We start from the raw sequence: 60,948 nt of genomic DNA, 5'->3' as shown, positions 1-60,948 counted from the left end.
TGGTGGGCTGGGATCGCACAGAGTCGGACACGACTGACGCAACTTAGCAGTTAGCAGGAATGAATTAGATGCAGACTGAGCTCTGAAAGAAGTTACAACCTAATAAGGTGAACAGGGCGCTTCCCCAGTGGCTCAGTGGTAAAGAATCTGCCTGCAGTGCAGGAGATGATGTGGCTTTGGTCCCTGGGTTGGGAAGATCCCCTGGAGGAGGAAATGGCAACCTACTCCAGTATTCTTGTCTGGAAAAACCCATGGACAGAGGAGACTGGTGGGCTGCAGTCCATGGGGTCACAAAGAGTAGGACACGACTGAAGCCACTGAGCACACAGGCACCCGTGGTGAGCAGGCTGGGAAATAAAAAATGCAAGAGAGTGAAGGCTGCTGGAAAGGGAGGGGTTCGGGTCAGGGGCTCGGGGCTAAGTGACCTCTGCTACTTGAGAGCCGGGACTCTGCCTCTCGTGGCACACCTTGTCCCGGCGCAGCACAAGCACAGGGTGGCTGGCACTTAATACACATTTGTCTGAATGAATGGCAGGCAACAGCCTCGACGGTCCAGAGACATGCCTGGGTGTGTGGTGCTGCTTTATAGCTGAACCTAAGTCCAAAAAAGCCAGTGCCTGAAATTAGCTGAGGTCAATAACAAAGGCTCCCTAATGATCCCGACCAACAGATCCCACACTTGGTTGATTATCAAAACCACTGTAGGCGTTTGAAAAATACTGACTCCTAGGCCCCACCTCCTACAGGTACCAAATCAGGATCTTTGTGTCAGGGCTCAGGAATCTGCATCTGAAACTCCCTGAGTGCGGCTCCTGAGCACCCAGGCCATTCTTACCCAGCAACATCGTTTGAATCAGGAGACAAGATGCCAGCTTCTTGGGGGCACTTGGTGGGCCCGGACTCCAAGAGTTGCCATGGCCCTCACATATACCCCCATCTTTGTATTGTGGTAAAATACACATAACAAAGTTTATCATCTTAGTCATTTTTAAATGTACAGTTCAGTGGTATTCCCTAGTGGCTCATACAGTAAAGAATCTGCCTGCAATGCAGGAGACCCAGGTTATATTCCCTGGGTTGGGGAGATCCCCTGGAGAAGGGAACGGCAACCCACTTCAGTATTCTTGCCTGCAGAATCCCATGGACAGAGGAGCCTGGCAGGCTCCAGTCCATGGGGTGGCCAAGAGTTGGACACTACTAAGTGACTAACACTTCACTTCAGTGGTGTTAAGTTCATTCATAACACTGTGCAACCTTCATCACCATCCAACCCCAGAACTCTTTTCAACTTGCAAAATTGAAAGCTTTGCACTCATTAAACAAGGACTCCTCGCTTTCTCTTTCTCCCAGCCCCTGGCAACCACCGGGCTACTTTCTGTCTCTACGATTTTGATTTCTGTAGGTACCTGATATCTTAGCTGGTTCAGGCTGCTTGAACAAAAATATCATAGGTTTGAGTGGCTTAAACAACAAAAGATTTATTTCCTCACAATTCTGGAGGCAGGGAAGTCCCAAATCAAGATATCTGTAGATTAGGTATGGACCATTTCCTGGCTCACAGAGGGCTGTCTTCTGCTGGGTCCTCCCGTGGTGGAAGGGGTAAGGGAGCTCTCTGGGGTCTCTCTTATAAGGGCACTAATCCCATTCATCACCTCCTACTACTATCGCATTGGAGGTTAGGTTCTCAACATATAGATTTTGAGAGGACATGAACATTCAGCCTGTGGCATTTAAACAAGTGGAATCATACAGTATTTGTCTTTTTGTGACTGCCTTATTGCATTTAGCATAATGCCTTCAAGTTTCATCCATGTTGTAACAGATATCCGCATTCTTTCCTTTTAAAAACTGAATAAAACTGCATTGTGTGTATATACCACATTTTGCTTATCTATTTGACATGGGTTGCTTCTATATTTTAGCTACGATGATAATGCGGCAGTGAACATGGATATACAAACATGTCTTGGAGACCCTGTTTTCAACTCTTTAGGGTACTTACGCAAAGTGAAATTGCTGGATCATACGGTAAATCCTTTTTTAATTTTATGAGAAACTGTTATGCTATTTTCCACAGCAGTTGTACCATCTTACATTCCCACCGGTGGTATACAAGTGTTCTATTTTCTTCACAACCTGAAAACATTTGGGGTTTTGTTTGTTTGTTTCTGTTTGTGTTAATTATAGCCATCCTAATGGCTAGTATCTCATTGTGGTTTTAATTTGCATTTCCCTAATGATTGGTGATATTGACCTTTTTTTTTTCATGTGCTTATTGACTGTTTGTGTATCTTTCTTGGAGAAATGTCTGTTCAAGGCCTTTACTCTTTTTTTTAAATCAGGTGTTTTTTGTGGTTGTTGAGTTTCAGGAATTCTCTATATATTCTAGACATTTATCCCTTATCAGATAAGTGATTTGCAAATATTTTCCCCGTTCTTTGGGTGGCCTTTTCATTCTAATGATAATGTCCTTTGATGCACAAACTTTTTCCCTCTCTGTGGTTTTCCAGGCAAGAATACTGAGTTCAAAGAGAGAATGCAGGTAGCTTGAATAAAATGAAGGGAGGTGAACTTCACAAAGAATTAGCCCGGGGTCCAGGGCAATAGCCAGAGAAGGCAATGGCAACCCACTCCAGTACTCTTGCTTGGAAAATCCCATGGATGGAGGAGCCTGGTAGGCTGCAGTCCATGGGGTCACTAAGAGTCGGACACAACTGAGTGTCTTCACTTTCACTTTTCACTTTCATGCATTGGAGAAGGCAACCCACTCCAGTGTTCTTGCCTGGAGAATCCCAGGGACGGGGGAGCCTCGTGGGCTGCCGTCTATGGGGTCTCACAGAATCGGCATGACTGAAGCGACTTAGCAGCAGCAGCAGGGCAATAGCATTTGGTTGTTATCATACATACCTTTCTAACAACATACCCAGCTTCTCAGCTTCCTTTTCTGGCCTCTACCAAAGCTTCACTGATGCCCAGAAGATTTTGAGGGGCGTGGTGAACCTTGGCTTCCATCTGGGATGCAACAGTGAGGTCTAGAAGCCTGGTGTTCAGGTGATGCCAGTTTTATTCTTAAACACAGCAGTAACCCCTGCCCACTTCTCTCTTCTCTGGTTCCTTGCTGAGCCCTCTTCCAGCACTCCTCTTCTTCCTGCCTTGCTTCCACAGCAGGAGTAGTCTAGATGTGTGCCACAAGGGCGTGGGACATGTGACTTGAGGAAGGTCTGAAGCTGTGGGCCCACAGGAGCCATCTCAGCAGGCTTGGCTCCCTTCACTTAGAGAAAAGGAGCATGCTTTGTACTGCTCTTTGCTCTTTCAGGACATTTCTTCCCCCAGGTAATGATGAGGAAATAGCTGGGCAAAGGGAAAAGCTGGAACTCCCAAACTCAGACCCATCCTTCAACTTAAAACACAAGGTACTTGATGGGAATTCCCTGGCAGTCCAATGGTTAGGACTCTGCACTTTTACTGCCAAGGGCATGGGTTCAATCCCTGATCGGGGAACTCAGATCCTGCAAGCCACATGGCTGAGGGGGGAAAAATGTTGTAAGGTTGTTAATCTACTTCCGGGGCCTCACCCAGGCATCCTTCCTACCACTGCATCCAGCTTGAGCTCCTCCAGGGACCATGCTTCTGAATCAGTTCATTGTAACAACTGACTCTTTTTAAAGCAGAGCTTCTCTATGAGATGGCCTTTGCATTTCAGTAGCCACCTTTTGGCCAACTGCTCCCTTTTAGGAGGATAAGAAGCTTGATACAAAGAAGCAGCCTCATTTCATCTCCTTGGACAAAGACGGGGGAGGCAGGTGGACAGTGATGGAAGGGAGGAGGTAATATTTCAGGTACTTTTTTTTTTTTCTGGCATAGCCAAACAAACAAAAAACAACCGTGTGAGTTTTTTTTCTCCTCCCTCAGCCACATGGCTTGCAGGATTAGTTCCCTGACCAGGGACTGAACCCATACCCCCAGCAGGGAAAGCACAGAGCCCTAAGCTTTGGCCCCCCAGGGAACTCCCTGTTGGGACCTTTCTCTACCACATTCTGGTCAGCAGGTTCAGGCCTCCTCCAGACAGTTGCCTGGGAGTAAAAAACACCCTTTGTTAAGGAGGGTTGTGCAAACACTGTTACAAGTGATTTATTGGCGTGTGTTTAACCTTTATTGAATTGATCCAATTTACTCTACTAATTGATGCTCAATTCCAGCAAAAGCTCTGTTTCAAGGTTTATAGCCTGAAAATGTGGTTAAGATGTGTAAAAACACAGCAGGAAGATTCTCAACACAGTTCAGGTGATAAGGCGCTTCAACTGTATGAATGGCATCCACAGAGAAAAAGAGTTAGATTTCTTTGGGGTGGGAACCCCATAGTGGCAGAACTGAGATTAGTCGGATAGAAGCTACGGGAAGAACTTGATGCAAGGAAGAAACTTTTGACAAATTATAATTGTTTTTAAAATAAAAGTAAAAATGAAATTCCCTAGGAGATAGGGAGCATGTGAGCGCTGGAAGTTCTAAATGAAGGGGCAGAGGGGTCACCTGTCAGGATACTGGAAGGGGTGTGAGTTGATGTCAAAGAAGATCCAACTTAGGACTAGGATTCTGTGAGGAATGTTGGGGCTAGAAGGTTTATACACAGAGTTACCCTCTGTCGAGGGCCAGAGAAATGCTTTTCAGATAGGACTGAGGAGAAAGAAAACATTATTTCAAAAATTAGTTAACAAAATAGAGCATGGGTGTGAACTTATTTACCAAATGGAGATGGTGTTAGGCATGTCGGCCACAGAGCTGCTGTAAATACCAAGATAATATAGGAGTGTGCTTGGAACAGAACCTTAGCTCAATAAGTATTCACGATTATTAATAGATTATTTACAATGTGAAAAAGCTAGCTGGTCAATTTCTTCCTGAGAACACAGTCGTTAGATGGCTACTGAAATGAGTAGGGATCTATAGAAACTGACTGCAGTAGACAGCCCACGGTAGAGTGGGAAGAGGTAGGTGTTGGCTTTAGAAACCAAAACCTGGTTAATATGCCCACTTCTCTAAGCACAGGAGACAGCAACATTATCTGTAATGCCATATTCAAATACAGAATCCAGTAGCTTTTTGCTCCCCAGCATACACTTTACAGTGTACATTTACCTCTTTTGTGTATAGATGGGGACATACAGCATAAGTATTTATACATATGGCTTCCCTGTGGCTCAGTGGTAAAGAATATGCCTGCTAATGCAGGAGACGCAGGTTCGATCCCTGAGTAAAGAAGATCCCCTGGAAAGGAAAAAGCAATCCACTCTAGTATTCTTGCCTGGGAAACCCCATGGACAGAGGAGCCTGGAGGGCTACAGTCTATGGGGTAACAAAGAGTTGGATACGACTTAGCGACTAAACCACAATTACTCTAAATCCTTGAAGACAGGAAGTAGTGAACATATTATCTAATAAATCAGTCACTTATAAAATTGGTCCTTATTAAAAACATCACGTCTCAGTTAATACTACAATCCCTACCTCTTCTGTGATAGGGCCTTAAAAGTCCAAGTAAAGATGTTAAGATTTATAATTTTGTCAGAAAATGTATGCTGAGAAAAATAACATTTGAATCCTTTTCTAAGGATTAGTGCACATTTGCAGTGATAACCTAGGCTTGTTACACCTAAGAAAGCATATTTTAATGTCACTTAATTTCATTTTTCAACATGAAGCTCCAATCAAACTTTTCTCCCCACTGATTACAAAACCCTGATTCTTTGTTTAAGTGAATTTATATTAAATGTTCCTGCCTGGTAGTAATTATCCTCAGATGTGGAAAGAGAAAGAGAGGGAATGTGAGCAAGCACTGGTGACCTTTCTCGATTGTTGCCTAATTTTTTAGCTAAGTAGCAATGCAAGACAAACAGACCCACAGTGCTTTCTTTAAAACCTTGTGAAATGGAAGGAGAATAATATTTCCTCTTACTAGAGAAGGACCTAGAAAGTTACCTGGGTTCTTTCACCAGACTTTTTGCTGTTATCGAGTTTGTACGTTAAATAGAGGCTACACTCAGATCAGATACTTCAAGACACTTCAGAGTTCAAACCTTTTGATTGCCATTTGAATGGCTTCTTAGAATTTCAGAGCTAGAAAACCATGTTAGAAAATGGTCCCGGGGCAGGGGGTCAAACTTGCGTGGCTTTTGGTTAAATACATTTGGAGGCAATCCCCTCATTTAATAGGTAAAAAAACTGAAGAGAAAGTAGTTTTTCCCTAGACAACCCTGGAGATTAGTGGCTTGATTGGAGCCAGGACCCAAGCCTCCTGACTCAAAAGTTGTGTTTTTCAACCTTGGCCACACACTGGAATCACCTGAGGAAATTCAAAAACTGATGCTCCCTGATCCTACTGAGGTCTGGGTCCCACCCTCCAGAAACGCTGACTTAACTGGTCCTGGGTGCAGCTGAACTGGGCATTATGAAAAGCTCCCCAGGTGATTCTAAGATGCAAATAAGATTGAGATTCACCCATCTTTCCTAATTTTTGCTCTTACAAAAGGACTTGTATCACTTCCCACTACAGTCCTTCTTCCTATCTTTCTACTTTTTCCTTGTAATTAACCCTATTCTTTCTCTGGTGTTGCCATAACCCGACGGTTATTAAAGCCCAGTGCCTGACAAGGTTGGGGGGCAGTGACCTCCAGTGGGCAGAAGGGGGTGGGGGACTGGGGACAGGGTGGGGATAATTCAGAAGGTTTACAAAACTACAGAGCAGTGGGCACCTAGTCTGCCCGGCCTTCTTATACTGAACAGATGGTGAATTTCAAAGCCGAATGTACCAGGGAACCAATGCCATACACTCAAATTTAAGTTTAAATATTCTCCATATGCTTGGGTTTTGAATTCTTTCCTGGAGCAGCAGGCAGCTGAAGCTAACCACCCTGAGTCCTAGCAGACAGCAAATGTCGCTTGGAGCTGAAAACTGCCGACTGCTGTGGTGACGGGATTGGAAGCCAAGCCCTGGACCAATCCATTTCACCACCTGCTTGCTCTTCCCTCAGTTGTCAGAGGGTCTTTTCATTGCATGTAGTTGGGTATGTAAAAATGAGTCTTGGACCCTGTCCTAGAAGGACAGTGGTGGAAAAAGTAAATTAGAAATTAATCTTTCCTTTTTTTTTGGCCATGCCCTGCCACTGGTGAGCTCTTAGTTCCCAGACCAGGGGTTGAACCTGGGCCCTTGGCAGTGAAATCGTGGAATCCTAACTACTGGACCATTGGGGAAGTCCCTAATCTTTCCTTTTGAGAAAAGCCTATCCCAGAAGGCCTCATGCCCTTGTGCTGGGCTTGTGTTCACAACCATTATGATGATGAACGAACGCTCCAGCCCACCTCAGATCGCGGAGTTGCAGCTAGGCTGGAGGAGTCCCATGATGCTCTGTGACCTGGTGGATTTTGTCAGAGGCTAGAGAACTGCTCTGTGTTCTTGCCATTTGGAAATTCCCATAAACAACCAACCTGGCAAATACCGGATCCTGCTGGTCATGTGCACACCAGATCTGGCTGCACAGAAGGTAGCTTCCATTTTTCTGAAAGACGTGGGGTTCTAGTGATGAATACTCCACTCCTTTCTTGCAGAGGCTTTCACTCTAGTGTTTCACCCGCTTCTACTTTCCTTCCCAAACCGTGGGAACCCAAGAGTTCACTTTAATGATGTCCAATTTGTTTTCTTTTCAGATTTATCCAATCATTTCTGGGGCTTCCCAGGTGACTCAGTGGGTAGAGAATCTGCCTGCAATGCAGGAGACCCAGGAGACCTGGGTTCAATCCCTGGGTGGCGGAAGATCCCCTGGAAGAGGCCATGGCGACCCACTCCAGTATTCTTTGCCTGAAAAATCTCATGAATAGAGGAGCCTGGTGGGCTACGGTCCATAGAATCACAGAGTCAGACAAGACTGAAGGGACTCAGCACACATGTACACGATTGTTTTTGGAACACACATTCCACCGTTTCTTGAAGGGAAGGAAAACAGTAGATGGTACTTTATACCTTTGGACATAAGGATAGGAGCAACTCTCTCCTTGTTATCATGTATTAATTTGGGGACATATTCTAGCACCATAAAACAAAGCACTTTGAAACTACTACCAATTAAACTTTTAAATTAGGTATAAACTAGTTTGAGGTCAGGTTGCTCCACCCTGTCTTAGGGGACTGGGGGATCCATTTCTAAAACATTATTGATGGGCTTCTTATGTGATTAATTTTGGGCAGTGGACACAGGAAATTAGGTTCCCATCCTCCATGAGTTCACGGTCTAATGAAGATCAGAAATACTTAAATTATAGACGACTGCCCTGTGTGGTATGTCCTACAGGAGACAGATGCACAATAAGGGAATTCCTTAGATTCTCTGTCAAATCAGTGGTGTCACCAGAACTAAGAAAGCAACCCCCTGATCGAATATATCCTGACACACCTGTGGACAGTGATGTCCACGTTACTTTGGAGCCCAGGTTCTGTCTGCTAGGGATCTGCTGCAGGTGAGTGTAGCAAGAAATCAAGATGAGAGGACACTGGCTGCAGCAGGAAAGATGTCAAAGGGAGGAAGTCTGTAATCTGTAGCGAGGCAACAGTGAGGAAGATGGCCCCTGAAATGGGGAGTTACACGTGGAATACGTCATGTAGGGCTGGACTGTGAAGGTCCTTATGCATTTGATACAGGAAAGCTTTAGATAAAAGTTTTATCTTTTTTTCACCCCAGGTGAGGAAATTTGAATTAAAAACTCAGTTTCTAAACACTTCATCATTAATCCATATAAGGTTCTTTTACTTTTTACTTTTTAACCTCCAAACCCTAATTATATTCCTTTTGGCCCGATAGTACCTACTCTCATGTTTAACTTATCTTTAGATGTGCATGCATACCTTTTTCAAAAGGCTTATTACTATCATGTGAATATATCTTTATAGAAGTGATAATGTGCTATAAATCCTGTTCTGTTTCCTGTCTTCCTCCCAACACTAGGTTTCTAAGTCCCATCAGTGTTGCTATGTACATCTGGTTGACATTTCTTAACTGCTGTCGACTTTTTAACAGTGCACATCTTCCATATTTTACTAATAATACCTTTCTCTAATGATAAGCACCTGGGCTGCCTCCACTATTCACTTACCCCAAGAAATCCCATGATGAACATCCTTATGGACCTGTGAGGGAATTTCTTGGGAGTATATAGTCAAAATTTTTTTCACAAGTCATAGGGCATGTGCATGCTTAATCTCAACAGCTGTAATCTCAACAGCTGTCAGACTGCTTTTCTGAGGGATGGTAGCAATTGACACTCCCTCCAGCAGTGTGCTAGTGTTCCATCTTCGACGTTCTCAGCTGCACCATCATCACCCTTCTGATATTGGTCTTCTTTGGCTTTCTAAGACAGAAGTTTAGAACAGATACAGTAAGGTCACAGGGCATTCTCTAAAGCTCTTCACCTATACTCATAGGTTAATGGGGATGCTTCACCTATACTCATAGGAGAATGGGGATGCTTTAGGAGAACTGTGCGGGGATGAACGATCTGATTTGCAAAACCAAAAGATGCAATATAAATTCTCTGGAAAGTTTAGGAGATATTTAGCATCACAAATGCAAAATATTTTCTCTATACATTTCTATGTATAAATATCCCATTTAACATTTGTTTCCGCTCCCATGATTGGTTAGTTTCTGCTGATCTGGACTAAAACATGATTTCACTTGGTCATCATGGCCAGTCTTCACCATGGCTGGTAGTGGAAGACAAGAGACAGGGAAGGTGGGGCTGCAAGACCAGAGTATCTTGCTGAGCAGAAGCCTCGCCTCGCTTGATGAGCTGGGTCTGCCTCATTATCTTCAGCTGTCATCCTCCTCGTGCGAGAGAGTTAGATGGAATATTAAAGTGACACTCAGTGATAACAAGGAACATCTGTAGAGTACTTACTACTCAAAGTGTGGTCCTCGGACCAACAGCTTAGGTATCACCTGGGATGTTGCTTGTTAGAAATTCAGAATCTTCATGCCCGCCCAAGACCTACTGCATCAGAATCTGACTTTAGCAAGATTGCCAAGGGATTCTATGCACATTAGAGTTTGAGAAGCACTGCTTCAGTCTTTGCCAAACATTTTCACATAGTCTGTCCTATTTAAACTTTTCCCAAACCCTGATTTTCTTGGGTATCAGTTATTATGTAATTCCCATGGCACAGGTGAGGAAACTGAGGCTGGGCTGTCTAAAGGGACTAGCCCAGGAATACTCAGAAGAGCCAGTGCAGCCAGATTTTCAGACTCGGCAACTGCCTCTCAAGGTCATACTTTATTTACACCCCCCTCTCCCCATGCCCCATGTTTCCTCATTCCAACAGGAAAACACCCAGGAAGAGCTAATTTCAGAGCCAAACACAAGTGAACTGCTGTTGAAGCTGCCCAGTCCGGTGTCTCCTGGGATGCAGGTTGTACTCACTGCTATTCAGCCTCAGCTCTCCTGAGGCAGCCAGATTGCTACTGAGTATGAGATGGGTGGAGCTATTAGTGGGTCCCTCCCTTGATTGTGTACCAGGGTCCATTTTTCTTTCTTAAAAGCAGGTAGGGACTTCTCTGGTATTCCAGTGGATAGGAATCTGCCTGCCAAAGCAGGAGACACAAGTTCGATCCCCAGTCTGGGAAGATCCCACACGCCACGGAGCAACAAAGCCCATGTGCCACAACTATTGAGCCTGTGCTCTAGAGCCCGGCAGCACAACTACTGAGCCCTTGTGCTGCAACCACCGAAGCCCGCAGTCCTAGAGCCCTGCTCAGCAACGAGAAGCCACCTCAGTGAGAAGCCTACACTAGAGAGCAGCCCCTGCTCACCGCAACTAGAGAAAAGCCCGCACAGCAATGAAGACCCAGCACAGCCAAAACTAAACTAATAATAATAATAAAAGCAGGTTAAGCAAGAGTGTTTAATATGGGGGCTCCCAGGCCCCCAAGATATTTATGAATAGAGTTCAGGAGTCTTCAAACTTAGCATTTTCTTTATCATAAGCACATATAGAAAACACACCACAGCAACAGCAGTGACTTTGTCACTGACAGAAATCACAGATATTTCTATATGGAATTGCAACTACTGCACATTTCAGAATCATGTTTATGCTCATCACAACTTCAATATTACTTCAGTTATTAGATCCACACTAGATATTTTTGTTTTTGATTTTGATTGGTGCATAGTTGATTTATAATGTTCTGTTAGTTTCAGGTGTACAGCAAAGTGAATCAGTTATACATGTTATACAGTATGAAGTCAAGCGGGCCTGAGGAAGCATCACTACGAACAAAGCTAGTGGAGGTGATGGAATTCCAGTTGAGCTATTCCAAATCCTAAAAGATGATGCTGTGAAAGTGCTGCACTCAATATGCCAGCAAATCTGAAAAACTCAGCAGTGGCCACAGGACTAGAAAACGTCAGTTTTCATTCCAATCCCAAAGAAAGGTAATGCCAAAGAATGCTCAAACTACCACACAATTGCCCTCATCTCACACACTAGCAAAGTAATGCTCAAAATCCTCCAAGTCAGGCTTCAACAGTAAGTGAACCAGTAAGTAAATCCAGATGTTCAAGCTGGATTTAGAAAAGGCAGAGGAACCAGAGATCAAATTGCCAACATCCATTGGATCAGCAAAAAAGCAAGAGAGTTCCAGAAAAACATCTACTTTTGCTTTATTGACTATGCCAAAGCCTTTGACTGTTAAGATCACAAAAGACTGTGTGGATCATAACAAACTGTGGAAAATTCTTCAAGAGATGGGAATATCAGACCACCTGACCTGCCTCCTGAGAAATCTGTATGCAGGTCAAGAAGCAACAGTTAGAACTGGACATGGAACAACAGACTGGTTCCAAAGAGGGAAAGGAGTACATCAAGGCTGTATATTGTCACCCTGCTTATTTAACTTATATGCAGAGTACATCATGCAAAATACCGGGCTGGAGGAAGCACAAGCTGGAATCAAGATTTCCAGAAGAAATATCAATAACCTCAGATACACAGATGACACCACCCTTATGGCAGAAAGTGAAGAACTAAAGAGCCTCATGATGAAAGTGAAAGAGGAGAGTGAAAAATTTGGCTTAAAACTCAACATTCAGAAAACGAAGATCATGGCATCCAGTCCCATCACTTCATGGCAAACAGATGGGGAAACAATGGAAACTGTGACAAACTTTCTTTTTTGGGCTCCAAAATCACTGCAGATGGTGACTGCAGCTATGAAATTAAAAGATGCTTGCTTCTTGGAAGAAAAGTTATGACCAACCTAGACAGCATATTAAAAAGCAGAGACATTACTTTACCAACAAAGGTCTGTCTAGTCAAAGCTATGGTTTTTCCAGTAGTCATGTATGGATGTGAAAGTTGGACTATAAAGAAAGCTGAGCACGGAATAATTGATGCTTTTGAACTGTGGTGTTGGAGAAGACTCTTGAGAGTCCCTTGAACTGCAAGAAGATCCAACAAGTCAATCCTAAAGGAAATCAGTCCTGAATATTCATTGGAAGGACTGATGTTGAAGCTGATACTCTAATAGTTTGGCCACCTGATGTGAAGAATTGACTCACTGGAAAAGACCCTGATGCTGGGAAAGGTTGAAGGTGGGAAGAGAAGGAGATGACAGAGGATGAGATGGTTGGATGGTATCACTGCCTTGATGGACATGGGTTTGAGCAAGCTCTGGGAGCTGGTGATGGAAAAGGAAGCCTGCATGCTGCAGTCCATGGGGTTGCAAAGAGTCAGACATGACTGAGCGACTGAATGGAACTGAGTATCCACTTTTTTAAAGATTCTTTTCCCACATAGGCCATTACAGAATATTGAGTAGAGTTCCCTGTGCTATACAGCAGGTCCTTATTAGTTACATATACTTTATACATAGTGGTGTGTATAGAGGGCTTCCCAGGTGGCACTAGTGGTAAAGAACCTGCATTCCAACCCAGGAGACCTAAGAGACATGGGTTCAATTCCTGGGTCTGGAAGATTCCCTAGAGAAGGACATGGCAATACCCACTCTAGTATTCTTGCAGGGAAAATCCCATGGACAGAGGAGCCTGGCAGGCTACAGTCTATAGGGTCTCAAGAGTTGGACAAGACAGAGGCAACTTAACACACACGTGTGCAACACATGCACGCATGTGTGTATATGTTAATCTCAATCTCCCAATTTATCGCTTTCCCCTTAGATCTTATTTTTTCATGTGTTCATAAAAGGGCACTATATTGCTAAATTATAATTTTTAAATATTTTCATAACTCTGCATACTATGTGCATGTTAAGTCGATTCAGTCATATCCGACTCTTTGCGGACTCTATGGGCTGTAACCTGCTAGGCTCCTCTGACCATGGGATTCTCCAGGCAGTAACACTGGAACGGATTGCCATTGCCTTCTCTGGGGGATCTTCCCGACCCAGGGATCAAACCTGTGTCTCCTGCACTGCAAGTGGATTCTTTACCACTGAGCCACGGGGGGAGCCCCTTGGTAACTCTATATCAGTATAATGGTTTCCTTTGTATTTTGACGAACTGCATTTTATGAACTTAGTGTTATTCAGAGAAGGAGCTCAAAGGCTTCATTAAACTGTAAAAGGACTGTGTCAGATTCTGGAAGCTTTATCACATCTTCCAGTCTTTTTGGTCGTTGGGTCACCTCCTACATTTGTTTTGTATCTGTTATCAGTAGCAACATAGCACTTAAAACCAAAAGGGCCTGTGTGCTTGGCTTCAGGGGTGAAATGAAGGCTTTCCCAAGAGGACTGCACATCATTGCAGTCAGACTTGGTGGGAGAGGGGGGTTGAAGAACCCCAAGGGAGCACATTTATGACACTTGCCCTTCTTCTAGATCTTCTCAACATTCAGAAAATTTCAATTAAAAATGCCAGTGCCAGACTTCCCTGGTGGCACAGTGGATAAAAATCTGCCTGCCAATGCAGGGGACTTGGGTTCGATCCCTGGACCCGGAAGATTCTACATGCTGCGGAGCAACTAAGCCCATGCAGCACAACTACTGAGGCCGCCGCTCTCAAGCCCATGAACTGCAAGTCCTGAGCCACAACTACTGAAGCCTGAGCACCTGGAGCCTGTACTGTGCCATAAGAGAAGCCGCCACGGTGAGAAGCCCATGCACCGCAATGAAGAGTAGCCCCCACTCTCCGCAACTAGAGAAAGCCTGTGCCAAGCAGAGATTCACAAAGAAGCTGGAAGACATTTGGCTTTTGAAAAGGAACACCCCTCCTTTCATACCCATGACAAGATCCCCGGGATTCTGAAGTCTGTATGTAGGTAAAAGTTAGTAACTGAGGCTCTACAGAGAAAATGGCAGCTCATACTTTTAAGCAGGCTGTAAGAACTCTGTAATCTTCATGTGCAGCGTGATAGATTATGTTAATAAACAACAATGCAGGGTACAAAGTAGCACACTTTATTATTTAGAGAAGGCGGAGTGAGAAGGCAGGGCAGAGAAAAAGTCTGAAAAATGTGTATCCAAATGTTAATAGTGGTTAATTCTGAGTATCTTTATGGGAGATTTTCCTCATTTTATTCCTTTTTGTATCTTTTTCAATGATCAGCACATATAACCTTTGTTAAAAACAAACAAACAAAGGCAACAAGGCTGTTTTCATTTCATAAGAATCAAAATGTTAAACAACTCTTGTTTTACTGCTAGTTGGAACCCTGAAGTACTACTTAACTAGCTTCACACCTCTTGGGGACATAAAAAGAGGGGAATGCAGAGTGGAAATATGTAATTCTTTACCAAAAAAAAAATCTAAAATGTTATAATAGAACCATGGACTTTATATAAGGATCAAATTAGGTCTCCTGTATTCCTGGTGAACCCGGCTGTGCTTGTGCACAGCAGGCGCTGGATCAAGTTCACATGAACCTCCTTCCTTCCTGTTACCAGTTTATTTCCGTCTCAGAGCCCCAGTGGAGTGCTGGGGGGTGGGAGTGGGAACAGGGCTGCTGGGGGTTGGGTTCTTCCAGATCTATATACTTCCCCCTTCTCCAAGTTAAAACCATGTATTTCTTCCTCCAATTCTTCTTCCTTTTCTATTTATTTATTCATTTATCTTTGGCTGCCCTGGTCTTCGCTGCTCTGAGTGGGCTTTCTTGTGGAGAGCAGGGGCTACTCTTCCTCGCAGTGTGCGGACTTATTGTGGTGGCTTCTCTTGTGGAGCAGAGGCTCTGGGACGCACAGACTTCAGTAGTTGTGGCTCTCTGCTCCGGAGTTGAGGTTCCTGGACTTTAGAGCACATATGCTCAGTGGTTGTGGGGCACAGGCTTAGTTGCTCTGCGGCATGTGGGATCTTCCCAGACCAGGGATCAAACCTGTGTCCCTCTGCATTGGCAGGAGGACTTTTATCCATCGTGCCACCAGGGAAGCCCCTTCTCCCTTTACTAATACATCAATTATTCTAGACCTCCTTCCCGGGGCACTCTCTCAGCTGTTTTAAATTCTTTAAAAAAAAAGTATTGGGTTTTCCAGGTAGCACTAGTGGTAAAGAACCTGCTGGCCAATGCAGGAGACATAAGAGATGAGGGCTTGATCTCGGGGTCGGGAAGATCCCTTGGAGCGGGGCATGGCAACCCATTTCAATATTCATGCCTGGACAATCCCATGGACAGAGGAGCCTAGTGGGCTATTGTCCACTAGGTCACAAAGAGTCAGACAAAACTGAAGCAACTGAGCACGTACACATTCATATAAAATGAGTATTTTGAAAACTGCATCTGTCCCTCCACAGCTGAAACACACTTTTTCAGTTATCCCTTGTGGCATACTGAAGCCACCCCCAAACCTAGGGACATCCCTGCAGACAAAAGTGGGGGTAAAGGGATATTGGGTGGAGGGGAGGCAGGAAATGCTGCGTGGGTTGCTCTTCCATGTATTGTTCATGATTCTGTGGGTCAGAAATTCAAGGAGAGCCTATCTCTTCTACGGGTTGTGTCAGCTAGGCCTGCTTGACCAGGACTAGGAACTCCCCAGGTGGAGTCCTGGTCCTGGCTGGTGATTGGGATACCTTCTCCACATGGCCATTCTCCCTTCAAACGTTTTCTCTTTATTCAGTAAGTTAGCCTAGCCTAAGCAACTTCTGCCTGGTGGCTGATTTCCAAGAGAGTAAAACTGGGAAATTCAAAGGCTTCTTAAAACCCAGGCATGAAATCCCATAGCACCACCCAGATTTCTACAGGTCAGAGAGAGTCATGAGTCATAGGGCCAGCCCAGAATCAAGGGTTGGGGGAATTAAACTTCACACCTCTTGGTGCAGGAATGGCAGTCACTGGAAAAGGTTATGCAGAATGGGAGGGGTTTTGTGACCATCTTTAGAAACAAGCTACTCAACATATCAATATTTTAGAAGATTTTTTTTAAAGAGCTTAAAAACTATGGTAACTAGTGTAATGAAAATAATGAATGATGTATTCACCAGTCAGAGGGGATAATTATTTTTTCTAATCTGTCTGATACTTTCAGTTTCTGAATCAGCCCCTGTCTGCCTCTCATCTCCACTTTACATCACATTAGGCCAAGAAATAAGTGCATATTTATGCACTTCCCTCATGCAGCATACGTGAGGGAAGTCCTCACTGTGTCACATTTTGCCAGTATTTCAGCGTGTGGCTGTTCCCTCTTAATCTCCATCCTGAGCCTGTAGTTCACCAGAGGACCACCTGCAGTTTTTACACCTCTTGTTCCTTACTCTTCCTAGAGGATTTCATCCATTCTCTGGTTCTGACTGCCATCTACACCCTGATGACAACCAAATTTTAATTTCCAGCCCAGATCCTTCTCTTCTGGGCTCCAGACGTGAAATTCCAACTGCCTCCTGGATATCTCTGTTTGGATGTCCCAAGGGTAACTTCAGTTTTACACGTCCTAAATCAAATTTGGCATTTTCTTCCTCCCCACTCAAACTTACTACCTCTCTGGTGCCCCTTTCCTGGGCAATAGTGTCTCGTTTTTGTCCTGTTTCCTCCAGTGAATCAAGCCGAAAACTCAGCAGTCCTGCTCCACATCTCCCTCTTCTTCATGCCTACATCCAATCAATTACCAAATCCTCCTGGTTCTTGGTGTCTCTATTCCAACCTTTCCATGCCTGCCACTGTCAAATTTGCTGCCTTTATTGCTACAAAAGACTTCTCACTGGTGTTAGACCCCAGGCTCTCTGATCCAGCATCCAAACTGGGCCAGAATGAATTTTCTATACTATCATTGCTAAAACCTGTCAGTAGGTCCCCATTGTCCTCAATATAAAAGTTCCACATCTACATTCCTTAGCAGGGCACACAAAGGCCCTTGATGTTTGGGGCTGCTTCCCTTAATATCCTAAACGCCTCATCCTAACTCTCAAATTTGTGAGCGGACAATTCAGAGCATCCTGAATCCCCACCACTCTCTACTCTCCACCTCCACTTCTCCTCTCCTCCAGCTTAGATGCCAACCAAAAGAGCTTTCCCTCACCCCTTCCTTCCTCACCTACCTAGGACACGGTGCACACCCTCTACTTAGCATTCATCACACTACAGTCATGGCTGGCCAGCTCACTTATTTCCTTCTTTCACTGTACTGGAAGCTCCTGTGAGCTGTGTCTTTTTTTATGGTTGTTTCTCAGTGTTCAGCTAGTGCCTGGCATATGGTAGGGCAATGAATGAATGGTGACAATATCCACTGACTGTAAGGAGCAAAGAGAAGACGGCTGGTGGGGACAATGTGTTTTAGTATCCATAAAACTGAACTGAGGGATCTTTATGTGTCAGCCACCTGCCCCACACCTTCCTTCGCAGTTCCAATTGAAGGAGAAACCAGCACCATTACCAGGAGGGTGACCAGCATTTAACTGAAGTACTGCTTACTCCTGCTCAGGGCTTTCTTTCATTCATGCCTAAGATGACAGTTTTCCATGCCTGCTGCTGTAATGATGCAAGTTAAGGGAAAGGATTAGAAGGGTCCATACTTTTGCCTAGGCAGTTGTCCACATTCTGCCTATAACCTCAGTGAATCTTCACAGACAACCTACAATTTTATTTCCTCCATTAAAGAACTGTGACCGCCTAAAGTGTCTGCACTGGACCACAAAGATGATTATGACATGGCCACCATCTTGAAGGAGCTTTTATTTACATACAGTCTACTTGGGGCTTCCCTGGTGGTTCAGACAGTAAAGAATCTGCCTGCAATGAGGGAGACCTGGGTTCAGTCCCTGAGTCAGGAAGATCCCCTGGAGAAGGGAATGGCTACCCACTCCAGCATTCCTGCCTGGATAATTCCAAGGACAGAGGAGCCTGGTGGGCTACAGTCCATGGGGTCGCAAAGAGTTGGACACAACTGAGCGACTAACCCACACACTCATAGTCTATTTGTCTTTATCCTCCCATCCAAGCCTTTTGAGAACAGGGACATCGCCTATCTTATTCATTGCTGTTGTCCCAGTGAATACAACACATAGTAGGTGCTCAACAAATATTTGTTGAATGCAGTAGATAAATGAGCAATACAATGCTTATTGAATGAGGATGTGACCATAGGCAAGGGTATATCTGGGTGAGAGAGAAGACTGGGAGGCTGGGGAAAGTTGGGGGCAGGATGGAATGACCTTTAACCTCCTAGGCAATAGGAGCAAAGGATCATTTTTTAAGGACAGATAATCATGATTGGTCCTGACTTTTGAAAAGCCCACTCTAGTTCCAGTGTGGAGTTTGCCATTGGCGTGCCAGCGGGGCTGGGGTGGGGGCTGTGTGGGGGGAGTGCAGGTGGCACTGATGGCAGCCTGACACAGAGGGACATTTGAGGGGCACAAGTGCGAAGTGAGGGGAGACAGACATTCTGCTCACAACTGGGGACCAACTGAGGAAGACCGTGAAGGCTGGATGGGAGACGAGAAGCCCATATGGGAAGAAGTAAAAACAAGGGCTTTAGTTTAGGTTCCTTTCTGCCTGAGGTGCCCGGGGAACATCTTTCTCCGAATCTCTAGGAATGCTGCCACCACCACAGTGTTCCTCCTACCCCTTTTCTTTCCTGTTTTGAATCACTCCCACAAGCCAGAAATGCTCCCTGCTCCTCAGCGTGCACGAGAACCATGCCAGCAGGCCCCACATTCCTGAGGAAGGGACCCATGGACCTGGAGGGCGGGCTGCGGCCTCCCCGGGGGCAGCTCCCTGACAGGAAAGCAGGCTGGGCACAGACAGGAGCTTCCTCTGCTGCAGCAGGTGCCCAGGGCCAGCTGCTCCAATCCCCTCCAGGCTCACATCAACAGGATGGGACAGCCCAGGCGGAAGGAAGCCCGCAGGGAGGGACGCCCGCCGCTGCAGACAGAAGCCGGGGCAGGGGATGAAGGGGAGACAGGAAGAGCTGCCTGAGCTGCTAAGCTGGCGCCCCTCCAGCAGATGCAGGAGAGGCAGTGACAGGCGGCCATTCAGTCCTCCTTCCCTCTCTCAGTGGGCGTGTCTAGCCCTGGTTGATCCTATTATTATTACTACTACTGTTGTTGGCTAGCCTGGGCCTGTTTCTAAAATATTTAATTCATTGATTTTCTTTTTTTTTTCTTTCTGGCCATGCCCCGAGGCTTGCGGGATCTCAGTTCCGCAACCAGGGGTTGAACCCAGGCTATGGCAGTGAAAGCACCCAGTCCAAACCACTGAAACGCCAAGGGATTCCCTAGTTTATTCCTTTTCTATACTCATTTTTGTGATTATGGGGAAAGAAAAGACACTTACATCATCAGCCTTTCAGTTACACGGAGAAGTGAGGCAACTGGAGGGGAAGGGCAGTGACTTCTGCCCCCTGTTAGCCAGTCCCAAGGAGTGGCTTTAAGTTTGTTTTAAGCCGCGCTATCACCCAAAGGGAGCCGACAAGGAGCCAAAGCAGAACCATAGGCTCGCAGTTCGGAGGCCCCAGACCGCCTCTGACCTGGTTCGGGATGGGGGTTGTGGAGGTGTGGCTGGGGCTTTCGCGGGACCGAGAGCAGGGGGTTTCGTGAATTCGATTTGGCGAGCATTCCCAACGCAACCCACTCCCTGGCTTGCCCTGGCTGGCGCCTCGAGACCCTAGAAGACCCCGCCCCCCCATCACCACCAGCAGTTTCCCGGCAGAGCGTTTCCGGAGGCCGTGGCCCAGGGTAGGTGTGGGGGTAGGGTCTACCTTTGAAACAGCTTGCAGACTGCAATTTAAACTTTACACCGAGCTCAAAACTCGGTTCTGCAACTGAGAGTCGGCTCCAGAGAAAGATTAAAAAACTCTGGCCTATGGCTCCAGCACCCCCACTGGTCTAGTTTTCGGGGCTTCCTGCAGTCCCCACACCATTCTCTCCACAGCCCTGGAGGAAGGATGGGCGGGGCGGACGGGGGCGGGCAACGCCGCCGGCAGTGCAGATGGAGAGGGCGAGCCAGCGCCTGCGGCCCGGGCGTGGGCGGGGGGGCGCAGGAGCAGGTGTCCGCTCGGTGACAGGATTCCCTTTCCCTCGCCTCCTCTTCCCTGGTGCTACCCACAGTTCAACTAGGCAAAAACCCAGCAAATGCTCCAGAAATCCAGCTCGGTCGGTCACCAGGCTCTCCTTTCTCGCCAGGAGCGCAAGAGGACGGGGCGATTCCAAATGCAAATCTCTTGGCTCTGGACCCTTGGCTTGCAGCCGCCGCCTCCCCAGCCTGGCCACCCGGCGTCCCGCCCACCCCGTGGCGGCGGCGGCCCGAGATGGGACCTCGCCCGCGGAGGGGAATGGGCGGAGCGGGCATCCCTCCCCACCTCCCACGTGGGCCCGGCTCTCCTCGGAGAGCCTGGGCGCGCCGCGGCGGCCGCGCCTCCGGGCTGGGCCCGGGTTCCTGGCGCCGCCCCACCCCCGGGCTAGGGAAGGGGACTGCAGGCCGGGGAGGGAAAGTGGGGGTGGGTGAGGGGTGGGGGCCGCGTCCACAGAGTCAGGTGGTGGCGGGAGTTCCCTCGGGCTGGGCCCGGGGAAACGCGCTGCCAGGGGATTGTGTACACGCTCCACTGACACAAGCTTCACGCTGCCGGGCAGCCGCTGATCACGCGTGGCCCCGCGAGCCCATTGGCCGGCGCCTCACACACCTTTGTCGCTGATTGGCCGGCCCTAGGCTCCGCCCCCACCCCCGCCCGCGGCTCGGGGCAGGCTGAGCGGCTACCTGAATGGGGAGGGGGGCAGACGGCGCGGAGCGCGGCGGCGGCGGGAGCGGCGTCGAGTGTCTCCGGGCGCCCGTCTGTGGCCAGGCAGCCAAGGACAGCCTTGCAGCCAGTCAGCTCGTCGCCGGCGGCCGGGCAGCCAACCATGCTCAACTTCGGCGGCGCTTCTCTCCAGCAGGCTACGGTAAGTCACCTGGGGATGCCCCAAGCCCTTCTCTTGCCTCGCTGCGTCCGGGGAGACCCCCGAGCCCCTGACATCAGCCTCGCCTGAGGACAGAGGTTGCAGGGGAGTCATGGAAGAGGAAGAGGGGCTTCCCGCCTGCAGACTGGGCATTGGTGAGGGTGAGTGTGTAGCGGAGCGGGGGGCGGGGGGGAGGTTTCTGGAGAAGCAGGCTGGGAGCTAGAAACGAAGTGAGAGAGGGTCTGGCTCGAGGTGTAAGGAGGGGAAGGGAGCAGCTCTGCTGGGAGACTGGAAGCAGGTGAGGGGTGGGGGAAATGACTGGAGGGGTGGGAAGAGTGAGGAGATTGGGCGGGGGGCGGGGGGCGCTGGCTGCCCTGTCAGCGAGACTAGGAGGCGTGGAAGTACAGGAGAGGGGGACGAGGGGGCCACCCTGCACCTGGCGCCGGGGGGGAAGAGATGCCTCCGTCTGGATAAGGAATGCGCCCCAGGCTGGCAGGGGGCTGCTCTCGAGCATGTGAGGGGTGGGGAGTCAACCGGAGAGGAGAGGGGGGACTCCCCATCTCGGGCGGGGTCTTGAACGGAGGCTTGCAGGACTGGGGCTACCAAGCAGATAGTGGGGGGGCTCTGGGGAGGGGCGCCCGGCGTGGGTGCAAGGGGATGGCACGCGGGCCCGGGGAGTTTACCCCACCCCAGACGTCTGGAGGGGACTCCCTTATCTCCGGAACAGGCAGGCAGGTGGCCTCCTCCGGAGGACGCCTTGGCGGGGGAGGGGGCCTCGGAGCCGCCTTGGCGACAGTAGATGGAAGGGGTGGGAAGTGGGACCCCAGCATCGGGGTGGGAAAGGTGGGCGGGGGAGCCGGGGCTGCGAGACGCGGGGGCCGCGCGCCGAGGCGGGAGCCGCCGGCCGTGGGGCCGCGCGCCTGGAACCGGGCCTGTTGGGGGCTGCACGTCTGGGAACTCGTGGAGATGCTGGGCTCGGCGCGGGGGTGGTGGGGGGGCCGGAGCTGCCGGAAACCGTGGGGACAGGGGGCCGCCGCGTCTTCGGGGCGAGTCGGGGTGGTCTGAGATCCCGCGGGCGGCGTGGGCGGGAAGCGCCGAGGGCTCGGCCGGGTCCCCGGGGGCTGCGGCCGAAGGAGGGCGGGGGCCGGGTTTCCGCGGGGACCTGGCTCCTCCTCCGGCAGCTGAGGCGGAGGCCGGGGGGTGGGCCGGGAACGGATGCGCCCAGGGAGCTTCTCGTCCCCGAGTGACCCAGCCCGAGCCTCCGCCAGGGCGGGAGCGAGGCCCGGCCCCGCTGTCGGTTCCTAAGGGAACGGCGGGGAGCTGGAAGGGGCGGGCGCGCCGGGAGCCGGGCGCCCACGGCCCCGCCCCTCCCCGCAGGCCCGGGCGCGCACGGCCGGGCGGTTGGCGGCGGCGCCCGCGGCCCCTCCCCCGGGCCGTCGCGAGGGCGGGGGCCCCGCGGGCTCAGGAAGTAGGTGAAAGGTGACGGCGCGGCAATTCCCAGTTCACGTTTCCTGCGGCGCCCGGAGCAGCCGCTGATCACGCTTTGTTCACATGCCTCGCCCTCCCTCCTCCTCCTCCGCGCCCCCGCCCTCCGCCGCCCAGCCAATCCCAGCCCGGGCCGCCCGGCTGGCTGGCCAATGACGGGGGCAGGGATGCGGGGACGTGCGAGCGGGCGAGGAATGTTCCCAGTGACTCACCCGCGAGCCTCATTGAGGTTAGGGCGGCCCCATCCGTCTGTCCCCGCCAGCGAGGATCTCCCCCGCCGCCCACCCCCGCCCCTTGTCTGCCTCCCCACGCCCGCGCCTCCGCCCGCTCTTCCCTTTCCTGCCTCCCTCGCGCCCCACTCCTTTTCCTCTCCCCTCCCGGCTTCTCTTCCTGCCCTTCCCAGCGCATACTCTTTCTGTCCTGCCTAGCCTTTTCTCTTTTTTTTCTCTTTTGCACTGGCGTCTTGAGGCTTTTACACATACATGTGCTGTCCGTTGCAGCTTACGTAAAAGGCGCGCGATTATGCAATTGCTTGTTAGCTATATTTCAAGAGCAGTAATAGCTTCTTAAAGGTTTCTACACGAAGGGTTTTTAAACAAGAATTGAGAACAGTTCCTAGCAATGTAAAGAATATTTTTCGGTGTTTTTACAGTCTCTACTTAAGCCAAAAAGTGGGATCATGTTAATGGAAAATTGAAGAGATGGAGAGTGGTAACCATTTTAGTACAGTTTAAGCAACTTTAGTATTAAGCATTAAATATCTGATGGGAGGAGTTGTTCAAATAAATACAAAGCGTGTGCTGTTATTTTTATCCTGGAGCAGTTCTTTAAACAGTTAAAAATAAGATTCTATATTGAATATTGCAGATTCCTTACAGAATTTTTGGCAGATTTTGGTCAAATATTGCAATTTTTGCAATTTTCTGATTTGTGTGTGTGTGTTTGTTTGTGTTATTGCATTAGCTGGTCATAGACTCCTGTTGCAGTTGGCTACTCTGGAAAGAACATAAAATGTTTTTCTTCCAAGCCAAGCAGTTCTCTTTTGAATGACAAGTGGATTGGTATCTTTAATCTTAGGTCCCCTTGATAGTAATAAGTTCCTTGCAAGGTTATCCATGTTCAAGCCTAAGTTTGAGAGGAAGAATGGAGAAGATTTTATCGCTACTACTTCATAGTAGGGATGAGAAGAATAAGTTTTATCTTGAAAAGCTGTGCAGATTGTAAGAAAAAAAGCACATTACTCTGAGTGTCATGTGGATGACAACAATATGCTTATAACATGAGTCTTTTGTATTTATAGGAGGAAAGAATGGAAATGATCTGTGAAAGATCAAAAGAGAATGTGTATTCCTGGAACAAAACTGCAGAGAAAAGTGACTTTGAAGCTGTAGAAGCACTTATGTCAATGAGTTGCAGTTGGAAGTCTGATTTTAAGAAATACATTGAAAACAGACCCGTCACTCCAGTGTCTGATACGTCAGAGGAAGAGAATCTGCTTCCTGGTACACCTGATTTTCATACCACAATCCCAGCATTTGTAAGTATTGTTTCAAAGATGAATGTAAATGATAATGCCTCTTACAATTTATATCATGGCCTGGACCGTTCTTCACGCTGTTAACCTGTATTTCTCTTCTCTGTAGTGTTTGACTCCACCTTACAGTCCCTCTGACTTTGAACCTTCTCAAGTGTCAAATCTGATGGCACCAGCGCCACCTACTGGACACTTCAAATCATTGTCAGATACTGCCAAGCCTCATATTGCTGCTGTATCTTTCAAAGAGGAGAAGAACCCCATACCTGCCCCCAAACTCCCCAAGGCTCAGGCAACCAGTGTGATTCGTCATACAGCTGATGCCCAGCTGTGTAACCACCGATCATGCCCTGTGAAAGCAGCCAGCATCCTCAACTATCAGGACAATTCGTTTCGGAAAAGAACCCACCTAAATCCTGAGGCTGCAAGAAAAAACATACCTTGTGCCGCTGTGTCACCAAACAGGTCCAAACGTGAGAGAGACACAGAGGCAGATGTTGAAGAGAAGCCAAGCCCTGCTGCACTTTATGACTTTTCTGTGCCTTCCTCAGAGACCGTCATCTGCCGACCTCAGCCGGCCCCCGCGTCTCCCCAGCAGAAGTCAGTCTTAGTCTCTCCACCCGCAGTGTCCACAGCTGGAGTGCCCCCTATGCCGGTCATCTGCCAGATGGTTCCCCTCCCTGCACACAACCCTGTCGTGACGACAGTCGTCCCCAGCACGCCACCCAGCCAGCCGCCGGCTGTCTGCCCACCTGTCGTATTCATGGGCACTCAGGTGCCCAAGGGCGCCCTCATGTTTGTCGTGCCCCAGCCGGTCGTTCAGAACCCAAAGCCTCCGGTGGTGAGCCCAAATGGCACCAGACTCTCTCCCATTGCCCCTGCTCCCGGGTTTTCCCCTTCCTCAGCGAAAGTCACTCCTCAGATTGACTCATCGAGGATAAGAAGTCACATCTGTAGCCACCCAGGATGCGGCAAGACCTACTTCAAAAGTTCTCATCTGAAGGCCCACATGAGAACGCATACAGGTACCAGCCATTTCTTACTTATGTCTGAGAAATTTGGGTGATGTTTTTTTGACAGTGATCACAAATGTAAACCAGGCATGTTAAGAGAGAACTGGCCTTACCAGCCAGTTCAGTGGATGGTATTCACCAGTGCATGGTCTTCTAAAAGATTTCATTAAGGTGTTTTTGTCTTAATTTCTCAAATGATGATTCTTTTTAAAGAAACGTGTCTTTAAGCTTTAAGTACAATATAGTACATAAAGGACCATGACCTAATAAATGCATAGTAATAAAGATAGGACTTTTTTTTTGTTTCAGGAGAAAAACCTTTTAGCTGTAGCTGGAAAGGTTGTGAAAGGAGGTTTGCCCGTTCAGATGAACTGTCCAGACACCGACGAACCCACACAGGTGAGAAGAAGTTCGCCTGTCCCATGTGTGACCGGCGGTTCATGAGGAGTGACCATTTGACCAAACACGCCCGTCGCCACCTGTCAGCCAAGAAGCTACCGAACTGGCAGATGGAAGTGAGCAAGTTAAATGACATTTCCCTACCTCCAACCCCGGCTCCCACGCAGTAATAGATGGATGGTGAAGAATCAGACTAACTTTAACTTTGGTCACAGCCAGAAGCCAGTGGTGATAGAAAAACGCTTCCGCTGCAGGTCTGTGGCTCTCCAGTGTGGGCTGCAAGCAGAAGCCCCACGGCCTGGGGAGAAGGCCCAGCCTGGGTTAGACGGTAAGAAGTGCTGCGGCCACAGGCAGGTCACCAAGTGGCAGGACTTGTTTCTTATCACATAAGAGAGAGAAGAAAGCTTTTATTCAATATTTTTTGAAGGTTTCAGGTGAGGTCACCCCAACCACCGGTAGCACAGATTTTGAACTTGTGTGCACAATTTGTTGTTTTACTTTCACCATTTATACTTGAGACCAACTTTTCAATGTGATTCTTCAAAAGCACTGGTTTCAAGAGTGTAGAGACTGGAAAACATTACGGTACAGAGATGGAGATGTAAAATTGGTTTTGTATCATCACGAATATTATTATCCTTTCCTAGAGTTACCTTGTTTACTATTCTTAGTCTTTCCATTCAACTTGTGGATGTAGTTGTTAAATATATCTAGAACTAGCATTTTTACACTAGTTGCTGATGTTTGGAATTGAGCAACTGTATATTGCTGAAGAGGTCCCAAAGAATTGGAATCCTCGTTAATTTAATTGCTTTGAAATGTAGCTTCAATTTTTTCTTGCGTTTTTGTTTTAAAAGTTCAACAAATGACTATTACTAGGTATTTTATTATGCTTTGAATCTTAGTTGGTTGCAGTTTCTTGTATAGATTTGAAAATTGTATACCAATGTGTTTTCCATAGACTCTAAAATACACTGCACTTTGTTTAGAAAAAAAATTGAAGATGAAACATATTGTAAAGAAGGGATATTAAGGATTTTAGATAACTCCTTCAAAAAGATGGCTTAGGTCATCAGTAAAGTACCCTTATGTTATGAGGATATAACATGTGCTTTATTGAATTAGAAAGTTAGTGACCATTATTCACAAATGGATAAATGTCCTGTTAATTTATAGAAGTTTTTTTGGGGGGAGGGGAGAATGTGGAACAAGATAGGTAGAAAAATAGAACATTCACTTTTGTTAACAGTATTTCTGTTATATTCTGTTGTGTAGTGGATGATGTAAAACAAAAGTCAACTGTTGAAAACATGTAGTGAAACTGTCGCTGTGTCTTTCCATTTAACATTTTTCTCTATATTGGGTATAGATTTCTGCCATCAAAACTTTGGACCCTTGGAAAACAAAAAAGAACTTTTAATTAAAAAAAATCCTTGTGATTTACAATTTGCACAATATTTCTTTTGTTGTACTTTATATCTTGTTTACAATAAAGAATTTCCTTTGGTATATACAATTGGTTGATTGTATTTGTTGAAAACTATTTTCACTTTAACCTTGACGTTGATCACTGTGGAGCTAAGATTTATGGTTAATTTCTCTTAAGAACCTCATTCAAAATTGAGGTTTTTGAATGCAGGAGTTTATCTTTCACATGAGTAATCAAATTGGTGAGTATGCAGAGCAAGGACAGGGAAGTCCCTGGTGGTCAAAAGGTTAGGATAGGACTTGGCACTCCTTGCCAGGGGCCTGGGTTGGGGAGCTAAGATCCTGCAAGTCACCTGAGGTGGCCAAAATAATAATGATAAAATCTAATTTTAAAAAAGACAAGATATCTACCTATATATTTGTTGACAATACGTGAGCCTGCCTTTTCTAAGAAAGCAATCCATTTTAATTTTTAAACATTTTTGTACGTTTTGGTGATTTAGGGTTGAAATACAGCCCCAGCTTTCCGTAAAACCTTAAGTGGCACCGAATTAGAGAACAGCACAGTGAGTAATTACAAGTTATGAGATTGCTGTAAAATGAAAAGAAGGCTGACCTATTAAATAGAGTAAATTACTCATCTCTAGAAGTTAGATTAACTCAGACCATTAAGTGAGAGCTTAAATGCAATAAGCATACCAGCACTTAAGCTGCATGAAAGCTAATACACCTCCGAAGAGATGCGCTCACTAGTCACTCATGAGTACAACTAGAAGATGTAAATGCCACTTGGTCTATGGTGTATAATTTTGGAGATTAGTACTTTAATTTGCTCTGAGATCACCTTGTCATGAGACAACATCTTCCACGGTGTTCAACTTACTGGTTGACCTGGTCTGGCTCGCTGCTGAGTGCCATGGCGAGGGGCAGTGTGCTCACTTGGCACCAAGTGTAGGACAGGCATCCTGACCCCTCCAGGCACCTGCTGCTGCTTTTCCAGGAAACATACCAACTAAGCACAGTGCAGCTGCTGGAGGGGGCCTTGCCATTGTGTAGTGTCTTGTGTTGGGACCTGCACCGTCCTAATCCCTAGGGTTTCTCAGAGTGGCAGGTCTTCAAAGTGGGAAGAGAGGGAGAGGGCTGAAGCATTCTCTGCCTGGCCCAAAGCCAGTCTGTGGTAATGACAAAGCCAGTGGAACTGGGCCACCCACTGCTATGTTCTGCCCAATCCTAGTTGACACCTGACACTTTTCCTTAGAAATCTTGTAAATCAGATTATTTGAATAAAGTATTATCTTTGAGTTCAGTGTTGAGGCAGACTCTGATCTTGATGCAAAAGTTGCCCCCAGACAAGTGCCATTTGTAGCATGTTATAATAACATGGTATTAAGAGTAGCTTTGTGCTGTACTTAGTCACTCAGTCATGTTTGACTCTGTGACCCCATGAGCAGTAGCCTGCCAGGCTCCTCTGTCCATGGGGATTCTCCAGGCAAGAGTACTGGAGTGGGTTGCCATGCCCTCCTGCAGGGGATCTTCCCAACCCAGGGATCGAACCCAGGTCTCTCACAGGTAGGCAGATTCTTTACTATCTAAGCCATCAGGGAGGACCAGTGTAGCTTTCAGTTCAGTTTAGTTCAGTCGCTCAGTCCTTTGCGACCCCATGAACCACAGAACGCCAGGCCTTCCTGTCCATCACCAAGTCCCGGAGTTCACCCAAACCAATGTTCATTGAGTCGGTGACGCCATCCAACTATCTCATCCTCTGTCGTTCCCCTTCTCCTCCTGCCCTCAATCTTTCCCAGCATCAGGGTCTTTTCCAATGAGTCAGCTCTTCGCGTCAGTTGGCCAAAGTATTGGAGTTTCAGCTTCAACATCAGTCCTTCCAATGAACACCCAGGACTGATCTCCTTTAGGATGGACTGGTTGGATCTCCTTGCAGTCCAAGGGACTCTCAAGAGTCTTCTCCAACACCATAGTTCAAAAGCATCAATTCTTCAGCGCTCAGCTTTCTTTATAGTCCAACTCACATCCACTCATGACCACTGGAAAAATCATAGCCTTGACTAGACGGACCTTTGTTGGCAAAGTAATGTCTCTGCTTTTGAATATGCTGTCTAGGTTGGTCATAACTTTCCTTCCAAGGAGTAAGTGTCTTTTAATTTCATGGCTGCAATCACCATCTGCAGTGATTTTGGAGCCCCCCAAAATAAAATCAGCCACTGTTTCCACTGTATCCCCATCTATTCGCCATGAAGTGATAGGACCGGATACCTTGATCTTACTTTTCTGAATGTTGAGCTTTAAGCCAACTTTTTCACTCTCCACTTTCACTTTCATCAAGAGGTTCTTCAGTTCTTCACTTTCTGCCATAAGGGTGGTGTCATCTGCATATCTGAGGTGATTGATATTTCTCCCGGCAATCTTGATTCCAGCTTGTGCTTCTTCCAGTCCAACGTTTCTCATGATGTACTCTGCATATAAGTTAAATAAGCAGGGTGACAATATACAGCCTTGACGTACTCGTTTTCCTATTTGGAACCAGTCTGTTGTTCCATGTCCAGTTCTAACTGTTGCTTCCTGACCTGCATACAAATTTCTCAAGAGGCAGATCAGGTGGTCTGGTATTCCCATCTCTTGAAGAATTTTCCACAGTTTATTGTGATCCACACAATCAAAGGCTTTGGCATAGTCAATAAAGCAGAAATAGATGTTTTTCTGGAACTTTCTTGCTTTTTCGATGATCCAGTGGATGTTGGCAATTTGATCTCTGGTTCCTCTGCCTTTTCTAAAACCAGCTTGAACATCTGGAATTTCACAGTTCACATATTGCTGAAGCCTGGCTTGGAGAATTTTGAGCATTACTTTACTAGCATGTGAGATGAGTGCAATTGTGCAGTAGTTTGAGCATTCTTCGGCATTTCCTTTCTTTGGGATTGGAATGAAAACTGACCTTTTCCAGTCCTGTGGCCATTGCTGAGTTTTCCAGATTTGCTGGCATATTGAGTGCAGCACTTTCACAGCATCATCTTTCAGGATTTGAAATAGTTCAACTGGAATTCCATCACCTCCACTAGCTTTGTTCGTAGTGATGCTTTCTAAGGCCCACTTGACTTCACATTCCAGGATATCTGGCTCTAGGTGAGTGATCACACCATTGTGATTATCTGGGTCGTGAAGATCTTTTTTGTACAGTTCTTCTGTGTGTTCTTGCCACCTCTTAGTATCTTCTGTTTCTGTTAGGTCCATACTGTTTCTGGCCCTTTATCGAGCCCATCTTTGCATGAGATGTTCCCTTGGTATCTCTAATTTTCTTGAAGAGATCTCTAGTGTTTCCCATTCTGTTGTTTTCCTCTATTTCTTTGCATTGATCGCTGAGGAAGGCTTTCTTATCTCTCCTTGCTATTCTTTGGAACTCTGCATTCAAATGGGTATATCTTTCCTTTTCTCCTTTGCTTTTCGCTTCTCCTCTTCACAGCTATTTGTAAGGCCTCCTCAGACAGCCATTTTGCCTTTTTGCATTTCTTTTTCTTGGGGATGGTCTTGATCCCTGTGTAGCTTTAGTGTGTCATATTTGGCTGTTTCCTGTCTGATTTATATACTGAGTTGAACTGTTTGAAATAGCTGGTATTCAGCTCTCTTAACAGTTAATTCTTTAAATTTTTAAAAAAACACGGCTGTGCCGAGTCTTGTTGCTGCTGGTGGGTTTTCTCGAGTTGTGCGTGGGTGACACTCTGTAGTTGTATCAGGCTTCTCATCACAGTGGCTCCTCTTGTTGCAGAGCACAGGTTCCAGGGCACAGGCTTCAGTAGTTGTGGCCCATGCGCTTAGGTGCTCCACGGCACGTGGAGTCTTCCCAGACCAGGGATCGAATCCACGTCCCTTGCATTGGCAGATGGATTCTTAACCACTGGACCACCAGGGAAGTCCAAGTGTTAATTCTTTTTAGATAATGTAGATTTATAGAGAGAAAGTTATAAAGATAGAGTTACCATATATGCTTAATCCAGCTTCCTCTTTTGATTAACATCTTACATAGCCATAGAACATTTATGAAAATGAAGAAATTCACCTTAGTACAGTGTTACTAACTGAACTACATTTGGGTTTCACTATTTTTTCTACTGATGTCTTCTTGCTATTACAGGACCTAATCCAAGGTCTCAAGTTGCATTAAGTTGTCAGGCTCCACAGGCTCCTCCAATCTATGGTTATGCCTTGGTCTTCTCTCATCTCTTTGGAACAGTTGTTATTTAGTCGCCAAGTCATGTCCAACTCTTTGAGACCCCATGGACTGTATGTAGCCCACCAGGCTCCTCTGTCCATGGCATTCTCCAGGCAAGGATACTGGAGTGGGTTGCCCTTTCGTCTTCAACGGATCTTCCAGACCCAGGAATCAAATCCACGTCTCCTGCACTGTATTCTTTACCACTTTAGGTAAATACCACTGTATTCTTTATCCACCAGAGAAGCCCCTTTGGAACAGTGCTTGTCAGTTATTTCTGCCTCTCACTTTGGGTCTGTCTGATTTTTTTTTATGATTAGATTGAGGTTATGCGTTAATTGGGAAGGTACCGCAGAGTGATAATGTCCTTAGAGCATCATATCAAGGAATACATGATGTCATTCTGTATTACTGAAAACGTTAACCTTCACCACATGGCTAAGGTGGTGATACCTGCTGGAATTTTCCATTGTAAATTGACCATTTCTTGATATATAATTATTACATATTTAGAAGGAGATACTTTATACCAACAACCTATTTCTGCTTCGACTTTTCCCCACTCACTTTACTATCCTTAAGTGGATCTCGATCGAGGCAGTTATTACTGTGATACATTAATGGTGATTTCTTATTTCCTTCATTATTTATTGATCAGAATTTCTGTGTGAAAGAGTCGTGACTTCTCCCCCATTCATTTATTTAGTCCGTTATTTATGTCAGTATGGACTTGTATATTTATGTCATTTTTGGGGTTACAATATAATACTATCTGAACTTCCCAGGTGGCTCAATGGTAAAGGATCCACCTGCCAATGCAGGAAAAACTCAAGAGACTCGGGTTCGATCCTGGGTCGGGAAGATCCCCTGGAAAAGGGAATAGCAACCCACTCCAGTATTCTTGCCTGGAAAATCTCATGGACAGAGGATCCTGGTGGGCTACATTCGATGGGGTTGCAAAGAATTGGACATGACTGAGCATGAACACGCACACGCTGATAATACTGTCTTTATTATGTGACTCTACTGTTCCAACTTTGGCCCATATTAGCTCTTTCAATATTCAACCATTTTTGATTGACAGAGATGGAAATTTCATATGGTTCAACCTATCATTTCTCATGGGAGTGAGAGCCGTTTGGTGTTGGTAATTAGACTTTAAAATGTTTTTCTCTACCTGCATTGCTATTAAGCTGTCTAAGCCACCCTCTCTCACTTGGATGACCGCAGTGGCCCCTAAGTTTTCTCTCTGCCTCTGGTCTTGTCTCCCCACCATCCCATCACCACAGAGTCTTTTGAACATGCAAACCTGACCACATCACTTCCTTGTTTAAAAATGCTTCAAACCCTTCCCAGTGCTCTCAAGATGAAGTCTAGACTTCCTAACACTGTCTAGAGCAGTGCTGTTGGAGAGAAATGGAAAGTGAGCCACCTGGGGAATTTGAAATTTTCTAGTAGACACATCAGAAAAGTTAAAACAGAAAAAAATCAAATAGCTTTATTTAACCCATAATATTATCATTTCAGCACACAATTAATGCAAAACAGTTGAGATACATCTTTTTTTTTTTTTTATCCTAATCTTTGAAATCCAGCTTACAGCACCTCTCAACTGGGACTCACTGTGGACCTAGAGGACCCCTCACCCTTCAGCCTCTTCCAACCTCCCACTCCAATCCCATCTTATTCTCTACATCATGTCCAAGCTCTGAATCATCACATACTCTGCTTCTTCTGCTGGGAGTGTTTCCTGGCCCTTTTAACTTGACATTTCTGCTATCATAATAATCGTTACCCTTTCCTGACACTGCTTAATATTAGTAAAACTCCCTGGGTGTAAGGACCCGTGGATCTTGCTCACTGCTGTATCACCAGCATGTACCACGATGCCAGACACACAGCCGGGGCTCACTAAAGCCTATCAAACAGAATCAAGAAGTCTATGAGACTTTAGGGAGGGAGGACAATTAGGAAGTTTTTACAATGGCGTGCCGGATGCAGACCAAGATGATGGAAAGACTGCCTTTTAAAATTCTCATTCAATCTTTGCTGGTGCTGAAAGGATTATTCACTACACCTTCCAAACTCTAAAGTATCTCTTGATTGCATTTTTACCAGGCATGGAAGAAATCTGATCAAGGTGAACATACACGAGGACTCACCAAGGCCCTCTGAAAAATGTGAGAGTGTCACTCACTCAGTCGAGTCCCACTCTTTGTGATCCCATGGATTGTAGCCTGCCAGGCTCCTCTGTCCATGGAATTCTCCAGGCAAGAATACTGGAGTGGGTAGCCATTCCTTTCTCCAGGGGATCTTCCTGACCCAGGGACCGAACCTAGGTCTCCTGCACTGCTGCTGCTGCTAAGTCGCTTCAGTCGTGTCCGACTCTGTGAGACCCCATAGACCGCAGCCCACCAGGCTCCCGCATCCCTGGGATTCTCCAGGCAAGACCACTGGAGTGGGTTGCCATTTCCTTCTCTAATGCATGAAAGTGGAAAGTGAAAGTGAAGTCGCTCAGTTGTGTCCGACTCTTCGCTACCCCATGGACTGCAGCCTACCAGGCTCCTCCATCCATGGGATTTTCCAGGTAAAGTACTGGAGTGGGGTGCCACTGAAGGCAGATTCTTTACCATCTGAGCCACGAGGGAAGCCTCTGAGGTCCTCTAGTTGTTGTTACTGTTGTTAGTCACCAGTTGTGTCCAGCTCTTTTCGACCCCATGGACTGCAGCACGCCAGGCCTCCCTGTCCTCGCTATCTCCCAGAGTTTGCCCAAGATCATGTCCATTGAGTTGGTGATATCCAACCATCTCATCCTCTGCTGCCCCCTTCTCCTTTTGCCTTCTGTCTTTCCCAGCATCAGGCTCTTTTCCAGTGGCTCTTTATGTGAGTCTAATTCCTCGGCCTGGAATAGCTGGGATGTGTGGCCTCAGCTCAGCCCAGCCTTTCTTCTGGAAGGACATTCAGGATGGGGCAGGGACTTGAATGAGGACTTGCCTCAAGGGCTCCGGACAGTCAGCGACACCCCAGCACTAGGAGAAACGCTGGAAGATGACATCCAGGGACACTTTAAAGGTGGCCTTTCTTCCAGTGATTTCCAGCTGATTTATATTTTCCTGGTGCCTCTGGCTTGTTGTAAGTGGAAGGAATAAAGTTAAACAGGGCCACATAAATGAGGTCTGTTGTTTTAAGCTTCCCCTGCTTCTTGACATCCTAATCCTGACGGAGATTTAGAAATTCCTGGCTCTCTGCTCGATGGCTGCCCACACTTCCAGTTTGACCTTGATTGGTCAGCTTGGCAGCTGGGTGCTGAAAAGGGAGGAATAGCCTCAAATATAAGAAAGTGACACCTAATCTTTCTTTGATTTCCTTGGAATGATTTAATATTTTTTAATTCTAAGTTTAGCCACTAGTCAATGGAGGCACTGCTTGGCTTTGGAAAAATCTGTATGGTCTAGGAAGAAAATGAAAAGCTAAGAAATAACATAAAGTGAAGGGTAGGCTGGGGTGAAAGCCGTTTTCTAGTTCTGGGATTAGATTATCTGGACCTTGAATATCAGTTTCCAAAAGGCACCCTTTTAGTTTGAACAGATAAGTACTGAGTGTTTATTGGGGAATTCCCTGGAGGCCCAGTTAGGTTAGGACTCCACTCTTCCGCTATAGGGGGCCCAAATATGATCCTTGGTAGCAAGCCACAGGGTGTGGCCAAAAAAAAAAAAAAAATCAGCATTGAGTGTTTATTGGGGTTTCCCTGGTGGCTCAGAGGGTAAAGAGTCTGCCTGCAATGCAGGAGACCTGGGTTCGATCCCTGGGTCAGGAAGATCCCCAGGACAAAGTAAAACACTGGCCTTGGGACAGGAAACATCTCCTGGGACCATGGAACCTGTGTGCTCGTGTATGTGTATCGAGCCGTCACTTCACTCGTGTCTGACTCTTTGCGATCCCATGGACTGTAGCCCACCAGGTTCTTCTGTCCATGGGATTCTCCAGGCAAGAATGCTGGTGTGGGTTGCCATTCCCTTCTCCAGGGGATCTTTCCCACCCAGGGACTGAAGCTGTGGCTCTTATGTCTCCTGCATTGGCAGGCAGGTTCTTTACCACTAGTGCCCTCTGGGAAGCCCTGAGTGTTGGTATCAGCTCTGAACTGACTGTAACTGTGAGCTAAACAATTTGACTATTTCATGGCTCAGTTTCATTATCTATAAAATGGGGATTATAAAGCTTATCTGACCTGCTTCCCAAAGCAGAATTAGATCTGAAAACAGAAAAACAAGCCAACAGTTGCCAAGTGAACTACTCTAATACCAGTGGTGGGGATTGCATTATGCCACTCATATCAGTCATTAAGACAGAAAAGGCCCCTAGAGGTGGGGCCGGAAATCTGATGTTGGTTACAAATAGTCATTAATGGGTTCCTGTTGGGGACGGAGGTCAAACTCCAAACATTCACAAAATCGTTCACAGTTTTGGAGGTTATAAGTCCAAGATCAACCTGTGGGTAGGGTTGATTTCTTCTGAGGCCCCTCTCCTGGGCTTGTAGAAGGCCCCCTTCTCCCTGGGTCTTCACATGGTCTTCCCTCTGTGTCCTAATCTCCTCTCCTTTCAAGGACATCAGTTCTTAAATTAGAGCCCACTCCAGTGAGTTCACTTTACCTTAATTAGTTCTCTAAAGACTCTATTGCCAAGTACAATCATCTTCTGAGATACTGGGGATTAAGACTTGCTGGTTGTGGATATAACCTGACAGCGACGCCTCCTTATATAATATCATTCATCACATCCATTCTACCCTTTGCCAGTTTGGTTCAAAATCACAATGATTTTCAAACAGGAGGGGAACCTGGGTCCCCATCCCAGTAATTCATCCAATATTTCAGGCTGTCTGCTTTTCATTTCTAGCATTGCATTTCTCTCTTGTGGCAGGGTGGTATCAAGCAGTCAGGTCTGGCCAGTGGATTGGAATGGAAATGATATGCATCAATTCTGGTTCAAAGTTATTTGACTGCCAGTGTTTGGACCTCCAGAGCTCTCTTTCCTTCTACTGTGGGAACCAGCAATATTCCAGCTAATCAGCCTTAGCCCTGGAAACAGTATGATGAGGATCAGAGTAAGAACTTAACTTTGTAGTTTGAAGATATTGTGGTTTGGGGGGTAACCTTGACTTACCAATATATACTGACTGATATCATCACTTTTGCCTCCGAAGCTGCTTTGCTCTGGGTAAATTTATTCACCTCCCTCTCACTTCTGAATATCAGGTTAAGGGGGAGTACTTTAAAGGACAAAAAGACATGAGACAGTTCTTCCCTTTCAACAATGTGTTAGTCGTTCAGTCATGTCTGACTCTTGGGGCCCCATGGACTGTAGCCCACCAGGCTCCTCTGTCCATGGGATTCTCCAGGCAAGAATACTGGAGTGAGTTGCCAGTACCTTCTCCAGGGATCTTCCTGGCCCAGGGATCGAACCCAGGTCTCCTATATTGCAGGCAGATTCCTTACCCTCTGAGCCATCAGGGAAGGAGATAGCAATGGGTACCTTATACGTACATAACCAAGAGGGGCCGAGTCCCAGGTCCTGCATCCTGAACAAGGAGGCTCTATTGCATGTTTGGTGGTGTCTTTGTCATCTGTCTGGACAGAGACGCAAGCTGCCTCAGCCCTTTCCCTTCAAGTACCACCACCGTCTTGGCTGCACTGATGCTGCTGCTGCTAAGTCGCTTCAGTCGTGTCCGATTCTGTGCGACCCCATAGATGGCAACCTACCAGGCTCCCCTGTCCCTGGGATTCTCCAGGCAAGAACACTGGAGTGGGGTGCCATTTCTTTCTCCAATGCAGGAAAGTGAAAAGTGAAAGTGAAGTCGCTCAGTCGTGTCCAACTCTTAGCGACCCCATGGACTGCAGCCTACCAGGCTCCTCTGTCTATTGGATTTTCCAGGCAAGAGTACTGGAGTGGGGTACCATTGCCTTCTCCGGGCTACACTGATGGAGACCAAGAGAAGGTGATGAACCACTGTGATGACGCTGCCTAAGATAAATCAGTAGACTTAATGAAAGTCATTCCTTAATTTTAGAGTCACAAGTGTTTAATGCGGGTAAATGACCACTTTCACCTCAAGCATCACGTGTGTAGGAAGGAAGACTGAGAATAGAGTCCTCTGGGATGTGCTGAAGGAATCAGGGGAGGGTGGGCAGGTATCTCCCAGCATTTTGTCCTCAGCAGCTCTAAGGAGTAGGAAAGAAAGGGCACAGGGCTGCCAACTGCTGCCTGCTGCCCAGTTTTGACGGTGAGGCTATCACAGATGCTCAAAGGGTAAAACGTTCATCTTTAAATACTTTCAGAAGGCACTGTGGTGTGGCGACTACAAGCATCAGCTCTGGACTGTTGCTTTTCGAATCCTGGTTCCACCATATACTGGCCACATGACTTAAAGCAAGTTAGGATTAAGCATGAGGATGAAATAAACTGGCATATATAAACCATTAGGGAGTCTTCCCAGGTGGCTCAGATGGTAAAGAATCTGCCCACAGTACAGGAAACCTGGGTTTGATCCCTGATCTATGAAGATTCCCTGTAGAAGGAAATGACAACCCACTCCAGTATTCTTTCCCGGAGAAATCCGTGGACAGAGGAGCCTGGTGGGCTACAGTCCATGGGGTTGCAAAGAGTCAGACGTGACTGAGTGACTAGCACACACAGGAATGCCTGGTGCATCATGAACATGACGTTTAAGTGTTTATGAGAGTGGTGATGTTTGCATTTCAGATGCCCCAGCCAAAAGGATCTTGTCTGGGTATAAGGTTGATTTATTTAGGAATGCTGCCTTAAGGGACCAGAAAGGGGTTCTGATGAAAGATATTATAGGCAGTTTTTGGAATGACACCCATGTTCTGTGACCTTGCCAAGGTTCGACAAGACAGCCGAGTGCTTGACTGTCCCAAATGATGAGTTAAATCTGGCCGGTTTCTTCTGCCCAGACCTCTGGCTTGGGTGAAGAGGTCTTTGATCTTTTTTTTTTTTCCCTGAACATGAATGTTTGAGGATTGTCTGGGTTTGTTTTCAGGCTTTCTTTGGCAGCTGTGAAGTAAACCCTTTTCAACGAGTGTCAGTGTGGCTGTGCTCAAACCACCCCGTGTCTCTTGGCCAGCGTTACAGGCACCCTGGGTGGCCTCCACAGTAGCCGCTAGTCACTGCAGGAGAGACGCGGTGCAAGAACTTGACCCTGGCCCTGGCTCCTCTCTTCTGGTTTGGCTGGTTTAACCCTGAATCTGCCCAGTGGCCATGTGTGGGATGAGGTTAACAGGGAGGAACTGCTTCAGGTCAGGCTGGTTCTAGGAGACTCAGCCTTGCCCCAGCTAACCTACCAGAGGGATCCCAGGTCAACTGGAAGATCAAGGTGAGCCTTATGGTACCAATTCCTCTCTCCTCTGCTTGGAAAAGTTACAAACAAGCTATTGTGATTTTGGGTTCAAATCATGGCTTCTCTACTACCCCCTGCTTACAAAACTCTTGAGCATATTGTTTAACTTCTCTTGAGTCAGAATTTTCTTACATGCAAAGGGAGCATGATGTTCATGTTTATCTCAAACCACAATACTGAAGCCTGAGCACTCTAGAGCCCACGCACCCTAAGAGAAGCCACTGAAGTGAGAAGCTCCAGCAACACAACTAGAGAAAACTCACATGCAGCAGCAAAGACCCAGCGCAGCCATATTTAATTGATTTCTTTTTTAAAAAAGCTAAACAAATTCCTTAAAAAAACAAAAATAGTGAAGAGAACCTCTAAAAGGATTGACTTCAGCTCAGACGGTAAAGCATCTGCCTTACAATGTGGGAGACCCGGGTTCAATCCCTGGGTCGGGAAGATCTCCTGGAGAAGGAAATGGCAACCCCCTCCAGTATTCTTGCCTGGAAAATCCCATGGAGGAAGGAGCCTGATAGGCTACTGTCCATGGGGTCACAAAGAGTCAGACACGACTGAGCGACTTCATTTTCTTTCTTTCAGGCTTTCCCCAACCTTGGAAAGAACCCTGATGGATTTGACTTGATTAATCAACGTGGCCTCCTGGCCTGCTCCTTGTCCTGGAGTGGTTGGTAGCTGTGGTTTACAGGTGAGATCCGTTACAGTCTCTCCTGCCCCAGGCTTCTCACTCCAGCTCCGTGTGTCCCCTCCCAGGGTAGACTCTGGTGGCTGTTTGAATCCCTGTCCTCCGTGTTTGTTTCCTGGAAAGGGGCTCATCAAAAATCCCCTTCTCCTGTTGACCTGGAGGAAAGACCCCGAAGACCCGTTCCCCTGAGGACGACACTGCCTCGGGAGCAGAAGTGGAGCTGTGGACACGGTCTGAAGGCTGAGCCAGGCCGCAGGAGAGGACGTCAGAAGACGGAGGGAGTCCACTGGGGCAACCGCGGAGGCAGGAGCAGGCCTGCAGAGAAGGCGGCGGAAGGCCGGGGAAGGTAATGGGGCCAGGGCCTGTGCCTCCACCCCGGAAGGAGTTGGAATTTGAGGAGCTCTATCTAGGTTTCGGGAGAAGGCAATGGCACCCCACTCCAGTACTGTTGCCCGGAAAATCCCATAGATGGAGGAGCCTGGTAGGCTGCAGTCCATGGGGTCGTGAAGAGTCAGACACGACTGAGCGACTTCACTTTCACTTTCCACTTTCATGCATTGGAGAAGGAAATGGCAACCCACTCCAGTGTTCTTGCCTGGAGAATCCCATGGACGGAGAAGCCTGGTAGGCTGCAGTCCATGGGGTCACACAGAGTCAGACATGACTGAAGCGACTTAGCAGCGTCTAGGTTTCTGTCCGGGACCCACTGGGCCCACTCTTTTTTTTGTTTGTTTTAATGTTTGTAGCAGTTTCAGTTGCTGTCTGGTGGATTTTTGTCCCCATTTGGCCCATTCTTTTTTTTTTTTTTTAACGGTTGTAGCGGTTTCTTTTTATTTTGGTCTTTGATGCTGCACTTGGGCTTTCTCTAGTTGTGGCGAGTGGGAGCTACTCTTCGTTGCGGCTCCCGGGCCTTCTCATCGTGGTGGCCTCCCTTACGGCGGAGCCCTGGCTCTAGGTGCTCGGGCTTCTGCAGTTGCAGCACGTGAGCTCTAGAGCGAGGGCTCAGCAGCTGTGGTGCAGGGGCTTAGCTGCCCTGTGGCATGTGGCATCTTCCTGGACCAGGGATCAAACCTGTGTCCCCTGCATTGCCAGGCAGACTCTTAACTACTGGGCCACCAGGGAAGCCTCCGCCCCATTCTGACCCGTCCTCTAGTTGGACCAGGAGCAGCTTGGACGCCACCTGTGCTTTAGACACTCACCTGGAGACCCATCCTTTCCATTACGCTTCCTGAGGTATCTCTGCCCTCCCGCCCAGTCCCTCTCTTTCCTGATGGTCCATTGGCCTAAGTATCTCAGCTCCCAGCTAAATCCTGTCCTGACCTGTTGTCGCGTTGACCCAAAGCCCACTGTCACCTCCTCTGAGAATTCCCACCTCCCTGGACAGGGACAGTGTCTGATGCTGTGGTGGCCCCACACCCGGGGCAGAGCTTTGCGTGGGGCTAATAGGGACGGACTCAACCCACCGAGGGACCCAGGACTCCCCCTCGACTTCCCTGCCTGAGCTGGGGGGATTTATTACTGGCACAAATGACCCTTTAGGACTTCTCTGGACCACAGGCTTCCAAGAACATTCTCAGGCCAGACAAGAGAAAGGGAAGGAAGTAAAATAAATGCCGGTGGTTGGGGGGGACCCACACCTGGATTCCAGGGAAATGTCACGGGCTGAAACCTCCTCCACAGTGGCAGGTAGGCAGAACCTCCTATGACAGGGCCCTGGCAGCCTCCCTGCCCACAGGCAGGTGCCCACACTTGGGGAACACAAACTGAGGATGATGTGGTCTTATCTGTGTGGCTGCGGTAACCTTTTTCCAACATTAGATGGGCACTTCCAATCCTTACCTGTGAGCTCTGTCTTCACTGGCTGATTCAGGCATCCATTCTGCTGTCTGGGGAGCCCGCGGGAAATCAGCCATCCACATAATGTCCTGGCTTTTAGGATTGGACGGTGGGGGCAGGGGTGAGGAGGGGGCAGACACGTGTGTGTAAGAGAGAGACTGAACCATGTTACAGGACGAGCATTAATACTGCATTTTGCTTTCATTCAGCTACACAAATGTTTATGGTGGTCTTACTCTGTGTGGGTCCTACTGCCAGGGTAAATATTCTAAAACGCAGATCTTAAAACTTAGCATTAAGAGTCACCCCACTATCCACAGGTTAAGGCCCAGATTTCTGATGGCGTTCAGGGCATCTCACCATCTGGTCTTGGCCTCCTGTTCCAGAATCACCCACTACCACCACTCCCACAGTCTACAGATGCCCAGGGACAGAGTGTCCACCGAGCACATTGCTGCCTCCAAGGAGCTCGGTGCTGGCATGGGCAGGGCCCCATCCTCTTCCATGGGCCAGGTCTACCTGGCCAGGTAGAGAGAGCCACTTACACCCTGCATGGTGACAAGAGTGGAGGCAGATGGAGCCCGTCCGTCTGTGTGATACTCTGGCCCTGGGCCCAGCCTCCCTGGCTTCAGGCTTCCTCTCCTTCCCTCCGGGCCAGCCTGTGGCCGCTTTCCCCACCCAGCCCCGCAGCAGGCTCAGGTCCCCTCCTGGAAGGGGATCCACACACTGGGGGTGTCCACCCAGGAGGGCAGAAATGGGGAGCCTGCCCTGGGCTCACACCTCCTTCCTGCTCCAGGCCTCTGCTGGTCGGCAGAAGAGCCAGTGCTTACGGGGGCAGCCACGAGGTGCTGGCAGAGGGCAGTCCGCGCCCCTGGCCCCAGTTCTGTTTTGTTCTTTGGAGGGAGAGGGTCTGGTTCTCAGCCTCCCAGTTCTGACAACAGGACTTTTCTGTGTGTTCAGCGACAGAGCTAGAATTATAAATTCCACAAGACTGCTGTGCAAACTAGCACATCCATTTATTGCTGTATGGTGGTGGGGGTGGTGGGGATATCAGTTGAGATAAGTTTGGCCACCGTAACCAATAAATGCAGAAAACAGAAGCTAACGTGGCTCCTGCCCTATGGCCACTCCTGCTTCTACTGAGCAGTGACTCAGGAATCCAGGCTCATTCCTTCCATCCCTGGGCCCCAGCAAGATGACCCAGAGATCATCTCCAGGCCACCCTGCCCGACAGGGAAAGAGCAGGGAAGGTTGTTGTATGGAGGAGGAGATTGTCTGAGCGCTGCTGTAACAAATGGCCACGACCTGGGTAGCTTAAAAGAACAATGGTAGATTCTCTTACAGTCCTGGAGACCTGAAGTCCAAAGTCAAGGTGTCAGTGGAGTTGATTCCTCTGGAGGCTCTGAGGGAAGACATTTTCCAGGCCCCTCTCCTAGCTTCGGGGCAGGGAGGGAGGGGTTGTGTGTCTGCTGACCCTTAGCATTCCTGACTTACAGAGCATCACTTCCGTCTCTGCCTGTGTGTCTGCGTGTCTGTCTGTCTTCTCCTTTGCTGTCTTACAAGGATACCTGTTGTTAGACACAGGACCCACTCTAATCCAGGAGGATCTCATCTCAAGATCCTTGCCTTAATTACATCTGAAAAGACCTTTCTTCCAAAAAAGGTCACTGTGACGTAAGAAGCATATATTTAGTCTCTGCCCTCAGGTCCTGACACAGAGCTCCTAAAATCCTTAAAATCTGAGTGATAAATATGCTAGGACATCTTTTGGTTTTGATGTCTGGGACTTCCCTGGTGGTCCGGTGGCTAAGACCACAGGCTCCCAGTGCTGGGGGCCTGGGTTCGATCCCTGCAGGGAAATAGATCCCACATGCTGCAACTAAGAGTTCACGTGCCACAACTGAGAGCTGGCACAGCCAAACAGATAAATAAATATTAAAAAAATTTTTTGATCTGTGCCTGCATGTCCTGACCCAGAGCTCCTAAATCTCTCGGGATTCCCTGGGTTACAGGAGCATCGTTTGTTCTAATGAGGTGACTCTTGGTGGGCTTCTGGATGGCTTCAGGATGGGGGCTGGGCACCAGATAGACCAAGTCATGATTAGAAGCTTGGAGTTTTCAGTTCCACCCCGCACGCCCACCCCCATTCTTCTGAGGAAGGGAGAGGGACTAGAAATGAGCTCATGATGGATCATACCCACATGATGAAGTCTCCATGTGTGCGCGCTCAGTCATTTCAGTCATGTCTGACTCTTTGCGACCCCATGGACTGTAGCCTGCCAGGCTCCTTTGTCCATGGGATTCTCCAGCAAGAATACTGGAGTGGGTTGCCGTGCCCTCCTCCAGGGGATCATCCCAAACCAGGGACTGAGCCTGGGTCTCCTGCACTGCAGGCAGATTCTTTACTGCTGAGCCACCAGGAAAGCCCAAAATCTCCATAATAATCCCTAATCTATGAGGTTTTGAGAGATTCAGGTTGGTGAACACATCCATGTGCTAGAAGGGTGGTCACTTCAACTCCATGGGTACAAAAGCTCCTGCACTTGGAACTTTCCAGACCTCACCCTATGCACCTCTTCACTTGGCTGTTGTTCACTTGTATCCTTCACTATATCCTTTACAGTAAATCAGTAAACATAATTAAGTTTGGTGAGCAGTTCTCACAAATTCTCAAACCTGAGGAGCAGGTCATGGAAACTCCCAATTTACAGCTGATTCGTCAGAAGTACAGGTGACAACCTGGAACTTTCGATTGGTGTCTGAAGTGGGGGACTGAGCCCTTGAGCTGTGGGGTCTCTGATAATTCCAGGCAGTTAGAATCAGAGTTCAGTTAACTTAGAGGACACCCAGTTGGTGTCCCCGGAGAACTAGAGAACTGGTTGGTGTGGGAACCACCACCCCACACACATTTGGTGTCAAAAGCATCCTGTGGGCATAGACACAGGGTTTCTTTTAACGACATTCTGAGCTTCTGGCTGGACATAAATTCTGGGGGACACTGCCTTCCACTACAGGGACGTAGCTGGATATGACGCACCTGTTGTGCCCACTTTCCATTGGCCAGAAAGTGGTCACACGACTTTACTACAAGAGATGCTGAGAAACATCATCCAGTCATGCCCAGGATGACCAGGAAACTGGTTTGAGGAACAGCTAACAGTGTCTGCCTCATGGCGAGGGGGGAGCAGGGAGGAGCGTCCTTGTCCAGGACCAGGAAGCTCAGGCTTCTAGAGAAAAATGACCCTCCCTTAGGCAGAACCGGATATATACTTACTAATCTCTCCAGATCCAACCATGCCCCTCCGCCTTGGCCTTGCAAGTCCAACTTCTAGTTCCAGAACTTGCCAAGAATCCAGTCTGTAGAGATGGTCCCTGAGGGCTCCAGTTAAGAAGTATTCCTCCCCCCTCCCTCCCCTGTAAGGGTTCCAGAGATGGAGGGAGGAAGGAAGGGTACATGGAGTAGTGGGGTTGGGTAGGGAGGAGCAGGTGCCCTGGAGACTTTGAGAGAGACACAGCCCCACCCCTGGCCCCTGCGACTGACCCTCAACGCCCTAAGATTTCAGTGCCTTATGGGAGGAGATGCGTCTGCTTCCTTACTCCTGTCTTCAAAACTATGCAAAACCAACTCTTCATCTTCTTGCTGCTTTGCCAAGATTTTTTTTTTTAAGTATTGTTCTTGGCTCCCTTGGTTTTCAGTTCCCTAAACAGCAGTTTTGAGCTGTTCAAGCTATTTTAAAGTGTTCTCTTTAAACTGAGACCAAACCCTACTCTTTGGGAAAAACTATCACTTCAGAGGAGATATTCTTTTCTCCCCATTCCTTTCTTCTACTGCCCTCTGAACGATCCCTGTTCTCCAAGACGCTTGTGTTTTATTTTTTGCTTTATGTCAAAACAACCTTCCCTTTGAACCACTCCCCTGCAGAAAAACCTTTCCTAGAACAAAAATGTTTCACACCCATGACACTATTTTGTAGCGAGTATACACGGGTTAAATGGCATAGCAATTCCCCCAAGGGTCAGAAGCAAGCAACAACTTTACTTATTTTGAGTGGATGCCCTTCAGGTTTAGGAACACACCCCGTTTCATGATCCAGCAGATAAGATAGAACCCTGGGTGGCTGTGGCTGTTATTAGATGACTTCTGAGGTTTTCACTTCCATTGCTGATCTGCTGCTTCTAGGATCAATTCATTTTATTGCCTGTCCATTTTTAGAGAAAGACTGACAAAGCCACTCTAATAGATCAGGGGTCTGAGCTCAGAGTAGGTCAAAGGCACTCACAGGTAGGGAGGTGGATAAAAATAGGAGGAGGGTTGGCAAGTACAGCCAGGACACCTGCGTTCAGGGTGGACACTAACGAAGGCCAGCCTCTCCTCATTCATCTCTGGAGGGGAGTCATGATGGTTTCACAGGCTCAAACTCAAACCACGCGCAAATCAGGTGATTTCCCCTGAGCATTCCATAAAAAGAAGATCCTTCCATAGTCGGAGCGGCTGTTGAATCCGGGGCTGTTCTGACCGGTCTGATGAGAAGAGCTTGTCTAGAATGGAGCCAAAGGTTTGCTCGCTCACATGTAACCATGTGAAAACGCTCATGGCCATCAAATCTACATTGTTGGACTTCCCTGGTGGTCCAGTGGTAAAGAATCCCTCCCGCTAGACATAGACGTGTGGACACCAGGGGAGGGGTGAAGGAGAGGAAGGGATGAATGGGTGGGATGGGGGAGGGGGGAGGGAGATCAAGAGGGAGGCGGTATGTGTATACCTACACCTGATTCATGTTGCTGTATGGCAGAAACCAACACAATATTTAAAGTAATTATCTTGCAATTAAAAACAAACAAAATTTTTTAAAAAGTAAAATATAAAGTCAATACAAAGTAAAAAAAAAGAATCCACCTGCCAATGCAGGAAACACGGGTTTGATTCCTGGTCCGGTAGGATCCCACATGCCTCGGGACAGTGAAGCCCGCAGGCCACAACCACTGAGCCTGCGGCCTAGAATCTGTGCTCCACAACAAGACAAGCCACTGCAGGGACAAGCCAGCGCGCCGTAACAAAAAGCAGGCCCCACTCGCCGCAGCTAGAGAAAACCTCGAGCAGCACGGCCAGAAAGAAAAAAAGAAACGGGGGATGTCTTTATTCTCGTCTGCATTTGAATATTTGGAACCCACCTGAAAAGGTATTTATATGGTTTGCCCCTGGGCCTTCATGGCTACCTTTATTCACACTAATAAAGGGTTTTTCCATTTGCAGGTAAACATGTTGGAGGCAAGTTTTTAATACTCTGTGTAATCAGTATCTCACATTTTCAGAGGGGCCTCAATCCAGAATAAAGATGAGAAAAGGACTCTGATGGTAGCAACCCCACCAATTATGAGAAAGTCCCTATACCATCTGGGAAAGTCACTTCATGAGTCTTTGTGTTTTTTTAATCAGATATATAACCAAATACTTTGGTCACCTGCTGCGAAGAGCTGACTCATTTGAAAAGACCCTGATGCTGGGAAAGATTGAAGGCAGGAGGAGAAGGGGACCACAGAGGATGAGATGGTTGGATGGCATCACCAACTCAATGGACATGAGTTTGGGTAAACTCCAGGAGTTGGTGATGGACAGGCAGGCCTGGCGTGCTGCGGTTCATGAGGTCACAAAGAGTCGGACACGACTGAGCGACTGAACTGAACTGATAACAAAAGGATCTGTATTTCATGAATTTTTAAGAGAAAAGGAGCTGAATTTATCCTCTATATTTACTTTTTCCATTTTTCTCAAGTTAGTATTTAAAGACAAACCAACAAAAACCTTTTAGATCCCTGCAGTAGCCTAAAGTCATATTGCTTTGGCAACAGTAGCTAGTCCACTGGACTCACCAAATATCAAGACAGAAAATTGTTAATGCACTTGAAATTTTACAAAATGTCACATGGTTCAAGATCATCCTATAGTCATAACTGACCTTCCAGCGTAAGATAATAAAATTGCCTTTCTCCTGATTGAATGTAAGTGGTCAAGAGAGATTACAGAACTTGATTCTTTTTAGGATGTCCTAAAAATTCTAGAATGGTTTTTCTTTTGAGGGAAGTGTGTTATCCAAATCAAAGGGATCTGAAATTACAAGTCCTTTCTTGAAGCTGGTTATTCTTACGCAAGTGAGTGGTAAGTCCAAAATCAAACTCAACCACTGAGTCAAGCATCTATTTCTACGCTACTTGAAACAGACCATATGTAGTAGAACTTCGGAGAAGGCGATGGCACCCCACCCAGTACTCCGGCCTGGAAAATCCCATGGATGGAGGAGCCTGGTAGGCTGCAGTCCATGGGGTCGCGAAGAGTCAGACACGACTGAATGACTTCCCTTTCACTTTTCACTTTCATGCATTGGAGAAGAAAATGGCAACCCACTCCAGTGTTCTTGCCTGGAGAATCCCAGGGACAGGGGAGCCTGGTGGGCTGCCGTCTGTGGGGTCACACAGAGTCAGACACAACTGAAGCGACTTAGCAGTAGGACTTCGGGGTCTTTCCTGGCAGCTCAGCAGGTGAAGAACTGCCTGCAATGCAGGAGACCCTGGTTCAATTCCTGGGTCAGGAAGATCCCCTGGAAAAGGGATAGGCCACCCACTCCAGTATTCTTGAGCTTCCCTAGTGGCTCAGATGGTAAAGAATTTGATTGCAATGCGGGAGACCTGGGTTTGATCCCTGGGTTGGGAAGATCCCCTGGAGAAGGGCATGGCAACCCACTCCAGTATTCTTGCCTGGAGAATCCCCATGGACAGAGGAGCCTGGCAGGAGTCCATGGGGTTGCAACGAGTTGGACATGACTGAGCAACTAAGCATAGTAGAACCTCAGTTAGCGTTATGCTGAACCTGTGGGTATCTGCTACATCTTGTGAGTGCAGAATCAAAACACGGTGATGCCTACATATACTTTCAGTCTTTTCTATACTAGACGTCTCACTAATGTGGGAACTTTCTGCTTAGTCTATGAACTACTAAACACAAATGACATATAGTATATGTTTTCCCTAAGTTAGCAAAAACTTGGAAGCCCTTTATCTGACTGCTGTGTTCTTGGGAATGCCTCTTAAGAACCACTAGCTTTTAGCTCAATAAACATGGAAGCCCTAAAGACAGATTTTGAAAGGGATGACTAATTAGGGAACATTTGTCCTTGTCCCGTGATTTTGGTGCTTTCCTAGGGGTAGGAGAGCCCATCTAAGCTAGCCTGTGGACAACAACTTTATCCCTTTGAGTCTATGATGCTCAGAACTGGGAGACAGCTTGTGGATCAACCATTGACTCTAGTTGTTTAATTTGACAGATGTAAGAACCAAGATCAGAGGACACACTCAACAACCCTCTTGGTCACTCCTCTCACAGAGAGACTCAGGTTCCCTGGAGATAATTACTGCACTCGTGCCATGGGCACTGATGATCTTGACTGATTTGGGGGTGGTCGGGGGTTGTCCCATGTCCACTGGGAGGAGCAGGCTTGAGTCTTATTGTTTTGCTCTCTCTTGGAGCCAGTGAAATATTTACCCAATAGATATGATTCAGTTTGTACAAAGTCATCGTCTGCAGCTGCCCCTGTGACCATGCATGTTTTGTGAAGAGGAATTGCACACACACAGTCCTGGCTTTCTATTTTAAATGGTTACAACTAAGTCAGTTGAGTCAACGGAGAGACTGTATGTGTTTACAGGTCAAGGAATCCACAGGGGAATCCTTTATTTTGTCTTCAATGAAAGGTCCCTTTAAAAAGAATAAACTTTGGGGACTTGCCTGGTGGTCCAGGGGTTAACTCCACACTTCCAGTGCAGGGGGCTCAGGTTCCATCTCTGGTCAGGGAGTTAAGACCCCACATGCTGTGAAATGTACCAAAAGAAGGGGGTGGGGAAGAACAAACTTTCTAAAATATTTCTTTTCCATCTCTGGCTCAGAACATCATATTTATGACTTTGTATTTCTTATGACTTTGAAAACTAGATCAATTTCTCCTTGGAAACATCAGGAGAAAAATACATTTCTTTCATGTTCCTTCTAGAAGCCACCTTCTCAGGGTTAAGGTGTATTGACTAAAAGAGCTTCCTTCTTCAAGAGATCCTAAGTGTCTGTAGGGCACTTCATTGCGCTTAGAGGGATGGAGGGATGAAATCAGTCTGGTTGGGCGCAGCGCCCCGCGTCCCGACCCCCGCCCTTCCGTGACGGTGGTCCTGGAGCTGAGGAGGAAGGCAGGGGAAAGAGTTGAGTTGCGTTAGCGCAGGCGGCCACTAGAGGGCGCCGGAGTACCGGCACGCCCACCTGTAGCGCCCAGGAAAGCCCTCTAGGCTCGGGAGATGGAGATGACCCCAGCAGAATCCCAAGGAGGTGTCTACAGAGGAGGACTTGGTGCCTGGGTGCCTGTGACTCTCCGGCCCAAATTACCTCGCTTCAGAGGAGGGACAAGGTCTGCTTTCAGCAGCTGGGGCACTTCCAGCCTGGCAGGCTGTCTGGGGTCTGACTGCCCTTTGTTTTTCCCAGAGGAAGGCTTCTGGACCCAGAAATACCTGCCTTGACAGTTTTCAAGCTGCGGGCCTACACAAGGGTTGGCATCGGGATAACGGGGCTGGTGGGCGTGAGTGTGGAGCGTGTAAAAGTGGTGGCATTTTGGTGGGTGGGCTGTGCTCATTCCCGTGACCTTCCTCCCCATTCTTCCTTCTTCCTTTCCGCCTGAGTCTCTCATCCTCTCCCCACAGCCCTGCCCTCAGCAGAAGGGTGTCACTGTTCACGCTCTATGTCAAAAGCTGTATTAGGTGCTGGGATCAATGTGAAGTTCCCAGCTTTTGAAGATGCAGGCTTGAGGGGCAGACGGTGATGTAAGTTAGGGTCATGTGATGCAAAGTCACATCATGTGATGGAAAGTCACGTCATGCGATGGAAAGCCATCACCTGACATAAAGCTGAGGCACCTGAAGTAAAGTCCAGCACCTGATGTAAAGCCAGACATGATGTAGACAGCCACCTCCTGAAGACAGAGATTTTTATCTTGGACCAGCCTATTCAGGGAGACTTCAGAAACCATCACTTGCCAGGAAAAAAAAAAAAATCTTTTAGCTTCCAGGTACCTCGTACCTGTCCACTTGCTGTCTAGTCAAGTGATAAAATATTTTTATGAGCAATGGGAACTACAGAAAGCAGTCAGTGATAAGGATCCTTGGTTTATTATCCTTGGTTTATTTCCTTTTTCATTAGGTAATCTTTAAATTCATTAAGTTCATACACTTCACCAGAGTTATATCAGGATCTCCTGAGTTGGAATAGCCTCTGTGGTTGTCACAGACACGGGGACCATCCCCATGGGAAGAGTGGAAACCCCAGGGGCCTGTCTGCTGAGAAAAAAGAGTTTCCATCAGGCATGTCTGTATATTTCTAAGGGCTTTCCTGGTGGCTCAGACGGTAAAGAATTTGCCTTCAATGCAGGGGACCTGGGTTCAACCCCTGGGTTGGGAAGATCCCCCTGGAGGAGGGCATGGCAATCCCCTCCAGTATTTTCGCCTAGAGAATCCCCATGGACAGAGGAGCCTGGTGGGCTACAGTCCATGGGGTCGCAACAAGTCAGAGACAATGAGCGACTAAGCACAGCACAGCACCGCATAGCACCACCAGGAGCAGGCTGCTCGATGCTGCCCGCTGACACTGGTCTTCAGGCTCTGCCACTCTGCCGTCTCCTCCATCCTGCTTCCTTTCCCAAACTGGCATCAAACTTCACAGCCCATCAGTCACCAAATCCCCTTTGTTTTCTGCCCTCAGTATTTCCAATCACAATCCTCTTTTCACCATCACCTCTGCCCCACCCTCGTTTGCTCAGGGGATTATTTCAAGCCTGAGGATGAAGGTTGATAGAAATGAAATGATGCAGCAGCACTAGCACAAGAGTGAAGAAAGAGAGGCACCCAGGACATGAAGTTCAGGAGGCATCGCTCTCAGGATCAGTGTGCGGGGTCAGCTCAGAGGAGTGCCTTCCCGAGTTCATGCCCTAGTCATCTCCCTTGACTTACCCTAAATCCAGTCACATGATTTTTTTAAAATTTTAATGTAAATTGTTGCCAAAATCTATTAGCACCCATCTGTATGTTATGTACACTTCTCCCCTCACCACAGGTACTCATCCAGGTGAGATACCTGGGCTCAGATGCTGCCACTTGGTGGCATGCTTGTAAGATCTTGCCCATGCAAAATGTTCAGTTATGTTTCTTGGGTTGGCATTTTTCTTTATGGTGGCTTTTCCCTCTGCTCTTTATATTATCTGATTTCATTCTCTGGTTTTACATCAAGACACCAACATATTTTTGTCCTCACAGGCTACCCTTGACAATTAGGTAATCAGCACTTGGGACAGGTTGTCAGTTGCAGAATTAAGAAACACACAGGTAGATGCGGCACGCTGAGGGATATCGTGAACAGAAGTGACAGCAGCCACAGGTACTCGTTATTAATAGTAACGTTTTGGGACTTCCTAGTGGTCCAGTGGTTTAGACTCCATGCTCCCAATGCAGGGGGCTCAGGTTCAATCCCTGGTCAGGGAACTAAGATCCCACTTGTAACAAAGATCCCCTGTGCCAACACTTAGATCTGGTACAGCCAAATAAAAATAATAAATTACCAACACCTGCTAGTGTTGGTTTGCCATACTTGCAGTGATAGCAGTAAATCAGAGCAGAACCAAGGTTATCTCTTCAATAACATCCTTACATTCTCTAGAATTCTCTAGAGTTCTAGACTGCTTTCCTCCACAGGAGGGAAAGCGGTGGCTTTACCTTTAGCCTTCCCAGCACTAGTCTTACCTTGTAAACACGATGCACACACGTGTGAGGTGCTGCGATCTCTTAGTGTGTCTCCTCAGGACAAAAATAAAAGAGAACGGTGGGTGTGTGTTGGAGCCTAGTAAATCCAGGAGCCCTGAGATGTTCGACTTCTCCAAACACTGTCTCTCAGGTCCCGCTTGGGTGTTTTCCTGGGAGAGATTTTCCAGGAACCGTCTGCATGTGCCCAGACCTCTGTCTGGTTGGGGCCCCATGGAGCAGGGGTGGGTGGGGGTGGTTCCTGGAGAGTTTGCCCCTCCTTCTTCTTCACAAAATGCGTGTTGGCACCCCCATTTTCACTGGCTTTCCATACAGTACTTGACTAAAAGGCCCTTTCCCTATTATCTCCCTCTTTTTCCAGTGGATTCACCTTCAGGATGAACTCAGTCTCAGTAGATACTGTAGTTCACTGGCCCTTTTAGGTCAATCAGGTCATCCTCAGTCACACTTTCTCCCAATGTTTTACACACTCATATACACGTTTCCATTGCCCTTTCCTACTTTTACAGCTGCTGTAGTCATAAAGAGCTGTTTATTCAGGACATTTCTTCTCTCCTAAATTACTGTAGTTGTCTCCTGGTTAGTTTTCCTGCCTCCGGGCCAAATCCCCTCATTCTTTATAGAAATAAAATATACAGGAATACAACATACCCATGAGACATCTGGATATGCTGATCACAGACTTACTCGTTCTCTTTTGTGTATAATGATTCGATGAAGAGGGAGAGTCTTTGGAACCACACAGACTTGGATTTAAACCCTGGTGCATCCCCTAAGACCTTGTGATTTTCATCACCTTTGGGCATCAGGCTCTTCATCAATAAAAAATAATAACAATCTCTACTTCCTAGCATTTTTATGAAAATGAAATAGCACAATGCCTGTAAAACAGTCAGTACAGGTGTCTGACACATAGTAGGGTTGTTTTTTTTTTAATGCATTCTCTATTTATTTGTTTGACTGCGTTGGGTCTTAGATGAGGCATGCGGGATCTTTCATTAAGGTGCACGGACTCTCTAGTTGTGGCACGCAGACTCGGTAGTTGCTTAGGCCTGGGGAATGCTAAAATGAGAAGGCATAGTTCTTCTGATTTCTAATATCACCATCATTTCAATGAAAGTTAACCTGGCAAACATCTCTCCAAGGAAATGCTTAAGCCTGGGAGTGGAGAGTGGTGAGAAAGGGGCGGAGATGAAAGGAATGACAGGGAAGGAAAGGGACGCTCATAGTGCACCCAGCTCACCAGCACCCATTCACCGGCTGATTGATGACAGGAGGGCTCTATTTTCTCTTAAGAACTTTTGAATGAGAAGCATTACTTATATCAAATTATATCATAACAAATAACCAGAATGAATATCCCACTGGACTTGAGGTGGAATGTTAATTCTGGAAGGACAGAGGAAAGGGACTATGTGCTCTGTATCTGCTTCTGAAGGACCAGATTGTAAGAGCAAAGTTGATGGAGAAAAGTGCCACCATGTCTTATGTTGTAAGACTGCAATCAAATCAAAATAACTAGAAGAGAAAAAGCAATAGACTAACAGTAATTCACTGACAATCAATCTCTCTTTTTCTTTCAAAAAGTTTTTTTTTTTATCACTGAATTTTTCCTCTTTTATCCTCACCCCTCCATAGAACTATGCTGAAAATAAATAATAATAAGTGAAAGTGAAAGTTAAAGTCACTCAGTCATGTCTACCTCTTTGCGACTCCATGGACTATACAGTTCATGGAATTCTCCAGGCCAGAATACTGGAGTGGGTAGCCTTTCCTTTCTCCAGGGGATCTTCCCAACCCAGGGATCGAATCCAGGTCTCCTGCAGTGCAGGCGGATTCTTTACCAGCTGAGCCACGAGGGAAGCCCAAGAATACTGGAGTGGGTAGCCTATTTCTTCTCCAGCGGATCTTCCCAACCCAGGAATCGAATCGGGGTCTCCTGCATTGCAGGCGGATTGTTTACCAGCTGAGCTACCAGCGAAGCCCACATAATAATAAGCAGGATTCAAATTCTATTTTTAGAATACCCAGATGTTTTTAACAAGATCGTACAAACCAATAAAATGCTAGTACTAAGTGTTTCGAAAGGAAAGTTCATGTGAAGAAAAATTGCACAATATTTCCCTAACCCTTAAATGTCCTTACTTTGGATAACAAAGGGAAGAAGGAAGGGTTACTTCTGTTAAAACCCTACGATGGGGACTTCCCTGGTGGTCCGGTTGTTAAAAATCGGCCTGCCACTGCAGGGTACATGAGTTTGATCCCTGGTCAGGGAAGATCCCACACGTCATGGAGCAACCTGTGTACAACAACGATTGAGCCTGCACTTTACAGCCTGAGAGACGCAATTACCGAGCCCAAGTGCAGCAATTACTGAAGCCCACATGCCTAGAGCCCCCCACATGCCACGTGCTCCCCAACAAAAGAAACCACCACAATGAGAAGCCCACGCACCACAACGAAGAGTAGCCCCAGCTTACCCCAACTAGAGAAAGCACATGTGCAGCAACGAGGTTCAGCCAAGTACAAGCAACTCAGCACAGGGCCCCCACCCAAAAAAATATACAGTGCAAATCCATGCATCTACAAAGCATCTCTATGTTCTACAGACATAGAGAACAGGCTTGTGGTTGCCAAGGTTGCGGGGATGGGAGGGTAGGAACGGGAGTTTGGGATTAGCAGAGGCAAAGTAAGTACCTACAACAAGGACGTTGCTACAGATTGAGGTCGTGGTCCCGGGAAGACTGACATAGGAGGCACTTCAGTTAACAAGGCCGAGGTTAGTTGTAGGGGCTGGGTGGTTAAGGGGAAAGATCCTGGCCTGACTGGAGCCAGGCTTCTGTCTAGAGGACTGGACTGGGCAACTGGTTGTTTAAAGGCAGTGAATCCTCTACTATTGGGTGAGATGGACAAGTTCCCAGCAAGGGGACTGGATTGGACGAGAAGTCCTCCGGAGGCCCCTGCGTGGTAAGAACATCTTTTTTTTCTGGGTATCTTAAGTCCTAGTCTCTGATCTTATCTCTGTTTTATGTGGTCTTGTCTGTCCTAATGCTCTTGGAAATCTTTGCTGCGAATGTGAGCATGGGCTGAGCACTTAAAGGCCACTAGAGCACTGGCCACTGGAAGACCCCCATAAAAAGGTAAGTCAGTCCAGCCCAGGGTAGATGAGCCCTAGGCACCTTGCTGCCTGGAAGCAAATGTCTGGGTAAGAAAGCTTTAAGTTTTAATTGCTCAGTCACATCCTTTTTGCGACCCCATATCCTACTCTTTGCGACCCCATGGACTGTAGTAGGCACACAGGTGTAGTAGGCACCCCTATGACCAAGAGCCAGGTCATGTGATTTGAAGGGGGCTGGTGGCCCTTCAAATTTTAATTGGGGTTAAACCACGATCCAGCACCACCCTCCTGGCGGGGGGCAGTGTGGCTGTCTGCAAACTTGAGGCTGGTTCCCGTTGTGTCAAATTCCAGTCCTGAGAAGCCAGCTTGGTTGGTCTGGCAGTTTGCTGGGGAGAGAAGCATTTGGTTGCACGGTGGCGTTCCTGGGCTCTGGGCCAGGGCTGGGGGTGCTTAGATGTGGCTGAGCCACAGGGCGAGGCAAAGGGGGGCAAACGAGAGAGGCCAGTCCCCAAGCCAGGGTCCAGGAGGTCTTGCCCGGCCTCTCCAGGCCTGAGCTCCTCCAGGAGACCCTTTCTCTGGATGCTACACTAAATAAATAACTTAATAACTGCTGAGTACTTGTCAGTCATAGATTCTGTGCAAGGCCCCAGGAAGACCACCCTGGACAGCACATCATTCCTCTTTTCCAGTTGTTTGCAGTCTAGTGGAGAGCTTGTTGAAAAGGCCAATTTGTGAGACTCAGCCTCAAGATTCTGATTCCACAGGACTGGGAGGGACCCAGTGCATCTCTGGTGGTTATGCTGGCGGAGCGGTCTTCCCTCCAGGCTTGGAGAAACCCTGTTCTAGCCTGAACCCTTTGGGGAAGAGCCAAGTGAGACACAGCCCTTGAGAATGTTGCCTGCTTCAGGGTAGCCCCCCAGAGAGTTAGCTCTGGAGGAAGGAGAGGGTGCCCCTGGTGAACAAAGCAAATTGTGGGGAGATGGAGATGCATTTTCTCTGGGCTGGGTCCCCTGTTTCCCACCAGGGGGTGCTCCTTGGTCAGTCCAGCCTCCTTGAATTTGCAGCTGTTCAGCATCAAGTGAAGATGTTTTGCCTGGTAGGGGAGCTCACTGGGGCTGGATTCCCCATGCTCTGTGATTTCTGCAGTTGGCCTGGCTGTTGACTCTTGGATTATTTTCTGGACACCTTATTTTTCATCGTAGTTTTCTAACAAAAGAAACCAGTACCTGATGAGTCTCAAAACCAGTGCCCAGTTCTCACTCATTCTAGAATCTTAAGCAGTATCTCTTTTCAGACTCAAAAAGCTATTGGCCCTACTCAACCTCAAACCCATTAAAAAAAAATAATGCAGAATCTCTGGATTAGAAACCTGTTAAATGCACACAATGAGATCAGAACTCTATTCTCTGCCGGCTACCACCCCTTGCCCACACAAAGGTTTTAAAATTCGATGTCAAAACTATTAGAACAAGTTTTTAAAGGAATAACCTAGAGGAGAACATAGGCAAAACACTCTCCGACATAAATCACAGCAGGATCCTCTATGACCCACCTCCCAGAATATTGGAAATAAAAGCAAAAATAAACAAATGGGACCTAATTAAACTTAAAAGCTTCTGCACAACAAAGGAAACTATAAGCAAGGTGAAAAGACAGCCTTCATAATGGCAGAAAATAATAGCAAATGAAGCAACTGACAAACCATTAATCTCAAAAATATACCAGCAACTCCTGCAGCTCAATTCCAGAAAAATAAATGACCCAATCAAAAAATGGGCCAAAGAAGTAAATAGGCATTTCTCCAAAGAAGACATACAGATGGCTAACAAACACATGAAAAGATGCTCAACATTACTCATTATCAGACAGATGCAAATCAAAACCACTATGAGGTACCATTTCACGCCAGTCAGAATGGCTGTGATCCAAAAGTCTACAAGCAATAAGTGCTGGAGAGGGTGTAGAGAAAAGGGAACCCTCTTACACTATTGGTGGGAATGCAAACTAGTACAGCCACTATGGAGAACAGTGTGGAGATTCCTTAAAAAAACTGGAAATAGAACTGCCTTATGACCTAGCAATCCCACTGCTGGGCATACACACAGAGGAAACCAGAATTGAAAGAGACACGTGTACCCCAGTGTTCATCGCAGCACTGTTTATAATAGCCAGGACGTGGAAGCAACCTAGATGTCCATCAGCAGATGAATGGATAAGAAAGCTGTGGTACATATACACCATGGAGTATTACTCGGCCATTAAAAAGAATACATTTGAATCAGTTCTAATGAGGTGGATGAAACTGGAGCCAATTATACAGAGTGAAGTAAGCCAGAAAGAAAAACACCAATACACTATAAGAATGCATATATATGGAACTTAGAAAGATGGTAATGATAACTCTGTAAACGAGACAGCAAAAGAGACACAGGTGTATAGAACAGTCTTTTGGACTCTGTGGGAGAGGGAGAGGGTGGGATTATTTGGGAGAATGGCATTGAAACATGTATAATATCATATATGAAACGAATCGCCAGTCCAGGTTCGATGCATGATACTGGATGCTTGGGGCTGGTGCACTGGGACAACCCAGAGGGAGGATACGGGGAGGGTGGAGGGAGCGGGGTTCAGGATGGGGAACATGTGTATACCTGTGGCGGATTCATGTTGATGTATGGCAAAACCAATACAATATTGTAAATTAATTAACCTCCAGTTAAAATAAATAAATTTATATTTAAAAAATAAATAAAAGACTAACCAAAAAACAACAACAACAACAACAACACAGATTTAAGGAAAAAAAAGTTTAGTCTGGAGGAAAACAGATTATGGTCTTGAGTCTTGTGTCCAGAAAACATCTGGGTAAGACTTTTGCCATGTCTGGGGCAAGAGTCTCTAAGGATCTCAATTCTGATCATTTTTAAGTTTTTCTTGTATGTACCTATTTTAAAATAGTCAGTCTCTGGAAAGGTTATAGGAAAGAAAAAGAATGACAAAGAAAAAGTGAAGTTTTCACATTCCAGAAAGATTCAGATGGTTTGTTGCGTCCTTGGAAAGACAGCACCAGCATGAACTGCAGTAGTTTGGAAAAGATGGAAAATAGACCAGATGTTCTGTGCCTGGGCTCCGCGCAGACTCTACCAATTCCTAGGGAGCCTCTGGGAAGCTTCCTGAAAAACTTAAGTTTCCTGACTTGTAAAATGGAGACAAGAGGACCACCTTGTAGGTTCATTATGAGTGTAAATGAGATAATTTGCATGAAGAGCTTAAAGGACATGCCTGACACAGAGACCAGTAAATGCCTATGACATCATATCATCACCATCACCATCATCTTTCAATGCCAGGGTCATCAGTTTGTTTTCTTAGCAAAATGATTAAAGCCTCTTTAATCAAGATAGCTTTTTCTTATCCTTAAAAGCATAATGCCCCCTTTTGTTCTGTGTCTGAGCCAAGCTTTGAGGGATTTTTTTTTCCCCAACAAACACTTGTTAAATGAATGGTATAATTCCAGGCTCTAAACTAAACGCTTTGCATGCCATTTTTCTTTTAATTCTCTCAGCTTTCCTACACAGTTAAGTTTTCTTACTGTTAACATTTAATGTGGATGAAGAAATGGAGTCAGAGAGTAAGTAACTTGTCAAGGTTATACAGCTACTGAGTGGGAAAGCTGGTTCTTCAGTTCAGGCCTCTTCTTATCATTTAGCTTAAGTAAATACTTCACTCTGAACTCTGGTCTCTTTATCTATGTAGAAAAATACAGGCTAGCTGTTGAGAGCAAGTAATGAATGATCAATGAATTATTCAAAAATGAAATTATTCATTGTATCTTGAAAATGCAGAATGGTTATGAGATTTCAATGAGAAAGCACATTTTTATAAAGCACCTAGCATATTACAGTCATTTAAGAAATATCTAAAGTCCTCTTATTTATATCTTAGTAACACCAACCCCATTATCAATCAGCCCACAGCCCCTCAGAGGGCTAGCATGAGGCAAGCAGAGTAAGTGCTCACTACTTACTTATTGGAATGAATTTGAGCTTCTTGATGGGACTTGTAACTGAAAAAGGGTCCTTACTTTTGGGTTTCCTGGCCTGTCCCACACTTGGAACAGCAGAGCCTTGGTGTTGCAGAAAGGGGAACCCCTTCCAGGGCCCAAGAGTGGGCTCTTGTCTAACACTCAGACATGAATTGTCTTAGGAGACACATGCATGTATTGACAAAGCAAAAGTCTTCACTGGGAAGGGTTGCCCAGGCAGAGAGCAGCAGGGTCAGAGAACCCAAGAGAACTGCTCTGGCTTGCGGTCTTGGGTTTATGGTGATGGGGTTGGTTTCCTCATTGTTTCTGGCTAATCAGACTCAGGGCCCTTCCTAGTGGCGTGTGCCTCTCTCAGCCAAGATGAATTCCAACAAGAAAGGTCTTGGGAGGCTGGTATGACACATGGCGTGGCGTGTCCTCTTTCGTCTCGGCCCCTCCTGAACTCTCCAGTTGGCACCATGTTCCTTACTAGGACCTCTTGCTGCAAGACAACTCATGCCAGCAGGTATCAGCATGCTCCCTCTAGTCTATGGGGTCTCTTGTCAGAAGACTGTAGGAGAAAATGAGGAGCCACCAAAGAATCTTTGAAGGGTTGAGCAGAAGTTGGAGGAGGTGGAAGGTTAATGGGAGCACAGGGAGAAAACCAAGGAGAAATAGAAGATGATAGGGCGCCCACCCCTCTTTCTGTTAAGCGTTGATGGACCCCATCCATCACAGTCTCTCCTCAGGCTCTGCCTTCCTGTCCACACCCAATGGCCTCACCATTTAGGTCCTGTTACCAGCTAGAACGGAGACCAGCCTGCTTGCAGCCATGAATTAGGACACAAACCAGGCTGATGCAATGAGAGATGGAGTTTCTTTTTCTCACAGCGTGGTTCATACTGACACTCTTAACATCAGCTGGACTGTAGCAAGGGCCCCGGATGGCTCCGTTTAGCATCAATTTTTCGGCACTCAGCCTTCTTCACAGTCCAACTCTCACATCCATACATGACCACAGGAAAAACCATAGCCTTGACTAGATGGACCTTTGTTGGCAAAGTAATGTCTCTGCTTTTGAATATGCTATCTAGGTTGGTCATAACTTTCTTCCAAGGAGTAAGCGTCTTTTAATTTCATTGCTGCAGTCACCATCTGTAGTGATTTTGGAGCCCAGAAAAATAAAGTCTGACACTGTTTCCCCATCTATTTGCCATGAAGTGATGGGACCAGATGCCATGATCTTCGTTTTCTGAATGTTGAGCTTTAAGCCAACTTTTTCACTCTCCACTTTCACTTTCATCAAGAGGCTTTTTAGTTCCTCTTCACTTTCTGCCATAAAGGTGGTGTCATCTGCATATCTGAGGTTATTGATATTTCTCCCAGCAATCTTGATTCCAGCTTGTGTTTCTTCCAGTCCAGTGTTTCTCATGATGTACTCTGTGTATAAGTTAAATAAGCAGGGTGACAATATACAGCCTTGATGTACTCCTTTCCCTCTTTGGAACCAGACTGTTGTTCCATGTCCAGTTCTAACTGTTGCTTCCTGACCTGCAAGAAAAGGCAAAATGATAGGATACTGAAAGAGAAACTC

At 47.1% G+C, this 60,948-nt stretch overlaps 1 protein-coding gene across 1 annotated transcript; it reads left to right on the top strand.

Moving 5' to 3' along the window:
• Positions 1–20,975: 20,975 nt before the first annotated feature.
• Positions 20,976–27,304, top strand: KLF10 (KLF transcription factor 10). The gene is made up of 4 exons (XM_005899372.2): positions 20,976–21,357; positions 24,140–24,376; positions 24,483–25,398; positions 25,696–27,304. Exons 1-4 carry the CDS (start codon positions 21,319–21,321, stop codon positions 25,953–25,955), a joined length of 1,452 nt encoding a protein of 483 aa, XP_005899434.1. The 5' UTR covers positions 20,976–21,318; the 3' UTR covers positions 25,956–27,304.
• The last annotated feature ends 33,644 nt before the right edge of the window (positions 27,305–60,948 follow it).

Source organism: Bos mutus, chromosome 14, assembly GCF_027580195.1.
Source record: "Bos mutus isolate GX-2022 chromosome 14, NWIPB_WYAK_1.1, whole genome shotgun sequence".
Lineage (NCBI taxonomy): Eukaryota > Metazoa > Chordata > Mammalia > Artiodactyla > Bovidae > Bos > Bos mutus.
This window is presented reverse-complemented; position numbering and strand designations above follow the sequence as displayed.

Coding starts and splice junctions, on each gene's coding strand:
- KLF10 (XM_005899372.2), top strand. CDS start 21,319: ATGCTCAACTTCGGCGGCGCTTCTCTCCAGCAGGCTACG. Junction 21,358..24,139: donor CTTCTCTCCAGCAGGCTACG/GTAAGTCACCTG, acceptor TTGTATTTATAG/GAGGAAAGAATGGAAATGAT. Junction 24,377..24,482: donor ATACCACAATCCCAGCATTT/GTAAGTATTGTT, acceptor TCTTCTCTGTAG/TGTTTGACTCCACCTTACAG.